Consider the following 72,089-nt stretch of genomic DNA (forward strand, 5'->3'; position numbering starts at 1 on the left):
TTAGATATACATGGTGTTATAGAGAGGGAAGATATGCATGCACTATAGAGAAGGAAGATATGCATGCACAATCTCCAATTCATGGAGTGACAGTAGCAGCTCAAGGAGAATGGCAAAATCAGGAAGATGACAATGTAGGTGAAGAGGCAAAGTAAGTGAATGTAGGTGATTTAGAAGACTCCGGAGGTGAGAAGAAGGAGGTTACGCTTGATGATTTCGAGTTGCTTGATAACTTCTCCACGTTGATTAAGTTCGGTGAGCCTATACAAGATAAAACAACACTCGTGCATCAAGGTAGAATAAGGCAGTCGGGAAAGCATGCCCGATCACCATTTTTCACTTTATATAGTTCTGGTGGCAGCACCTCGGTTGGACCTCAATTTTTTCACCTCAAGCACCCATTTACTAGTGTTATTGGTCAAAATATAGACCCTGAGTTGTTGGATCAATTCCACAAGTGGTTATACCATGGTACCGACACAGGTCCAAAGAGGTTAGGTTGCACAATTTGACACTTTTATTCCAGTATTCATCTTTTACACATCCACTTCATGCAACAATTTTATTTTAATTTCTATTTGTTTATATAGGAGGAAGGCTCCGTATTCTACAAAAGCACAACCAAATTAAGCCATTGTTGGATCTTGGAGTGGAAAATATTGGAAAGAAGGAGTGGTTCTTTTCCCTGTCACACCCAAGACAAGTCCTCAATGACTCGTTAAGATTCAATGTATTTGATTTGTAGATTTTTGTAGATAATTTGTATTCTTTTGTAGATGCTTTGTATTTTGATTGTATATGATTTGTAGTTATTTTGTATAGAATATTTGAAGATAACTTGTAGAATAAATGCAATCTGTTTATGTTGCAGCACATTAATGTTATAATGTATTACTTGAGAAAAAAGAGGCAAGTATGGCCCCCACAACAAGACCAGGTTTACTACAACAGATTGTGTGTTCAAGCCTAGGATTGATCCGATTTATGAAAGTTCCAAAATTATCCTCAAGAAAAGAAGTTTTTTGTTGTCAAACCCCAGGACGTTGTAGTAGAATATATATTGGGGTATTGACTACTCGCAAATGTTGCATGGGATGAAGTTGATTATGTCATCATGCCCGTCAACATTGTAGAAAAATTCCACTAGGTGTTGATTGTTTTTGACATTGCAGAAAGGTGTCTTTATGCGTATGATTCCATGGTCTCTTCACACAATCACTCTATTGTTGAATCTTGTGTCGACAAGTTTTCTATTATTGTCCCTTAGTATTTGTAATGCACCGGTTTTTATGGAAAACGTAAAGATATCAACTTCAAGAATACAAAAATAGACATTGAGAAAGCTATTACCGACCCTCTTAATATTCAGTGGATCGTCAGAGAGATACCACAGCAAAAAAGAAGGATCACTGTAACAAAAATCTTCTTTCTTCTATACATTTAACCTTTTTTTTCTGATGGTTTGGTAAATGATGACATTTTTTATCTTTTACAGCGATTGTGGTGTATTTGTTGTTGCCTTTGCAGAGTATGTTAGTCTTGAAGAATTATCAATTCCGGCAGAAGACCTTTCTGATATTGACCAACACCGTAGACGCTATGGAGCGCTACTTTGGGACTATGCTAGAAAGAAGCAGGAGCATGTGGCAATTAGTGATAGTGAGGTGATATGCAAATTGGCAAGGAGGAAAGGTGCACCAGCTTTGAATGAGAAAACACGAGTCCAGAGGAAGAAGAAGTAGTTGTAATGTTTTGTATGGAACATGTAGTACAATTGTTTAGTTTATGCTAGTTTAGAAGAAAGATGGTAGACAAGTTTTGGAACAATTTTTGTTGTTTTAATTGTAGCAGACTTGCGCTACAATTATAGTAGCCTTTGTTTTTTTTCTTATCCAGTATAGTAGTTCAAATTGAAACATTTGGTTCATTTTATATTCACTTGTTGAATCTTTATAGTACTTGATCTTCATTATTTTTAGCATATAAATCCTTTCCAACTGAATTTTTATACAGTTATTCTGTCAACGCAAAAAATATGTAGTTATTTTGTTGTTTTTTTGTAGATAAAGTGTAAAAATCAGTAACTAAACATTTTGTTGCTTTTAAATTCAATTTGTTGAATGTATAAAGTACCTGATCTACATTATTTTTACCATATAGCTTCTTTCTACCTGAATTATAATCTAACTATTATGTCAGCTACAGATATTGTAGTTTTTTTATAGTTGTATTTGTAGATAATTTGTAGATTATATTTAACAGTGTGTTTTGTTTCTTTTATATTCATTTGTTGAATGTAAGAAATACTTCATCTGCAATACTTTAAGTTTTTAACTACTTTCCTACTGATTTATAATGTAGATACTCTGTAAATTCCAGTTAATGTATTTTTTTGTAGTTTTATTGTAGATAAACTGCAAAAACACATTAACAACTGTGTAAAGGATTCCAGAGATAGTAAAAAAGTTGTAGATTATATATATAGAAATCATTCATAAATAAATCACTTTATGAAAGTATTATCTCAATACAGAAAAATCCTAACTAACTACATTATAATCTTAAAAAACCTCAACAATTACATATCAAAATCTGTTATCCAGAACTAAGCAACAATTTTTATGAAATATTCTGTTAACTACATAAAATTTTATTTTATTTTTGGGTGCATTCTTGCAAGATCTTTTGTTATGCCCTCCGCAGTTGCGGTATGAAACCTTGTACTTCTTTAAATTTATTTCATCATATGTTTTGTATCTTTCTTTTTGAGTCTTCCTGGATGCCTTTTCCCTCCTTTAGGTGGATTTACTACTTCTTCAATTATATGTTGTGGCACATTCCATTTGCTTTCATCAGGCAGTGGATTTACTGGTATTTCATAAGTACGCAAGAGGCTCGCCCTTGTGTAATAAGGAGAACAATATTGTTCAAAAGACTCATCCCTGTGTCTTAAAGCAGCCAAAGCATGTGGACAAGGAAGTTCGTCAAGATGGAATTGCCCACAACTACATCTCTTGTTTTCAAGACAAACAATATAGCGCCTCACACCATCTAGTACTGTATGGATGTAGTCTATTGAAGCCCTCACCTACGATTACATTACAAAAAAATAATTCATATACGATTAAACTCAAACTATATACAAAATATCTACAATACATCTACATTGTACTGTATAAATTAATTTGATTCAATAATTGATCAAATCTTACTCTAAGCTTGTGCGACAATGTTCTGTTGTCATCCAACTATTTGTTGAATTTGAACCCAAGGTATGTGAATGTACCCTTTGCTTTCAATAACTTTTCTTTCGTCCAACGTTCAAGAAGGGTCCTCATATACTCTAATAGTTCTACTATCGGCAACTCTCTTGCATACTTTGTTACAGCATTAACGACTCTGCAATGTTTGATGTCATAGTCCAAGTTCTATTTACCGTAGCATGTACTCGATACCATCTATGATAGTCAATATCGTATAAGTATGCTTTAACACGGGGGTCAATCTCTTCAATCTTTGACATCCTTTCATTAAATTCATCAAGGGTGTATGACCGTATCGTGGCAAAGTATAATTCACTTAACTTAAGATGTTCTTTCTTGAACTTTGACCGTATATTTGTCCAAATATGCCACATGCAAGAATAATGTGGCATGCCGGGATAAACAATAGATGTTGCCTTCAAGATACTCTCATTCTGATCCGCAACAACACACGTATTTGGTCTTTCACTATATGCGAGTTTGAATTGATAAAAAAACCACTTCCATGATGCATCATTCTCTGAATCAACAATAGCATATGCCAATGGTAATATGGTACCTATATTATGTGGCAAAAGCAATTAATTGGCTGCAGGAAAAATGCAGAAGAAGACATATATATACAAACTACAATTTTTCTACAATATATCTACAATTAATCTGCAAGTACTACAAAAAACATACAAGCTACAATATGTCTACAATAAAACTTCAGTACCTGTTGCATCCATTGTACAAGTTGTTAGCATTATTCCCCTGTATGATGACTTTAAGAAGGTCCCATCAACTACTACAACTGGCCTACAATATTCCCAACCACTAATTGACGTACAAATCGCAACAAATACATACAAGAAACAATCATCGTCCGTCTTCTTCAATTTAACTACAGACCCTGGATAAGTCTTCTCCAGAATATACAAATAGCTAGGCAATTTGTTGTACGAGTCAGCAGGATGACCTCTCAAAAACTATAAAGCCTTTTCCTTTGCTCTCCAAGCTTGCATGTAGGTTAGATTCACGCCGTGTTCAGACAACATGTCAAATTTTATGTCTTTTGGTGTGTAAATTGTCTTAGGATCAGAATATTTTGGAATAACCATGCTACCAACTACCATGGTAGTAGGCTTGCGTTATATGAATGTATTGTCCATTAAAGAGCATGTTTGCTCGCTGTTGAAATTTCTGACCTTGAACATTGCAGAATCATTTATGCTAGTTGCCTTGAAGTGCCATGTACAGTTTTCACCAACACATATCAGCCAGTAACTACAAAATAAATACATTTTAAATTAAAATATAGATTTAAAAAGAAAAAAATTGTTTTAGCTTAAACAATTACATTATACAATCTATATATAACATAACTACAATTCTGATAAACATTATCACAAGAAAAGACTGAAGAAGTAAAAAATTACAAATAAACTACACAATTAAAAATATAATAATCTTTGACCATTCATATGTTCATACCTTCTAGCACTAGATCTTTTAACCCTGAATTAGAACTTGTGCATGACAGAATAGTGCTTCATTGCAGTTGCAATTGTTTCCTTGCCTTGATATACTTGTCCTACTTCAATAGAACTTGGTGTACTATCTGTTATTATTATACTTTCATATTCCTCTATAATGGGAGATGTTGGCATATCAAGTAACTTTAGTATTCCAGACGAACCTGCATGAAAATAAATATAAATACTGTTATGAACAGTTTATAGAAATTTTGTAGATAATTTGTAGAATTGTTGAAATTCAGTATTTCATATTAATTTTTCAAATGATATGTAGTTTTATTGTAGAATAAATATAGAAATTTTGTAGATATTATGAAAATCCATACAGATATATGTTCACTCTGACATGTAGTTTATTTGTAGATAAAATGTAGTACATTGACATTGTACCAGAATTTGATAGAAAAATTAATATCACACACCTGCAGCTGTGTTCTTATTGGTGATACTCAATTCAATATTGAAATCGCGAATAGTTATACATAGCGGATATGATCCTAAGTTTTTGTTTTCCTTTTTCGTCTCCACGTATACACGAACACCCATATCGTTCCTAATTTTCATTGGAGGACAATGCTCGTTGACAATGTATTTGATTTCTATAATTTTTTCGGCTGTATCGATCATTAATTGCTGTCCTATTGTAGAAATCAATAGACTATAACTCGCATCATTATCGACTACAATGCCATCGACCTGAAATTCTCTAAATCTCCCATAGCTATCCCAATTCCCATTCAGTTGTAGCATAATTGGGATTTTCGACATAATTGCGTTTGTTGCAGAAGAATTGTAGAAGATTTAGTCATTTTTTGATTTGTGAAATCAGAAAAAAAAGATTGAAACAGAGTGTATTGCAAAAACAGAGTATGGAAAATTTGAAACTAAGCCGACGATAATTATGAATGTGCGTGATTTGCGTTGTGGAAGATCTGGAAGAATATTTAACTCCCCAATTTTAGCGCGCCTAAATAAGGAATCCTACAGCTACAATGATTCCTTATTTAATGCATTGTCTATATTTTGTAGAAATACTATTAGCATGAAGGATAATATGCAAACTATGAACATATTTGGTAATATAATTTACTATATGGTATCGGAACGAAAATTTCCTTCTATGTATAGTTGCTTGAAATTTAATGCTGATTTTAATTTTTTGGTGAATTCGAACATTTATATTTAAAATTTTAAAAATAAAATTTCTATATTAGAAAATTACTTTAAAGTGCTGTAAAATCATATTTTCTTGTATGTAAATTGTTTAAAAGTGTGTAACTAAAAAAGTTATTAGACGGTTCAAATAATGATAGTATTAGTTTTTTAATCGTTAGAATGAGGGAAGTAATTGGTTTTCTTTCTTTTAGCGATGTATTTCTCAAAATTTTTAAAGAAAGTAATAATTAAATCGTAAAAGGGCTAACTTGTGTAAATGCTTGAGTCCAATTTTTCTGGGATGATTTTTCTTCTTCTTTTGAGGACAAGTGTGATGAGTCAATTTTCTTTTAACTTAGTGATATCAAATGTTATAACGAGCTAACATAGAGCTTTGAACGCATTCCCTGTTACAACACTTAATTCAATGGTTACGCACAAGGGCGAAGGCACACTTAGGTTAGGGTGGTTGACCACCCTTTGTCGGAAAACTACGCTGTTTATATAGGTAAAATATTATATTTTAGAGGTACATAACATATATTAAAAAAAATTCTAGCTTCGTCACTGGTTACGCAGATCACTGGTTACGCAGATCTAATGTGCCCATGTTTATGATTCTCCTTTGAAAGTGTTAGGATAAAGTTGTAACTTTATTTTTAGAATAATTAAGAAGTTTAAGTAGATTTTGATTCTGAGAGGGTAATTTTGCTATATTTGGTGGAGGTAATACCTTTCTAGTTTCTAGTACCAGATACCTGCTTTCTAAGTTCCAACATGATATTTGTCTAGTCACCAAGAATTTATTCTCTAGATATGCTTTGCAAAGGTCATAAGTAACATTATATTTAAAAATTCCATTACTATTGTTCGTTGAGTTTTGCATTAATCAGTATACAGATGTTAACATATCAAAGAAAAATCTCTTGTAAAAATTCCTCAGTTACCTAATTTGACATAAATCAAGTTGATCAAACTGTGATAAATAACTCAATAATTTTTTTTTGCCAAACTCGACTTTGATACTGATAAATTCTTGTTAATGCATTATCAATAAACATATACTACTTAATTACTTTATGCATGTACGTGTGAGAGGTACCTGATGTATTAGACAAGATACGTATAAGTTGATCCGAATAAACTGTTACAAAAAAAATATATTATAATTACTTTGACCTCTTTGAAAGTAATTAAAAATTACTTTGACATCTGTTATAGATAATTTCTTCAAATTACAGTGGCATGCTAGTCAAAGTTGGAGCTAGCATCTCTTGTGATGGCAAATTAGTTTTCTATACCATGTGGTATAATTCTACTTTGTTAAGCAACTTGTAGTATTATTTACAGGTATAGAAGGAGAATAAACAGAATAAAGATAATGAATGGAGGACACCAACCAGCGAAAAATTGGAATTGATTCTAAAAGCAAAAGGACCACTGGTTTCAATGTTCTCCGCGTAAACTCTTGATTCCTTCGCGTTTTCACTGTTTCTTTGACCAGAACCTATTCTCAAGAGGCCAAAACTGTTTTTTTTCTTCCTCAAAAGCACTTTTTTCCCTAACTTGAAATGTTTGATTAAGCTTTTTTGGGGAAAAAAGTGCTTTTGGGAAAAAACAGAAGCAGTTTATGAGAAGCAGAAAAAAGTAAATTATTCCCAAAAGCAAAAGCAGAAGCAAATTTGACTTTTCTTCTTACCAAATATACCCTTAACAAAATATAGCATATACCAAAATAACCATTAAACTTAATACTTAGGATATTAATGTATAAATATTTCTTATTATTTTTAGGATAGCTTTCTAATGTATAGTGACTTTAGGGGTGAATGCTTTTATATTTATTGAATGATTTTTAATATATTTAACTTATATTAAGATAATTAAGTACTTTTAAATTTTATTTTCATATATTACTTAAATAAAATGAAAAGATTTAATTATTGCCTGTAATAGCAAATTTTTAAGATTATTTATTTACTTATAATATTAACTATTAAGTAAATCTATTCATGTCCTTATTCGTAATTTGATACTTAAAAAAACTTTTTGAGCTTGGCCAAACACAAAATATTGCTCAAAAGTGCTTTTCGGAGTGATTAGCCAAACACAAACTGCTTCTCTCCAAAAGTATTTTTTTCAAAAACACTTTTGAAAAAATCACTTCTCAAAATAAGCTGATTTCTCCAGCTTGGCCAAACAGGCTATTAGAAGATGTCTCCCTTTTCAGCTGGTCAGTTCATTAACTTTTTCGTATTATTAAGAGCAATTAAGCAAATCGCAATTAGTCCCATTTTGCTAAACACTTTTTCTTTATTAAGTATGTCTCAAAAGAATAGAATCTTCTGTATTTGGAATACTGACGTGACTAGTGGAAACTCAACTGATATAAAGTTTACATTTTTATTAGGAGAAAGAAATATTAAAGGATATATGAAACATCTCCACCTTTCATGTTTAGCTCATTTGTCGAAGTCCTTTATTTCTTAAACTTCGTATTCAATCAAACATCACTATAAAGAATGAAATGGATGGAGTAGAATTTACAAATATATTTCTAATTCTTTTCGTCAAAGACAATGCGTGTGCGACTACACCTGTTGTGCAGAGTATGTATCCATCTACACGTGCATTGGTTCTTTTATCTTTCTATAAAAGATGCATAGGCCTTGATGAGCAAAGTTACCTGTATTGATAGAAGGTAACATGTGCCTCGTGGAATAGTTGCGATACGAGCCGACCCAAACATGACAATTATCACCCAAAAGAAGGGCATGATGCTAAACAAAGATAATGGATGTATAGTCTCATGAATTTATGAACCATACCCTCCTAGATGGATGATAAAGTTCTTACAATCATATAAAATTGGTGCTAAGTTTGCAAGCATAAACTTCTGAATCCAACTGCTTTACCGACCACTCGGCAGCAACTATCCCTTCAGGAGATCCAATGAACCTCGGTATACAACCCAAAGATGACATTCTGGTAAAGAGCAAGTGACAAGCAACTATGATGTTGAAGCAAGTTCAGCTTCAAGTGTCAATTTAACACCATCCCTAAATGCAGTTGTTGACATATTGAGTGTCTGAATCAATCTGGTGATATCCATGGATATATCTACTGGAGATTTAACACCGCGGTTAACCTAGAAAGTTCAGATAACATAAGCATGTCAGGTACATGGTTTGAACAGAAAAGCATTAGTGATATTTTCTTATGCAACACAACAGGGAGAAAACGACAGTGAAAGAAGATTGAAAGCTCATATATTGGTACAACAGAAGCTGGACGACATGAGAAACTAAGAGTCGACTTTTGATAATTGTTTGTGTACATGAAAATGTCAATGTTACTTACAGTTGATGAGGACACTGGTTTGATCAATGACAAATTATAACCTCTAATATGTGCAACAGCTTCAGCCATCTGAACCCTGGAAACCCGATCTGGTCCACCCACGTTCAAAAGTAACTGTATCTGCTCTCTCCCTAGAAACAACGCACATCAAGTGATAAAACACAAAAGGTGAAGGAGACAGAAATTCAGGTAATCTTTAGTCACAAACTTTACTAGAAGGCTTTAAAAGGAAAAGGTTAGATAAAATATATATGTCAACCACATCGATAGTAATATTGTGGAATTTTTCTGCATAAAGCCATAGTGAACCATTGGACACTGAGCTGAATTATTGTTCTGGATTATATTCCAGTTAACTCAATAATATATTTCAAAAGAATCAAATCATCATGCAACAAGAAAGGTTGGATTAAATACGTAGAAAACTACCATAAAGAATAGAACCAATCCTAGAACATTTTCAGAAGGCAAATGATACCTTTCTACCCCAAATCTCCAATTCTGCCTGTACATATTTACAATGGACTTTCAAAAAATGCAAAGAGGAGCATGATACAGTCCAATCAGAGATTACAGTGAAAAGATTTCAGTAACATAACGCACACATGTAAAACTGAAAGAGTGAAGACGGGTATCAGATACTCCTTTTTTTTTAGAAAGGTAACAGGTGAAAGAGTATCAGATCTTTGTTAATACAGACATCGAGGCTTGTCAAAAAGCTATGTAACTTTGATCGATGCAATCCAGTCTGGAGGGTCAAAGCATGACAAACCTGAGATCCATCTATTCGTTAATGTCCATACGATGGTCACAAGATCTTTAATATAGATAGGACAGCGAAACTCATCGTGAAAAAACTCCATGGCATCTCCCTTCGCAAGAACGCTATCCATCCACTGCATGATAGTCATGTGAAGAATCAGAGCAAAGCCCAGCAGTCAAGTAATTTAATGCCACATATCATAATAGAAATGCTTGGTTGAGAAGTGGTTGTTCTTGTTGTAGCATTATAGAATTATGACTAAGTAATCAATTTTATGTTCAGTTAATGTAACAACAGTACTATAGATTATAAAGCTTAATAGAATTACTCACTCCCTATGACATGACCATTGAGTCCAAAAATAGAGGACAAATAGATGAAACTCAATAGTAATCTCAGATAGAGCACGAATTATTACGTGCAAGCTTGAATACATCTCAATATCAAGTTTAAATCAACTTACAGGCCAAACAAAAGGAAAGCTTGACATAATATGAAGTGGTTAGGTTAAGTATCAAAAACAGATATAAAATGGTTAAATTTCCAAGCAAAGTAGCAAACAAATGAAAAAAAAAACATGGAGGCTAATATGAACCCCACTCAGTCTACTGAACAACCCCTTAATGAAGTTGGACAAGTGCAATAACAAGGTGAAGTTCATCGTATCCACCTGAACTGGAAGTGATTTTGGGACAGGGGAGACAGTCTGAGGTCCATAAATAATACTGCTCCTCAAAATTGCAAAATTTGAGTAATTTGCGGATATAAATTGCTCTGCTGCTACCTTTGATCTTCCATAAACATTAACAGGAAGGGTTTCATCGTCTTCCTTGTAGAAGGATTTGGTCCCTTCATAAACTGAAATGAAGTCAAATTAGCTTCATCTTGTCCCATTAAAATTGGTGGGCTGAGACACGAGAACTTTCTAAAATTAAATGACCGTCAGTCCAGCCACATGAGAACACTCAACAATTTGGTAAAGTTATATCAACAAGAAAGAGGATCACAGATGCTTAAGTTGCAAAAAACTTCTTCAAATCTATTCATGGAAAGAAACACTACCAAATAAACAATACGAAGCATTAACGCCAACAAAAATATCAGGCAAATTGGTGAACAGAAGCTAACATCCTAATTTTGTCAAGACTTTTATGCACCAGATATTGAAGTCAGTATCTTCCTTATCCAAATGTCTAGTTAATTCTAAACATTTTCACCTGTATCTGCCTGAGGAGTTGCAGAAACTTCCAAATAACATGTCAAACCTACTGCTGCTTTCCTCGATACTGAAAGAATTTCCCATGTGTTAGAAGGAACCAGTTCTTTATCTATTAATGGCATGCTTGTGCCAGAATTAGTTTCCTAGGAAGGAATTTCGGAGGTAGCTAGACCAGGAATTAAGCATATATGGTTTGGCTCCTATGATATTGATAGCCAGCAGTGTTGTTAATGGCTCAAATTGAGGTGTGCTTAAGCCGTCAAGCTAGGTGCAGTGCAGGTAGGGCGCTTCATCTCACTTAGCTGCGCTTCAATGCAGGCACAAAGCAACATTGAAACAGAGTTTAGCGAGTGGATAAACTTTAACATCTGATGGAACCGGTGAATCCTTTTTCAATCAACGAAAAAGGAGAATCTGTTATATATCAGTGTAAACAGAGTCAAAGGCTCCAAAGCAACATTGAATGTAAGATGAGCACAAGGGCAGAATTGACTGCCCAGTAACCAAGTAGAAGTGGAGTATGGTAATAGTGGAGGACTTGCATACTCCGCGATGCACTTTTCACTCCCAGAAGTCTTACAAAGGGAGGAAGTATATCCATTTTACTTTTATCATCTAGGTATACTTTTTTCCAACCGTACCAAATAAGTGAAACAATGACCAAGCAGTACCAATTAAAGCAAATCAACGTTTTACCATTCTCCTCCCCTGTAGAAAACCAACATATTTAGCCTAAGAAGCATAACCAACTCAAGACAGAAGCAAGAAACTCTCTTACTTCTGTAATGAATTAACTATTGTTACTACAACGACTTCTGTGTGCCTTACCTTGATCAGTAGACAAGTGAATCAGAAGAGTACCACCATTGCTAAAGCTTGACAACCATTTGACAAGAACAGAAGGCACATTAATAGCCATGGCAGCAGTAGGATCCACTTCACACGCACGCGGAACAGAAAGTGCAGCACAATTAACCACAACATCAGGCTGCTCATTCACATTACAAAGCATGGTATTAGCTATTATGGACATTTTAAGTGGTATAGTAATACTTTTGACCTGCTAGACAATCCACCAGCTGCTGTCGGTATTTATCCTAGATGACAACAAACAGACACCAAGACTGCCCATAATTCAACAGCCCCGAGTGATATCAGTCAAGGCAAACAAGAATTTAAAGGCAGCGCGTTTCTTCAAATTCGTATATATATATAGACCAAGCGTGAGTGTTGGATCCCCTCTGCATATAGATAGAATGTGAGTAACAACAATGGACACTCCGTTGTGTGAAATCCCAAACTCTAATAAGAAACAAAACCAAAGAATAGGACATAGCAAACATCTGGAAAACAATTAAAATTTACTCCCCACTGCAAATGTAATTCCTGACGACCCACAAATGAATATGGAGTCTTTAGTAACATTTCAATCACCAAAACGAAATGCAAACCGATTTTTTTTAATTCTTCAGACAGACAAAAGAAAACTGAAATTTTAAGTTAAGTTCGTACTGTAATTCAAACCAAAAATATCTGAGATGCATATCTCAATCACCAAAATAGAAGTGAAAAAAGAAAAAAATGTAATATTCAAGACCCAGAAGTGAAAAATGGAATCTTTAGTAACTGTGTACCGCAAAATGCAAACTTGACCAAAAATGAAAATGCAAACAAAAGAATAGTAACTCTTCATAACCCCCCCCCCCCCCCTCCCAAAAAAAAATGGAATCTTTAGTAACTGTGTAGTGTAAGAATTCAGACCTGACCAAAATTTTGAGAGATAGCATCAAAGCCATTGCCGGTCCGTAAATCTACATGGAAGGGTAGGACATGAGGAATGGCTCTTTAGAAGCAGCTCAGGAGTGGGGTTGGTGTGGTATGTGAAGGCTAATGAGAGCGCATATGGTAGCGTATCTTGGATTGCCGTGAATTCCTGTAGAAGATGCTGCCCCAAGTAGCCTGTGCCTCCCACTATCAACAGCTTCTTCTTGCTGCTCATTTTTCAATTTCTCTGATATATCTGTAGCTTATTGGATTTCTCCAATCGTATATTAGGAATGCAATGCAGTGTACAGCGACAGTTCGCTGGACTGCAGCGTGTCAGGCCGAGGTTAGATCTTGGTGGTTCTCTAAACTTTTACATATTCTTTACAATATGTTTGGAGTTTTGATCGTTATTTAAGTTTTATTATATCGCCATGTTGAATTTGTCCTTAGGTTGGAACGAAATGTACCACTTTATGTAATGATATATTTGGTGTGATGATGATATTACCTTATCTTTTTCTCTCATCTCACCCTTCATTATTATTAAATTATTTTATTTTATTATTTATCTTACCTTTTAATATCATAATTTTATCCCGTATCATAATTTTTTAATAATATTGCAAGTTTATTTTTCATATTGCTAGTACGTGATATTATAAAACGACAACAAATAGTATAATTTATCTAAATATTATATTCATCAAATGATACAGTATAATACAATACGATACATAACAATAATCCAAACAAGTTGTTAAGAAAGAAAAAAATTACAAAATAACTTATAAATATGTAGAAAATATATTATCTTCATGATTCCACATAATATTTGTTAAGAATTGTTCACTTGCAAACTTCGCAAATTTATTAGGATCCTAACTAGAAGCAGAGTATCACTACATTAATTACAAATTTATGACGAAGATTGTGAAAGTGGCATAAATATAAAATTTGAACGATTTTCAAGTGAACTCAGAATCCAAGTATTGGTAACTTTTTCAGAAACTTTTATCTAATCATCAACTTCTGAAACTTATTGACAATTGTTAAAAGTTTTTAATAAGTGTTAGTAGTTTGGCTAGGCAGCTGTAAGCAAAATAGCTTCTGTAATGTGCAAAATACTGTGAAAAACGATAATCCTGTGATATATACTTTTGGGGTCACTTACCCAAACCCGGCAACAGGCTTGATCAAATTCAAATTGGGGTCACTTACCCAAACCCGGCAACAGGCTTTGATCAAATTCAAACAGAACTGTAATTTAGGTCATCAACAAATAGTTTAAGATTTCACACTTGAAATTAAAACCTGGCTCTAGGTTCTTTATTACAAGTGAGGCCAAGTATAATTGCTTGAAAGAGAGAGTCTCTCTGTTTATGGTCCAAAAGTTGATCCAAACTTGTAGTGACTCTACACTCTAGATTGCCAAACTCTCATGCTGATGAACTATAACCAGTTGGGAAGACCTCATACCCAATGGCTTAAACCGGTTAATTTGCATTTATCATGAGGCATATATATCCTATTTAGCTGCTTCCTGGAGTGCCATACACAAATTCAGCTTTTCTGGTTACATAAGCTCTTACAAGGAAAAGCCAAATGAGGCACAAAGTAAGACCCAACAGATGCTCCTTGGGGCTGCTTGAGAGTTTCTATGTAAGCAACTTTTTCTGGTTCAGATAAGCGCTTATGTTGCCGAGGCATAGATATATATCATTCTGTTAGCTGCTTCCTGGGGTGGTCGGGGACTTCTCGATAAGAAACTCAATTTTCTGGTCATGTAAGAAAAGACTTGTTATACGAGAGAAAACTTCATAAACATGTCACAAAGCATATGTTTAGAATGAAAAAGTTTCAAGAACATGGCACAAAGAATATGCTTAGAATGAATGAAGTTCTAACTCATTGATATTACATTCATTCTTTCTAGTTAGATCATAATCAGTTCATTTGCTTCGCAAAACATCTTGAGAACTTAATCAGTGTTCAAGGAGATAAATGTCAAGTATCTAGAGATACGTGCAGTAATAGACAGGGTATTCACCTTCACTGATTTATTAACTTCTTCAAGCTTATGAAGCAGAAAATCAGAAGATACAAAACTTCTGGGCTCCATTGAAGCATGGCGTGGGGAGCCCGTCAGCTGCATAATAGACAGATGCAAGTCAGATATTTAAGTAAAATGAGGTAAAAAGAAACAATTTAATAGGACTTGATTTACATTGTCCATTCATAATAATAATGGATCATGGATGTAAGATAAAACTGTATTCTGCTACCAGATGCAAGAGTACTGGAGCTCTACTTAATAACAGGTTCAGACAAAATGATATAGGCAAACGGGACATCACTTGAAAAGACGAGATAAGGTGACCTTGTTTCATTGTGTTTCTCGATTATGTTTTCGACATGAAAATTGCCCAAAACAAAGAGATAAATCTGATCTAGTGGCATGATGCCCTTCTGCAGTGCCTTATAGCGATCAGGCATTATTAATACAACTTTACGCCTTACTATCACCCATGCAAAAAGATATATTGTCTTAAGATTTTCAGGAAGAAATTAAGCCCAAAGCAGTAAATTCAGACAAAGTGGTCTTCTATAACCAACCTGATAAACAAAATCTCAAAAGACCCTGGGCCTAAGGATCTGATTTAGGCAAAAATGTTGGATTATCGTTTTTACCTTTAAAGTTTTAGATGGTGATCTCAAAACAGCTGGAGCCTGAGTTAAAGACTCCACGTGAGAAATACTTTCACCATCACCACCTTGAACCACAGGTCTCCAACTCCTTCCAACATGTATGACCTTTGATGCTTCAGTTACGATGACCTGCAAAAAATGTAATGACACTTCAAACTTCATAATCAGTGTTCTGGTCTGCCAATGAACCCACAAATAGTAAAATCATAGAGCAGTGAAACTAATATATTGAGTGAAAAATCCCAAAAGCAAAAAGGAGAAAAAGAACAAAGGGGAAATTTCAGAGCATAACAGATTATTTTACCTTCCTTAGGACTCCAGGATTATGTACACCTTGCACCTGCAGTTCATCAACTGGTGCAGCTTTTCCATGGGCTATACTTTCAACTCTGAAGGTGTGCAGACCAAACATTGACTGCAAGCAACCTACAAACATAAATTGGTAAAGTTTTTAACAGCAATAGGGCACAAGAGGCGTTCATGAGGTACTACAGAGAGTCAGAAAAAAGACTTTATCAAGTAAAACAGTTGAAAAGAACAAAATAGAAATTATTTAAAATGAATAGAGTTCAAGAAGATAATGAATGTGAAAATGAACGGCCATGGGTGATTAATATTGACTGTTATGAACTGAAAGACCAAGCTAGTGCCTAGTAGTTGCATTACGATATGGCTAACGCCCATCTGCTCAATGTCTAAACTTGCTTTCCTTTTCTTCCTACTCAAATTCTTAGAAATGTTTATTCTTGCTGTATAGAGTCAATTTACTACTTTATACACCACAAGACCGTCAAGTCAGATTCTCCTTTTCTTTTTTCTCTGTTAATCTGAATGGATACTATACCTTCTCTACTGCTCTTTACATCAGAGAAAGACATACACAAGCTCAGATCTTGTGAAACTTGTAATGACAAGTTTAAATTGTTCTTCAAAGATGTAGCAACCAAGGATCTGCATATCCAAAACTGACAGTTGAACAGGGACATATAACTTACATGCAACAAATTACTAGTAGATGTTCATGAGAATGTAAGATTTTGCAGGATGCAACCAATTGAGAAGTTACTACTTCTTTAAGTTTTGAGGAAAATGAAAGACATAATTGTGCTTTGGTTATAGACAGATAACGGTAGCCACTAGCAGGCAAAGCATTCAATGAGACTGGAGAGTAGTATTATGCAATGTGATTCGGTGAGATCAAATCAGAATTTAGAATTTAGCCCACAAATGTCAATGGAAAACTCCAACTTTTAGCAGGAGCATAAAATTCATTTGAAAGTTAAGGCCTCTATTTTGGGATTGAGGCATAGTGGGTTGGTTCTTGTCCAGCATAACCTCATTCTACTGTTCACCTACCACGACCTCTTTATCAATGGATGGCCGATCAATGCAAAAATTTGGAATGAGGTTGAACCAAAAGAACAATAGAAGAGTTTTGAAGGATATAGGATAAGAAAAGTTGCAGTTGGTACCTTGTTCAATAATAATATCTATCACTAAAGGAAGAGGAACGTGCTTTTCAACTTTTACGTGTCCCCAAAATGGTACAAAAGAAGGCCTTGACACCTACAATTGACCCACAAAAAAAAAGAAGCAGATGTATCAGCTCTATATTGTCTCAAGAAAACAGCATGACTTAATCAAGCAATTGATACCTTGTAAACTATTTCATCTTGAGTAACATAAAGTTTGCGTGATGAAATTTCCTTTTTAAGCACATATCTTCGTATGGGCAGATAGAGTAACATAATTATTCCAATTCCCCAAGCTAAAACCAGCAGCAACGATATAGAGAGCCATATTATAGTGTCATACTGAACACTTTTCGCTCCAAGATCATCAAAAGAAGCCATGTATAGTATCTGTTCAGGAGTACCAGCTTCTTCATCATCATCAGGCTCTGATTCAGGATCAGAATGCAGTAACTTTGATGATGAACCGAGTTTCGGAACCCCTTCTGCATGGCCCATCAGCATTTTTCCAGTTCAAACCTGAACATTATTGAAAAATATAAACACTAACATGTCAGTAAATACTAAGATATGTCAAAGTTGGCCTTCCATTACAATTACTGATTGATGATGTTCGGTTACCAAACTTGATCCAAGAATTTTTGGTCAAATTGGATCATGCAAAAATGGATATCTTACGAGAAACATTACATTAAGATGGATAATCAGTTTCCTTTTATTTTTCTTACTGTTCGAGTCAAGTTGAATGATTAAAGCTGCAAAAAACAATCAAAGGCCTCAACCTTAGCTGCATTTCCATTTTCCAGTCTCTTATTCTCGCTCTTACTCTTCTAATGAATTAGCAGAAGTTTATTGCTGTATAGCGTATACCAAGATAATGTTTGTATATGATACTCCCTCCGGTTCACAATAAGTGACCAATTTGCTTTTAGCACGCCCATTAAGAAAATACTAAATTCTATACAAAAATACCTACTATGACTAAACTACCCCTAATTAAACATTTAATGTGAGGAGTAAGAAAACTTTTTAGGGATATGTACATATGGGTTATTTTGTAAAAACAAATTGAATTCTTTCTTGATTACATAACTGGACACTTATTTTGAACCAAAATGAAAAAGCAAATTGGTCACTTATTGTGAACCAGAGGGAGTACGATATATCACTGCTGCAAATTGGAGGATGCTAATATTCTGAGGTTGCCGATATAATTAATTATCCCGCAGTTATTTTTATTCCACTTTAGTCCAATTAGTTATATTGTATACATTTTAGCTTGTAAGTTCCTTTTAATTAGTTTTAGTCCCTCCACTACCTATACTCTATTTAACTTGTAAATCAGCATAGGAAAGTTATGAATTAAATTATCCTTTACTTTTTGCCCTAGTTTTCCTTTCTTTTCTAAGCTTAGTTAGCCGTAGCTAGCTTTTCTTCCTTCGAATTTCAGCTTTCGTAACAGTATAAACAAAAACATTTTATGACGGGTAGAAAATGACCACACAATAAGCCTAAATTTTCTATCGCCTTCCTATGGCTAAAACTCAAAATGCATACAAGAAATGCACCCAAAAAAAAAAGAGTAAAGAACAAAACTTTAGGACATCCCAGTAAGTTACTCGTGACAGAGAATCAAGAATTTGAAAATCCAGAAACTGAATCAGCATAATCATACCGTAAAAAAAAAAGAATAATTATAATTTTGGGTACCTGGGTAAAACACAACAATCGGAAAGTTACTTCTTTTTTCCCAGCTTCGGATTTATAAGAAAAAGGGGAGACAGCAAATGCAAAACTATAATTTTTTTTAAGGAAAAGTGATTCAAGCTAAAAGTTCGATCCAATTTGCTAGGGTTTGAATTTGGGAATGCTGGGCATTGTTTCGATGAAATTGACAGTGTACCCAAGTGCTGCATGCAACTGACCAAACATTCAAATCACCCGCAGAAAAAAAAGAGTTGAGCTATTTTGATAATCCAACCCGATCCTTTTGCTATTCGGGTTAGTCGGCGCTTTACCAAAATTGAGAAGATTAAGAAGTACAGAAGTAGTCGCAATGGTATATTCTCTTAGGGGTAGTTTGGTTAGATATACCACTTATGTCGGAATAAGTTATGCTGAGATTAGTTATTCTGGTATTATTTTTTATTTATTGTTTGGTATGTTGTATTAAAATGACAATTGCATAATTTCTAAGAAGAAGTTATAAGTTATTCCGGCACTAATTACCCCATCCTCTACAAGGTATAAGTTATCCGGTACTAATTTTAATACCGGGATAACTTATACTACTAGATTTGCTAACCAAACAAAATATTAAGGTGCTATTAAATTTTTATATCAGCATTATACCTTCTTATACTTCATACCAAACGACCCCTTAATAGTTTTGTTGCATCCACAAAGATAATAGAGCAAGATCTTACCCCTACCCTGGGTTAGGGAGACTGTTTCCAAATAGATCCTCAGCATCCTTCCCTCCAAGAACTTCCCACCTTGCTTTTGGGAAGACTCGAACTCACAACCTCTCGGTTGGAAGTGGCAACCCCTCTTGTCACAAAGATAATAGAGCACAAATAAGAAAACAAAAGAATACAAATTAAAAATAAAGCAGGAAAAGTTCTACACATCATTGCAATAAACTCTATAATATAAAATTAAATATGTTGTTTAATATTTTCTATTAAAAATAATACCAATAAAAAAATATAAGTTCAGGTACTAGGCCTCACTCTTAATTTTTCTTGCTTTATGTGCATGGTGTGAGTTGACAAAAGTCAAATCCAATTTCAATGGAAGTAAATGTTTTCTTACAAACTTTATTGAAGAGAACAGCAAAGAGGTGAATTCATTATTTGAAAACAGTGAGCTTTGAGATACCAAATATTCACTATTTTTTTAATGATAATGAGTACAAGTAATTTATGACAAATTCAAGTTATGGATTTTCGCCAGAAAACGCAGAAACTCACTAATTGCTTTTAAGTTTTAACTATGCTGTTTGCTGCCAAAACCAGATAAACAAGTACTGTATTATCAAATGCTTCATTCTTTTTCCCATAAATTGTGTAGCACGAACTAAAAATTCCATTCAGGGGTCTTCTAATTAAATTTATTTAATATAATTAGTGTGTATTGTACGCACAAATGTCACATCTAACAATAAAGACAATTTAGACCAATACTCTAATTAGCATCATGCGACACACACAACTACGCACAGTAAAAAAAAATAGTGAATCCTTTTTAAATAGCCACTTTTTTAGGCGGGGCTATTAGAGTTTAGCAATATTTTAAATTGTATCGACAAAATAACCACTCATTGATGCGGAAATACATTTTTGGACACAAAATATTCCAATCTAAGACACGGAAGAACTCCAGGATGACTACTAGACTATAAATATTTATAAGTTCAAAATTCAGGAATTATTTCTGGAGTTTGAGTGATATGAACTAGTAGCTCTCAGTTGTTGAAGTGTACTGTGAATCAAAAATTCATGACTCATTCCTGGATTTTCTTGAATTTTGCATTAATAAAAGTTCAAAAATCAGTACTATCCTGGATTTTGTATTTAAAAGTTAAAAACTACTGAAGTAACTTGTGAATTCAAAAACCATTGATCGTTCTGGATTTCCTTGAAGTTTGCACTAGTAAAGGTTCAAAAACTAGTAATCTACTAGAATTTTATATTTAAAGGTTAAAAATTGTTGAAGTATAATATGAACTCAAAAAAAAAAAATCGTTCCTGGATTTTGCACTAGTAAAGGATAAAAAATCATTAATTTATCCTCAATTTTAGATTTTGCACTATTAAAAGTTCAAAATTACTTAAGTAAAATATGGATTTAAAAATCAAAAATTGTTCATAAATTTTGCACCAGTAAAGATTTAAAAGTCATGAATTATTTATAGATTTTAAATGTTGCACTAGTAAAAGTTCAAAATTATTGAAGTACCATGCGAATTCAAAAATCATGAATCATTTTTGATTTCTTGCAATGGTAAAGGTTCAAAAATCTAGGATCATTTTTGGATTTTGCACATATAAATGTTATTAAAAATTAGAAATCGTTCCTAGGTTAGAAAATTAGCAAATTCTTGAATTCGAGCAAAGTTTTACCGGGGTTTCACTTGTCAAAACTTCAAACTCCAGTACCAATTGTTGGAATTGTGTTTCATGTTCCAAATAGGGGCAAAAATATCAATTTAACTGGATTTGTGATTACTTTGCCGTTATAATTAAAAATGTGGCTAACCTCTAATAATCGGCTCAAAAAGTGACCAATCCATCTAGTTTTACCAAGAAATAAGTGGGGGTATTTTTATATATGCCCACTTTTGGGGACACTATTGAATTTATACCCGCACTGCATAAAATTTTGTAAATGTCACGACCCAAACCCGGACCCGGTCGTGATGACGCCTCTCGTGAAGACAAGGTCAGCCAATTAAACCCAATTCACTTTTTAAACAGTTAAATAACATAAAAGTAGTCCGAAACATGATATAGCAATACTAAGTAGCGAATAATGCCAATAAAGTGCGGAAGTACAACCCAACACATCCCTAATCAGGGTGTCACAAGTCACGAGCATCTACTAGGGTATAAATACAATTGAAAAGTCTAAAATGTACAAGACACAGGCTAATGAAATGAAGAGGGAGAAAAGCGGTGCTGCGAACGCCGGCAGCTACCTTGCTAAACTCCGATGACTCTGCCTCCGATTAGCCAATACCCGCTACCGGGTTCAGAAATACCTGAATCTGCACACAAGGTACAGGGAGTAAAGTGAGTACTCCAACTCAGTGAGTAATAATCATAACTAAAGTCTGAATGAAAAGAAATCACGTAAAGCATATCAAGATGTTGTATAGAAGCAGTTCAAAACTAGTAAGAAAGTAGTGAAGCTGTAAAAAATCTCTTAAAACATCTTAGCTTAGTTTATACTTCTTTGAAAACGACATTTTCAATAGTTACGCAAATGAATGCAAAACAGGTAGTGCAGATAAGCACAGAAATCTGCCCCGGGGCACAAATACCATAGTTTAACAGGTAAATGATCGGTAAATATGAAAGATAAACACATAAAGGTTCGCCCCTCGGGCACAATGTCAACAACTCCGCCCCTCGGGCAATATCTCAGAATAATACCAGCCCCTCGGGAAATCACATAAAACGGTACCAGCCCCTCGAGCAATCACATAGAACAATACCATCCCCTCGAGCTATCACATAGAATAATATCAGCCCCTCAGGCTATATCTCACATCACAATGGGTACCTGCGCTTACTGGGGGTGTACAGACTCCGGGAGGTGCCCCTTACGGCCCAAGTGCAATATCAAGCCACCTCGTGGCATCATAAACAGGCTCTCGGCCTCATATCAATATAAATAAGTCACCTCATGGCGTACATATCTCAAGCCCTCGGCCTCATAATCAAATCAGTATCTCACTGCTGCGACGTGTAGCCCGACCCAAAGTATCCTCACAATACAGACCCTCGGCCTTACTCAGTCAAAAATCACATAAGCCACTCTGGTAATAGTAAAACATGATGCTCAGCCCAAAATATTATTTGAAATATCATTTCAAGTGTTAAAGCAAAATAAACTTGGCTGAGTTTTGAAAACAGTGGAAAATAACATGACTGAGTTCAAGTATAAAGTCAAAACAGTGAGGAAATATCAACAAAAATCCCCGTAGGGTTCAAATAGCTGGCAATAGGCCCAAATATGACATTCAGCCCAAATAATGATGGTAGCAAATAGTTTTCAATCAAATACGCGGTAAAATCATCAATCGGGACGGACCAAGTCACAATCCTAAATAGTACACGACCCCACGCTCGTCATCAAGCGTGTGTCTCACCTCAATATAGCACTACGATGTGCAATCCGGGGTTTCAAACCCTCAAAGCATCATTTACAATCATTACTCACCTTGAACCGACTAAATCTCTAGCTCGCGACGCCTTTGCCCCTCAAATCGGCCTCCACGCACGTCGAATCTATCCAAAATCAGAACGTGGACGTCAAAATATGCTAAAGGAACAAAGCCCAAGCGAAAACAATCAAAATATGACATAATTCTCGAAATTACCAAAACCCGAGCCCACATCTCGGAATTGGGTAAAATTTATATTTTCAGAATCTTCATACCCTCACGAGTCTAACCATACCAAAATTATCCAATTCCGATACCATTTGGTCCTTCAAATCATCATTTTATATTTTTGAAAGATTTCACAAATTTTCTTCCCAAATTCCATCCCAAATCACGAATTAAATGATAAATTCAATGATAAATTCATGTACTCTAGCCAAATCTGAGTTAGAATCACTTACCTCGATGAATTTCTTGAAAAACCTTCAAAAAATCGCCAAAATCCAAGCTCTGTAGGTCAAAATATTAAATAAAACCCAAAACCTCGTATTTATAGAGTACCCCACAGATTTTCACCTCTGCGAACCGCAAAAACGATCGCGGTTCGCACAAAAACGACTGCGGCCGCATAGGTTTTCATCTATAGTGACATGCTTTAGTATTTTGTCCATAGCTTTCGCTACAAATGTCCAAATTACAATATCTATACCTTTATGAAAACTAGACACTAAGGGTTACAACTTTTGTTTTTGAATTATCTCAAAATTCCTTGTAGATCAAATGATATGAGCTTCCGAAATAAGACCAGTGAAATATTTCCCATCGCGGCCGCACTGCATTTTGTGCGGTCCGCACAGCACCTACCGCGGCCGCACTGCATTTTGTGCGGACTGCGCTGGTGGGTTCCGAGGCCTGCAACCCTTCTGGACCTGCTATAGATATGATTTTCGGCCTAAAACATCCCGGAACCCCCGGAACATCAAACCAATTGTACCAACACATCCTATGGCATCGTTCAAACTTGTTCAACACTTCGGAACGCTCACAACAACATCAAATCACCAATTTAAGATAGGATTCAAGCCTAAGATCTCCAAGAACTCTTAAATTATGTTTTCTATCAAAAAGTCTATTAAATCTCGTCCGAATGACCTGAAATTTTGCACACACATCCCAAATGACACAACGAAGCTACTGCAACTCTCGGAATTCCATTCCGACCCCTATATTAAAATATCGCCTATCAACCGAAAATTACCAAAATATCAACTTCGCCAATTTAAGCCTAAATTTGTTCTACAACTCCAAAACCCATTATGATCGCGCTCCTAAGTTACAAATCACCTAACGGAGCTAACCAAACCATAAAAATTTCAATCCGAGATCAAATTCACACAAGTCAAATCTTGGTCAAACCTTTCAAATTTTAAGCTTTCAACTGAGACTGTTCTTCCAAATTCATTATGATTAACCTGAAACCCAATACCAATGATTTACATAAGTCATAATACACCACACGGGTCAAGTCATGCCCGAGAACTGGCGATTAAAGTGCAAAAGTTCAAAACGACTGGTCGGGTCGTTACATCCTCCCCCACTTAAACATACGTTCTTCCTCGAACGTCACCCGAGTTGTTCTAAAAGCCAATCAATCGCTGAATAATCTTACCATGCACATACCCGGGGGTGATCCCACGTCACCCTATCTCATATAGGTCCGATAACACATTGTAACTGAAATTTCACAACCCAATCTAGCCCATAAACCATAGAATCACATTTTCACTTCTAAAATCCTCAATACGATTAGAATCTCACATTTATACTGTGAATAAGCCCGAACCAGCTGTAACCAACCATACTTTCAACCTCGGATGCCATTTCATGATAACCACATAACTCAAACGCTTGTATCGATAACTTCTATTCACAACAACTGCCCACAACAACCGAGTACCGGTAGAAAACCTCTTATCAACTAAAATCTCATTCAAACACTTTCATATACTGCCAAGGATAAATGAAACACACAGTAAGCCACAATCATTTCTCAGATCAACCATTCCTGAAGCCACTTCTCCTTTGGTAAAGACCATAGCAAATTTCTGAGCCGAACCTCGATATTATCCTTCCAACATACTGAAATCGAACCCATTTGTATCCCTTAATGATCCCAACGATATCATATAATCCAATATACTAGTCTGGTGACATGACACATCAATACAGGCCTAAGCCACAACTTACGCAACACGCGCACCAATAAGCAACAGTCCGAACATACTCAAATCATGAAAATGACTCAAATGAAAGAGTTGTACCTCAAGCTCACCAGTACCACCACAACACAAGGCTGAGAACCCGTCTCACATCATTGGAAAAGAACATACGAATCCAACCCGCAAGGTCATACCTCCACATAACTTCGCTGCAACGCGCGATCCTATCCAAACACTGCTCCACATGAAACACCTCAAGTCGCTCTGCTCGAAATTGATGACCACGCACAATTGATGTCTAGAACCAAAGTAAATCATCATAACCACGGTAAAGTAAATACATAACACCTCACAACCCGAAAGGACATAACCGATGCACTATCCACCGCGTAGTACCCAGTTACTCTCCCCGCTCGACTTCCAATATGAAACCCTAATAGAACCGCACCATATGTGCCCATAACTAACAAATCATAATGCCTCGCAACCTGGAAAAGTAACTCATAGATCTCCCCAGATTACTAATAAGCTTAATAACAATCGAATCAACACATCCCTCAACAATACATTTCGGAGCCAACCAAGCCGACTCAAGTTAGAACACGTATCCACATTGGTCAGCCAATGAACTCCTTATCAAGGAAATCCTGAAGCTGCTCCTTCCACTCCTTTAACTCTGCCGGTGCCATACGATATGGTTCCATGCATCAAATTAATATCGAAATCAACCACCCTACCCGGCGACATGCCCGGCCACAAGAAACACATCCGAAAAGTCCATCACCACCGGAACTGAATCGATGGTAGAAGCCTCTACACTGACATTCATCATGAAAGCCCAAATAAGAAGGACAATCCTTCCTAGCCGTCCGCTGGGTCTTCGAAATATAAAACTACTCTACTAGGACATAATCCGTCTAACCTCGCCACTCAATCCGTGGCATTCCCGGCATAGCCACCAGCGTCGTCTTAGCGCAATAGTCTAGAATGACACAACACGGAGACAACCAGTCTGAACCCAATATCACATCCAAATCTACATACCAAGCAACAAAATATCCACTCGGGTCTCCAAACCCTGATAGTCACTAAACAGTGCCGATACATACGACTCACAACCACAACATAGCCTGAATGTGAGAACTTCCCTGTCTCCAAATCCATATGGCATATGAATCAACATACCTGACCCCAATTTCGCCTTCCGAATGCATACCTCACCTCAAATACCCAATCATTCCACGAAAGATACTCTAAAATTCCCCTGTGTCACCAAGCAAACTCGAATATCAATAGTCAATCTAACAAGAAAGCGCCGCAATTCTACCGAAGTACCATCAACTTAATCACATTGCCTTTTCTGAAACATATACCTTCGTCAAATCACTCCTATTTAGCAATACCATTTCCTTAATTATCTGGAGATCATCCCCCTAATCATTTGAAGCTCATTTCTCTAATCGTCTGAAACTGCCCGTGCTGCCTAAGAATTTTATGACTTTCCGTTCAAAACTGAACCGTAACCTTACACACGCAAATGTCAATCCTCCATAACATACCGCATATACCATACCATCTTTGGATAACATGAGAACTTCATCTCCCTTCCGAGCCACAAACATGTACGTACTCCACTAGTCAAGAACTTTCCATTTATCCCATCTAGAAGGAAATCACTATGCATCCCATGCTCCTCATGCCCATAGAAAATATACATCTCCAACTAAGGTAGAAACCATTAAGAACTCTCCGAGTTCCCGTTGCACAAACCAGACCTGCCAGGACTGAATCCTTCTAACTCGACCAAGCTACACAAACCATCAAACTTAAGAGCATTGCCGTGAAATACCTGTAGGAACTCATTACCCCGTACACACCCAAGGAACTAATCATATCCTTACCATATCGATTCGGTCTACTATCAAGCTATCTCTTCTATCTAAGTTTCCTTCTGATTTATCTTCAACTTGATATTCCCTCTTGTTGTAGCACTAAAATTCCTCAACCCAGGATTACCACACCATACCCAAGCATAAAACTACACTGTCTAAGACTCATAAGCCGCTGAATACTCTCTTAAATATTCCCAAAAGCACCACATTCGAAATACTTTACTCTAAAGAACTTCCTGCAAATCTAGATCCATTACCTCTTGATATTGATACATAGAATCCCACAATTAATATAGAAAACACCACAAGTCTTGACATCTTCCAATGATAACTCAGTCTCTAACCACATATACAATTTTAACTTACCCTATTGTTACATATAGAATCTTGAACACATTAGAACCACTCCCACGAGTTATTCACTCTACTTAAACTGCAATTAGTCTGATCAAACGAACCGATCAACCTGTGCCTCATTAGCACTCTGACACCGCAAAATGTGACATCATTCCATTACAACCAAGAAACTTCCTGCTCTATGCACCGAGCATCCTTTACCAACAACAACTTAAGACATTCCGTGATTCTCACACACCTATGAAGCATATTATATCCTTTGTTAAGAATTTTTCCTTTACTCAAGCCATCATCGGTCTCAATCTCCGTAGGCCATAACTGATTTTCCCGAACGCCTCGAACTGGGATCAACATAGCACATAAACATGCAATCAACTAATCAATAGCAGACTCCCCCACTTGGCCCGAAGCCATAGATCAAAACACACTCAATAACTCATAACGCATATACTCTATTGCTACCATAATACCATAGTGAGGTTAAACTCAAATCCTTTGTAAGCTTGGGAAAACAAAGATCATCAGGTACCTTAAATCTTCTGCAAATCTCACATTCACTCTCACAACAGTTAAACCCACTCTCTTAAGTGACCCAATATAAATTACAGCACATATCTTTCACTTGCAAATGAGATCTTCTATCAGACAACATAAAGATCGCACAAACTTTCGAACACTCCGCAGGAGATAACCCACCTGCTTCGCCTCAAACTAAATTTTCCACATACCTTCCACCGTCATAAACTTTACGCAGTCACTTAGTCTTCCTGAGTCTGAACTCATAGCGCAACATGAAATTTACTTCACTCCCAACTGGGAAACATGAAAAGATTCTTCACAGGCCCATAACTCGGGGCTATACCTCGAATTAAGATGGAAATCAAGCACCTAATAATTCTTCTATCCTCTAGCAGACCCTTCTCGTCGCTTTCAATCATATGGATACATCTCGCAGTACTAACATACTCATCACATAGCCATCCAGCTGTCACTTCCACTAATAGGGACAATAACCAACATATAGGTTCAAAAATACTTTCTCACACAATCAGCACCTCTGTGCTCGAGCCATAGGCAAAGATCCGGCCTCAAGTCCTCCAAACTGGCCCAACATCAACTCACGGAGATCACATCTCGCCCCGCGATTAGGGAATTACAAGCCATCGATGCACATCTGATACTGAGCGCTCATGCACGCATATGAACGCGTGGAAGGAATTCAAAGAGTTACATTTTAAGCTGAATCAAAGGACGCACAATAAGAGTTCAAGAATGTGAAGTTTTCCTAAAGGTTCTGTAGCCTTTCGAGGATAAATACAGATGTCTCCATACCGATTCGTGAGACTCTACTAAACCTGCTCATGACTCGTGAGACCTATGTTACCTAGGCTCTAATACTAACTTGTTACGACCCAAACCCGGACTCGGTCGTGATGACGCCTCTCATGAAGACAAGGCCAGCCAATTAAACCTAATTCACTTTTTAAACAGTTAAATAACATAAAAGTAGTCTGAAACATGATATAGCAATACTAATTAGCGAATAATGCCAATAAAGTGCGAAAGTACAACCCAACACAGCCCTAACCAGTTTTTCACAAGTCACGAGCATCTACTAGGATATAAATACAACTGAAAAGTTTGAAATATACAAGACACAGGCTAATGAAATGAAGAATGAGAAAAGTGGTGCTGCAAATACTAGCAACTACCTTGATAAACTCCGATTACTCTGCCTCCGATCAGCCAATACCCACTTCCGGGTTCAGAAATACCTGAATCTGCACACAAGGTACAAGGAGTAAAGTGAGTACTCCAACTCAGTGAGTAATAATCATAACTAAAGTCTGAATGAAAAGAAATCACGTAAAGCATATCAAGATGTTGTATAGAAGCAGTTCAAAACTAGTAAGAAAGTAGTGAAGCTGTAAAAAATCTCTTAAAACATCTTAGCTTAGTTTATACTTCTTTGAAAACGACATTTTCAATAGTTACGCAAATGAATGCAAAACAGGTAGTGCAGATAAGCACAAAAATCTGCCCCTTGAGCACAAATATCATAGTTTAACAGGTAAATGATAGGTAAATATGAAAGATAAACACATAAAGGTTCGCCCCTCGGGTACAATGTCAACAACTCCGCCTCTCGGGCAATCACATAGAACGGTACCAGCCCCTCGGGCAATCACATAGAACAATACCAACCCCTCGGGCTATCACATAGAACAATATAAGCCCCTCGAACTATATCTCACATAACAATGGTTACCCGCACTCACTAGGGGTGTACAGACTCCGGGAGGGGCCCCTTACAGCCCAAGCGCAATATCAAGCCACCTCGTAGCATCATAAACAAGCTCTCGGCCTTATATCAATATCAACAAGCCACTTTGTAGCGTACATATCTCAGGCCCTCGGCCTCATAATCAAATTAGTATCTCACTGCTGCGGCATGCAGCCCGACCCAAAAGTATCCTCACAATACATGCCCTTGGCCTTACTTAGTCAAAAATTACATAAGCCACTCAGGTAACAGTAAAACATGATTCTCAGCCCAAAATATTATTGGAAATATCATTTCAAGTGTTAAAGCAAAACAAACTTGGCTGAGTTTTGAAAACAGTGGAAAATAACATGACTGAGTTCAAGTATAAAGTCAAAACAGTGAGGAAATATCAAGAAAAATCCTCGTAGGGTTCAAATAGTTGGCACTAGGCCCAAATATGACATTCAGCCCAAATAATGATGGTAGCAAATAGTTTTTAATCAAATACGCAATAAAATCATCAATCGGGACGGACCAAGTCACAATTCCCAATAGTACACGACCCCATGCTCGTCATCAAGCGTGTGCCTCACCTCAATGTAGCACTACGATGTGCAATCCGGGGTTTCAAACCCTCAGAGCATCATTTACAATCATTACTCAACTCGAACCGGCTAAATCTCTAGCTCGCAACGCCTTTGCCCCTCAAATCGGCCTCCACACGTGTTGAATATATCCAAAATTAGAACGTGGATGTCAAAATATGCTAAAGGAACAAAGACCAAGCGAAAACAATCAAAATATGACACAATTCCCAAAATTACCAAAACTTGAAACCCGGGCCCACGTCTCGGAATCGGGTAAAATTTATATTTTCAGAATCCTCATACCTTCACGAGTCTAACCATACCAAAATTATCCAATTCTGATACCATTTGGTCCTTCAAATCATCATTTTATATTTTTAAAAGATTCCACAAATTTTCTTCCCAAATTCCATCCCAAATCACGAATCAAATGATGAATTCAGTGATAGATTCATGTACTCTAGCCAAATCTAAGTTAGAATCACTTACCCCGATGAATTTCTTGAAAAACCTTCGAAAAATCGCCAAAATCCGAGCTCTCTAGGTCAAAATATTAAATAAAACCCAAAACCTCGTATTTATAGAGTACCCCACAGATTTCCACCTATGCGGATCACATAAAAACGACCGCGGTCAGCACAAAACCAGTGCGGTCTACACGAAAATGACTCCGGCTGCACAGGTTTTCATCTGCAGTGATAGAATTTAGTATTTTGGCCATAACTTTCCCTACAGATATCCAAATTATGATATCATTACCTTTTTGTAAACTAGACACTAAGGACTACAACTTTCGTTTTTGAATCATCTCAAAATTCCTTGTAGATCAAAAGATATGAGCTTCCGAAGTAGGACTAGTAAAATGTTCCCCACCGCGGCCGTACTGCATTTTGTGCGGTCTGCACAACACCTACCGCAGCCGCACTGCATTTTGTGCGGACCGCGCTGGTGGGTTCCGAGGCCTGCAACCCTTCTGGACCTGCTATAGATATGATTTTTGGCCTAAAATATCTCGGAACCCATGGAACTTCAAACCAATTGTACCAACACATCCCATGACATCGTTCAAACTTGTTCAACACTTCGGAACGCTCACAACAACATCAAATCACCAATTTAACATAGGATTCAAGCCTAAGATCTCCAAGAACTCTTAAATTATGCTTTCCATCAAAATGTCTATCAAATCTTGTCTGAATGACCTAAAATTTTGCACACACATCCCAAATGACACAACGAAGCTACTGCCACTCTCGGAATTCCATTCCGACCCCTATATCAAAATTTCGTCTATCAACCGGAAATCGCCAAAATATCAATTTCGCCAATTTAAGCCTAAATCTTCTCTACAACTCCAAAGTCCATTCCGATCGCGCTCCTAAGTCACAAATCACCTAACGGAGCTAACCAAACCATAAAAATTCCAATCCGAGATCAAATACACATAAGTCAAATCTTGGTCAAACCTTTCAAATTTTAAGCTTTCAACTAAGAGTGTTCTTCCAAATTCATTCTGATTAACCTGAAACCCAACACCAACTATTTACATAAGTCATAATACACCACACAGGGCAAGTCATGCCCGAGAACTGGTGATCAAAGTACAAAAGCTCAAAACGACCGGTCTGGCCGTTACATCCTCCCCCACTTAAACATATGTTCTTCCTCGAACGTGACCCGAGTTGTTCTAAAAGCCAATCAATCACTGAATAATCTTACCATGTCGTTACAGTAAAGTATACCCGCTCAGATCTAAAGTAGTTCAATCTATTCAGTGCAACTTGATAAATCAAATTTGAAGTTCTTCTATTTTTCAAATGCAACTTCAAAAATTCAAATCTTAAGCAGTTCGATCTATTGAATGCAACTTTAGATTTCAAATATTAAGTTCTAAAGCATAATTTGTTTTTCGAATTTCAACAATCCAATACATGATTCAATGCCCAAATCTACTCCAAATGAGCTCAAGTTTGAAACATAACTTTCAAATATCATAAAAAATAAATCTCAATCATCAAATTATCAACAAAAATAAATTTAACAAATCCATTTTGCAACTAAGAAGAAGAAGAAACTCTAAACACAAATAATAAGAAGAAACTCTAAGCACAAAGAAGAAAAAGAAAACATCAGTAAAACAGAAAAGAAAAATGTATGTATTTAAAGTTATCCAAAAATTGAGTATTTTATTTTATAAAAAAATAGATACGAATTCAATAGGTGGCGCAAAACTAGACGCCATATGAAAAATTACGAAACAAGCCGAGGTTCTTAGGATCTTTTATTAATGGAGACAAATTTAGATTTGTTATAAAATAAAGACTGTAAAGTAAAGACAAGTATAGAGAGAAACTGATATATTATTCAACTTCAAACAGTTGTACATAATGAATTGAAATCTCCTCTATTTATAGAAGAAAGGAAGTTGTTGTATAAGGTGCTACTGCAAGCTGCTGTGTAAGCTGCTACTGTACCAAGTATGGATAATCTTCTACCAGAGGTAATGTTTATCCATAACGGAGTACCGAAAGGATAGGCTTATTGTACCAGGTATAGATAATCTTCTACCGATAGTAAAGTTTATCTATAACGGAGTACCGAAAGGATAAGCTTATTATACTAGGTATGAATAATCTTCTATTGGGGGTAATGTTTATCCATAATAGAGTATCGAAAGGATAAGCTTATTGTACCCGATATAGATAATATTCTACTGATATTTATCCATAACCGAGTACCGAAGTGATAAACTTTTTCAGGAGGCTTATTTCCAATAGAGTACTAAATAATAAATATATTTACGACGGAGTCTCATATGGATAAGCTTCTTCAGGAAACTTATTTATAATGGAGTACTAAGTGAACATCCATAATATAATATATTTATAACACTCCCCCTTTGATGTTCATTAAAAGATAATGTGTCTCATTAAAATTTTACCAGGAAAAATCTCGTGGGAAAAATCCTAGTGAAAGAAAAAGAGTACATATATTTATTAATACGCATTGCTAGGTAACTCATTAAAAACCTTTTAAGGAAAACCCCGTGGGAAAAAACTTTAGTAAGAAAAAAAGAGTACATCGCGTATTTTACTCCCCTAATAAAAATTTTGTTTCAAATATTTGAGTCTCCGCATTCCAATCTTGTATTCCATCTTCTCAAAAGTTAAAGTTGACAAAGATTTAATGAATAAATCTGTCGGATTATCACTTGAACGGTTTTGTTGCACATCAATATCACCATTTTTTGAAAATTGTGTGTGTAGAATAATTTTGTTGAAATGTGCTTTGTTCTATCTCCTTTTATAAATCCTCCTTCAATTGGGTTATGCATGCAACATTGTCTTCGTATAAAATTATGGGTCTTTTTTCACATTCCAAACAACTTTTTCTCGAATAAAAGGAATTATTGATATCAACTATACGCATTCCGTACTTGCTTCATGAATAGCTATTATCTCAGCATGATTTGAAGAAGTAGCAACAATCAATTTCTTTATGGAGCGTCATGATATGACAGCACCTCTATATGTAAATACGTACCCGGTTTGAGATCGAGTTTTATGGGAATCAGATAAATAACCTGCATTTGCATAACCAACAAGATCTGCACTATTGTGATGACCCAAAAGGTCATCACTTGTGTTGCAAGTGCATTCAGTGTTCCGAGGCCTAAAAATCTCTTTTTTTTACCCCACCTTGATTTATCTGCGTGGTCCGGACCTATATTCGGAAAGCCTTCTATGTGAAAATATGAGAAATAGAAATTTTTGAGTTAAAACTTTGATTATGGTTGACTTTAGTCAACATTCTTAACAAACGGACCTAGATCCGTGTTCCGACAATCCCGGGAGGTCCGCAGTAAAATATGGGACTTGGGCATATGCCCGGAAATGAATTCCGAGGTCTCAAACCTTAAAAATCAATTTTTGAAAGAAATTGTTTTACTGAATTATCTAAGGAATAAAGAAAAGAATTAATGTTTGAAACCATTGTTATCAGGACCGTATTTTGGTTCCGGAGTCTGGTACAAACTTGTTATAGTATTTGAAAGATAACTGTGAAATTTGATGAAAAACGGAGTTTATTTGACGTGAATTGGACTTCCGGTTGAAGAGTTATGAACTTTGAGAGTTCTTGATGAAAATATTGAGTTTTGAGGTTTAATTCATGATTTTACATGTTAGATCGCACGAGTAGGTCCATATGATGCTTTTGAGTTAGTATGACATTTGGTTTGGAGCACCGGGGTCTCGGGTGAGTTTCGGGATGTTTTTACACTTAGGAAAAAAAAAGTTGCAGATTCAGAGAAGTTGCAGGTCTCTGAAGCCAGGTCTCGCGGTCCGCGGTGGAAGCTTCATGGCCACGGTGGGGACTCCGCGACCGCGGTGGGATTTGTGCGGTCCACGGTGAGCAAGGCCAAGCCTTCGTGGCCGCGCTCAATTTCTTGCGGTCCGCGGTGGAGCTCCGCGGTCGCAGTCTTTTTTATGCGGTCCGCAGAGAGGGTCTAAGAGGAGTATATTAAACGGACTTTTCAGTTATTTTTCACTTTTCAAAACCCTAAAACATAAGAGGCGATTTTTCAAACAACCTTTCTTCTCCAAATCAATTGTAAGTCGATTTTAACTAGTTTTCTTCAATCATTAACATCTTTTAACATGACTTCAACTTCAAATCAATTATTTTCATGGGGGAAATTGGGTGTTTTGGGTAGAATCTAGGTTTTTCAAAAATTGGGGATTTGAACCTTGATTTGAGGTTCGATTTCAGAACAAATTATATATTTGGGTTCGTAGGGGAATGGGTAATCGGGTTTTGGTTCGAACCTCGGGTTTTGACCACGTGGGCCTAGGGGCAATTTTGACTTTTTGGGTAAAACTTTGGAAAACTCATTTTTATGCATTCAAAATTGATTCATTTAGCGTTTGTTGATCTAATTAAGTAAATTGTGACTAGATACGAGTGAATTGGCGGTGGAATCAAGGGGTAAAGCTATAATTGAACCTTGAGTTATGTTCATGGCATCGAGGTAAGTGTTTGATCTAACATTAGCTTGAGGGATTAGGAGTTGTGTCCTATTTGCTATTTGCTTCTTGTCAAGTACGACGTATAAGCATGATGACAAGTATCTATACGTTGGTGTCAAGCATGACCGTAGGTCTTATATTGTGATTTTCATGATTTTGTTGTATTATTCATGCCTTGGTGAAGATTTCTAATTGTTGTATAAAGTTTGTAGAAAAAATTGTGACCTATGAACATTGAGGAGCGTTGGCTCAAGTTGTAAAGTGAAATTGTGAAAGTATAAGTGACAATTGAACTTCTAGAGCATTGGCTCGAGTTGTGAAAGTATAAGTGATAATCGAACCTCGAGAGCATTGGCTCGAGTTGTGAAGTGAATTGTGAAGTAAAATTGAGAAAGAGAAGAGATCATTATGTTGTCACCCTTGCCGGGCTATTGTTGATTTATTTGTTGTTCCCTTGCCGGGATTTAATTGTTTAATTGTTGTTCCATTGTCGGTATTTAATTGGTGACTTGTTTTTCCCTTGCTGGGATTCTTATTGCAAATTTCCTTTATTTCCTTACCCTATTGTTTGTGATTATTGTTTGGGTGGGGAAGAGGGTTAAAGCACGAAGGGTGATACTATGCATTGTTTGTTATTGTGATGAAAGAGTATAAAACACGAAGGGTGATGTCGTGCCGCACGACGTGCCATTCCGTGCCGATTCTATTGATTATATGGTGAGGAAAGAGAGTAAAAGTACGAAGGGTGATGTCCTGCACATTTTGATTATATGATTGTTTGGGTGAGGAAGAGCATAAAACACGAAGGGTGATGCCGTGTATTGTTTTGGTGAGAGAGAGTAAAAACACTAAGGGTGATGCCGTGCACTTGTTTTTGATTTCCTAATTTTTATTGATAATTGTGTTACGGTTTCTCTACACTAAATTGCTGATTTCCTGTTGATACTTGTTGTACCCTGCATCATGTTTTCCCCCTCCCATACTTGACTGTATATGACTGTTTCTTTCTGTACTTCTTTTCTGTTGTATTTAGTTAAATTACACAGGTTTATATGGTAGTCTAGTCCTAGCCTCGTCACTACTTCATCGAGGTTAGGCTAGACATTTACCAGTACATGCGGTCGGTTGTACTGATACTACACTATGTGCAGATCCAGAAGAAGCTTTCAGACAGTAGTTGGAGTGCTTCCTTCAGTCCACTCGGAGACCCAAGGTAGACTTGCAGGCGTCCGCAGGCCCTGGCGTCTCCCTCTATCTCTACTTCCTATTTCATTTTTTCTTGTTCAGAAATAGTGTAGTGTTATTTCTTCAGACCTTGTATGTAGAAATCTTAGATAGTCTGTGACACTAGGTTTTGGGTATTTGGGGTTTTAAAAGTTGTAATAGACGTTGACTTAAGATATTTAATTGTTGACTTCCGCTTAATTATTTAAAGTTCCGCTGTTATTATGTTATCACCTTGTGTTTGTTAAAATGAAGCAATATGGAAGCGTAGCAAGTAGTTAAGGTTTGGCTTGCCTAACTCCCATTAGTAGGCACCATCACGACCCCGAGGTTGGGAAATTCGGGTCGCAACAAGTTAGTATTAGTGCTCTAGGTTGTATGGGTCTCACAGTTCACAGACAAGCTTAGTAGAGTTTGAGAGATCGGTACGGAGACGTATGTATTTATCCCCCAGAGGCTACGGAGTTAGGAAAAACTTCACATTTTTCCTTCCTATCATGCAGTTTGGTTTCTCAATGCTAATTGAATTTCTACTCTGTTCTTTCCCAGATGGCGAGAACGCGCGCTTCCTCATCCACCGCTCAACAGCCCGATCCCCCAGCAGCAACACCCGCGAGGGGAAGAGGGCAAGGTCGAGGCCGTGCTAGAGGCCGAGGTAGGGGAAGAGCTCAGCCCCGAGCAGTAGCGCCAATGGCAGAGCCTCAGGTTGACTTTGATGAGGAGGTTTCGGCCCCAGCGGTCCCGGTAGGCCCAACTCAGGTCCTAGAAGGGTTTATTGCTACCCCAGTTCTTCAGGATGCCTTGGTCCGACTAGTGGGATTCATGGAGAGTCTCACCTGAGCAAGCTTGCTTCTTGTAGCACTAGCCATCTCTCAAGTTAGAGGAGGAGCCCAGAATCTTGCTACTCACACTTCAGAGCAGGTAGCTCCTCAGATTCAGACTCCAGTGTTTCAGCCAGTTGGAGCAGTACAGATGGGTGTGGTAGCTTAGACCGGTGATGGAGCAACTATGTCTGCCGATGCTTTGTGGAGACTATATAGGTTCATCAAGCTCTTCACTTCTACTTTCAACGGTGCATCTACTGAGGATCCCTAGGATTATCTAGATAGCTGTCACGAGGTTCTCAGGAACATGGGCATTGTTGAGACCAATGGGGTCGATTTTGCTACATTTCGCTTGTCTGGATCCGCCAAGACCTGGTGGAGGGATTATTGCTTAGCAAGACCAGCCGGATCGCCAGCCTTGACTTGGGAGCATTTTACAGAGTTATTCCTGGAGAAGTTTCTCCCCGTTACTCAGAGAGAGGCCTATCGGAGGCAGTTTGAGCGCCTCCAGCAGGGTTCCATGACTGTTACCTAGTATGAGACCAGGTTCATCGACTTAGCTCGCCATGTTCTCATCATACTCCCCACCGAGAGAGAGAGAGAGGGTGAAGAGGTTTATTGACGGTCTTATTCAGCCGATTCGTCTTCAGATGGCTAGAGAGGCTGGGAGTGAGATTATATTTCAGGAGGCAGCCAATATGGCCTATAGAGTTGAGATGGTTCTGTCATAGGGAGGCGGTCATGGATCAAACAAGAGGCCCCTTCATTCACGTCGATTTAGTGGTACCTCATCCGTAGGTCGAGATTCATATGGTAGAGGCCATCCTCCTAGGCCCTTTCAGTCAGCGCTCCAGGTTTCTCACGGTACTTCAGGTGGTCGTGGTCCCCAGATGTAGTATCCCGATTAGTAGTCCTACAGTGCCCACCTGCTCCTATCAGTGCACCGCTGCTTCAGAGTTTTTGGGGTGGTCATTCAGGTCGTCAGGGCCAGTAGTCTCAGCAGCCAAGGGCTTGTTACACTTGTGGTGATACGGGTCACATTGCTAAGTTTTGCCCTCGAGTATCGAGTAGCTCTCAGCATCAGGGTTCCCATGCTATGGTACAAGCACTAGGTGTTCCACAGCCCGCCTAGCCAGCTAGAGGTGGGGGTAGAGGTGCTAGAGGTGGAGGTAGAGGTACTAGAGGTGGAGCTCAGGCTGCTAGAGGTGGAGGCCAGCCAGCTGCATGTCATCCTAGAGATGTAGTTCAGGGTGGTGGGGCCCAGCCCCGATGTTACACCCTTCCATCCAGGCCCGAGGCTAAGGCTTTAGATGCCAGTCATTACAGGTGCTATTCTGGTTTGTGATAGAGATGCTTCAGTGTTATTTGATCCAGGTTCTACCTACTCGTATGTGTCATCTTATTTTGCATCGTATCTGGTCATGCTTAATGATTCATTGAGTATTCATGTTTATGTGTCTACATAGGTGGGTGATTCTATTATGGTAGATCGAGTCCATCATTCTTGTATTGTGGTGATTGGGGGTCTTGAGACTCATGCGGATTTGTTGCTTCTAGACATGGTCGATTTTGATGTTATATTGGGGATGGACTGGTTATCACCTTACCACGCTATCTTAGACTTCCATACCAAGACAGTGACCTTAGCCTTACCGGATTTGCCCCGTTTAGAGTGAAGAGGAACTCTTGATCATTCTACCCACAATGTTATCTCGTATGTGAAGGCTCGGCGTATGGTCGAGAAGAGGTGTTTGGCCTATTTGGCATATGTTCGTGATTCTAGTGCTAAGGTCCCTTCTATTGATTTTGTGCTCGTTGTTCGAGAGTTTCCTGATGTTTTCCTTTCAGACCTGCCGGGTATGCCACCCGACAAGGATATTGACTTTTGCATTGATTTGGCTTCAGGCACTCAGCCCATTTCTATCCCTCCGTATCGTATGGCCCTGCCGGAGTTGAAAGAGTTGAAGGAACAGTTGCAAGACTTGCTTGAGAAAAGTTTCATTAGACTCAAGTGTTTCCCCTTAGGGTGCGTCGATGTTGTTTGTTAAGAAGAAGGACGGATCGATGAGAATGTGTATTGATTACTGGCAGTTGAACAAGGTTACAATCAAGAATAAGTATCCATTGCCGATGATCGATGATTTGTTTGATCAGCTTTATGGTGCCAAGGTGTTTTCAAAGATTGATTTGAGATCTAGCTACCATCAGTTGAGGATTAGGGCATCCGATGTCCCTAAGATAGCTTTCCGCACTTGGTACGGGCATTATGAGTTCCTGGTCATATCATTTGGGTTGACCAATGCCCCAACAACTTTTATGGATTTGATGAACCTAGTGTTCAGGCATTATTTGGACTCGTTCGTGATTGTCTTCATTGATGATATTTTGATATATTCCCGCAGCCGGGAGGAGTACGAGCATCATCTTAGAGTGGTTCTTCAGACCTTGAGGGATAGTCAGTTATATGATAAGTTCTTGAAGTGTGAGTTCTGGTTGAGTTCAGTTGCATTTCTGGGTCATGTTGTATTAGCAGAGGGTATACAGGTTGATCTAAAGAAGATTGAGGCAGTCAAGAACTAGCCTAGACCAACATCAGCTATAGAGATTCGGAGTTTCTTGGGATTGGCAGGCTACTACCGTAGGTTTGTGGAGGGGTTCTCATCTATCGCAGCCCTGATGACCAGGTTGACCTAGAAGGGTGCCCAGTTCAAATGGTCAGACGAGTGTGAGGCAAGCTTTCAGAAGCTCAAGACAGCTCCGACTACAGCACCGGTGTTGGTTTTGCCCACAGGTTCAGGTCCTTATACAGTTTATTATGATGCATCTCGTATTGGGCTTGATGCAGTGTTGATTTAGGATGGCAAAGTCATTGCCTATGCTTCGCGACAGTTGAAGATTTATGAGAAGAACTATCTGATTCATGACTTGGAGTTGGCAGCCATTGTTCACGCATTGAAGATTTGGAGACATTATCTGTATGGCGTGGCATGTGAGGTGTTCACGGATCACAAGAGTTTTCAGTATTTGTTCAAGCAAAAGGAGTTGAATTTGAGACATAGGAGGTGGTTGGAGTTGTTGAAAGATTATGATATAGGAGCACTGATGCACCGGTGAGGAGGTGTGAGCGACTGGCTGTAGTGGGCACGCTGAGAGGTAGAGGGCGACCTAAGAAGTATTGGGGAGAGGTGATCAGACAGGACATGGCGCGACTTAGGATTACTGAGGACATGGCCCTTGACAGGGAATTATGGAGGTCGAGCATTAAGGTTGTAGGTTAGGGGAAACTTGTGAATATTTCTACAGCACAATAGAGTGAGACTAGCCAGTTAAGAGTTAGACTAAGAATGTAATTGGTCGTCTATTGATGCAGGGCTTTACCTGCTAGTTTTACTATACCAGCCATCTATTTCGTATTTCGTATTCTGTATTTCATATCTCTTATATTGCTATTATTTTATTATGCATTTTTATGGTACTAATATATCGGCTCCTGTTTATTGCTTTTTTGAGCCGAGGGTCTCCTGGAAACAGCCTCTCTACCCTTCGGGGTAGGGGTAAGGTCTGCGTACATATTACCCTCCCCAGACCCCACTTATGGGATTATACTGGGTCGTTGTTGTTGTTGTATCTTGTATCATCCAGGAAAGGCCAATGTGGTGGCCGATGCGTTGAGTAGGAAGTCAGTCAGTATGGGCAGTCTTGCTTATATTCCGGTCGGTAAGAGACCGTTTGCTTTGGGCATTCAGGCTTTGGCCAATCAGTTTGTGAGATTGGATATTTCTGAGCCTAGTTGTGAATTGGCATACACGGTCGCTCGTTCTTCTTTATTTGAGCGTATCCGTGATCGGCAGTATGATGATCCCCATTTGTGTGTCCTTAGAGACACGGTGCAGCGCGGAGGTGCCAAGCAGGTTACCTTAGATGATGATGGAGTTTTGAGATTGCAGGGTTGAGTTTGTGTGCCTAATGTGGACAGGCTCCGAGAGTTGATTTTAGAGGAGGCCCATAGCTCCCGGTACTCTATTCATCTGGGCGCCGCGAAGATGTATCAGGATTTGCGGCAACATTATTGGTGGCAGAGAATGAAGAAGGATATCGTTGTATATGTAGCTCGGTGTTTGAATTGTCAGCAGGTTAAGTACAAGCATCAGAGGCCTGGTGGTTTATTTCAGAGGATTGAGCTTCCCGAGTGGAAGTGGGAGCGGATCACTATGGATTTCATTGTTGGACGCAGTATGGGTTATTGTTGATAGGCTGACCAAGCCAGCTCATTTCATTCCTGTGGCGGTCTCTTATTCATCCGAGAGGTTAGCTGAGATCTATATCCGGGAGATTGTTTGTCTTCATGGTGTGCCTGTATCTATCATTTCGGACCAAGGTACGCAGTTTACCTCGTGTTTTTGGAGATAAGTTTAGCGAAAGTTGGGCAGCCATGTTGAGTTGAGTATAACATTTCATCCTCAGACAGACGGGCAGTCCGAGTGGACTATTCAGATTATGGAGGATATGCTCCGAGCTTGTGTCATTGACTTTGGAGGCTCGTGGGATTAGTTTTGGCGTTTAGCCGAGTTTGCCTACAACAACAGTTACCAGTCGAGTATCCAGATGGCTCCTTATGAGGCTTTATATGGTAGGCGGTATCGATCTCCGGTTGGCTGGTGTGAGTCGGGAGAGGCTCGATTGTTGGGTACGAGTCTGGTTCAGGAGGCTTCGGACAAGGTTAGGATTATTCAGGATAGGCTTCGTACAGCTCAGTCCAGGCAAAAGAGTTATGCAGACCGCAAGGTTCGAGATGTGGCTTTTATGGTTGGAGAGCGGGTATTGCTCTGAGTGTCGCCTATGAAGGACGTGATGAGATTTGGGAAGAAGGGCAAGCTTAGCCCTAGGTTCATCGGTCCGTTTGAGATTCTTGATCGAGTGTGAGAGGTGGTTTATAGACTTGCATTACCGCCAAGCTTATCAGCTGTGCATCCAGTGTTTCATGTGTCCATGCTTCAGAAATATCACGGCGATCCATCCCACATGTTAGATTTCAGCACTGTCCAGTTGGACAAGGACTTGTCTTATGAGGAGGAGCCGGTAGCTATTCTAGACCGGCAGGTTCGTCAGTTGAGGTCGAAGAATTTTCCTTCTGTTCGTGTTCAGTGGAGAGGTCAGCCTCCTGAGGCATCGACCTGGGAGTCCGAGTCTGATATGCGGAGCCGTTATCCCCATCTTTTCCCCGACCAGGTACTTCCTTCTTCTGTCCGTTCGAGGACGAACAATTGTTTTAGAGTTGGAGAATGTGATGACCCAAAAGGTTATCACTTGTGTTGCAAGTGCATTCAGTGTTCCGAGGCCTAAAAACCTCCTTTTTTTACCCCACCTTGATTTAGGTGCGTGGTCCAGACCTATATTCGGAAAGTCTTCTATGTGAAAATATGAGAAATAGAAATTTTAGAGTTAAAACTTTGATTATGGTTGACTTTAGTCAACATTCTTAACAAACGGACCCGGATCCATGTTCCGACGATCCCGGGAGGTTCGCAATTAAATATGGGACTTGGGTGTATGCCCAGAAATGAATTCCGAGGTACCAAGCCTTAGAAATCAATTTTTGAAAGAAATTGTTTTACTGAATTATCTAAGGAATAAAGAAAAGAATTAATATTTGAAACCATTGTTATCAGGACCGTATTTTGGTTCCGGAGCCTGGTACAAACTTGTTATAGTATTTGAAAGATAACTGTGAAATTTGGTAAAAAACGGAGTTTTTTGACGTGAGTTGGACTTCCGGTTGAAGAGTTATGAACTTTGAGAGTTCTTGCTGAAAATGTTGAGTTTTGAGGTTTAATTCATGATTTTACATGTTATTTTGATGATGTGATCACACGAGTAGGTCCATATGATGTTTTTGAGTTAGTATGACATTTGGTTTGGAGCCCCGAGGGCTCGGGTGAGTTTCGGGATGTTTTTACACTTAGGAAAAAAAATTTGTAGATTCAGAGAAGTTGCAGGTCTTTGAAGCCAGGTCTCGCGGTCCGCGGTGGAAGCTTCGCGGCCGCGGTGGGGACTTCGTGACCGCGGTGGGACTTGTGCAGTCTGCGGTGAGAAAGGCCAAGCCTTCGCGGCCACACTCGATTTCTTGTGGTCCGCGGTGGAGCTGCGCGGTCACAGTCTTTTTTATGCGGTCCGCGGAGAGGGTCTGAGAGGAGTATATTAAACGGACTTTTCAGTTATTTTTCACATTTCAAAACCCTAAAACATAAGAGGCGATTTTTCAAACAATATTTCTTCTCCAAATCAATTGTAAGTCGATTTTAACTAATTTCTTCAATCATTAGCATCTTTTAACATGATTTCAACTTCAATCAATTATTTTCATAGGGAAATTGGGTGTTTTGGGTAGAACCTAGGTTTCTCAAAAATTGGAGATTTGGACCTCAATTTGAGGTCCGATTTCAAAACAAATTATATATTTGGGTTCGTGGGGGAATGTGTAATCGGGTTTTGGTTCGAACCTCGAGTTTTGACCACCTGGGTGATCGCTGCCGACTCGACACTACACTATGGTAGGAAGAGCGGGTTGCAATAGCTTTTACCCGAATAGAAGCCCGGGATCGAATTTCCACTGGGAGCTAGTAGTGGAGTTGTATTTTCTATCTAGCCTAGAGTTGCGGTTGTGCTTCTAATGTCACTTCAAACATTTCTTGAGTTTTTGTATATATAACCAATATTATAAAACTAAGGATTAAGGCTAAATTATGCTAGGAGAATATTGCTAAATTGTAATTAATGGGAAGAAGAGCACTAGGGTCGTAGCATCACCTAGGTGGATAATTGACAGGTAGATGTTACTAGGGATAGATTGACATATTTGGGGATTATGCTGAAACCGTTGCACAATTGCATCCACTTTCACACCTCTCAGTAGAGAGAGTGATTTTGCCCAATTGACTCTCTCGAGACCAATTGGATAGGCCAATGAGACCAAGCAATTAGGTTTCAAGTAGGGTTATTACTCTCTCGAGATTTAACTTGTTAATTGGGACTACCATTTCTCATGGGTCCATCCCAATTTCGTGTTGAGTCAATTTTGGGTTCATAGACTCTCTTTCTCAAGAAGAGTTAAACCCACTAAGCTTGAATCAGCGTTTGCAACCACCAATTCTTGAATAAAAACATAAAATCAACCCAAATAGCAATCACCCAATATCAATCTAACCCTAGATGGCAACACCCATCAATTACTCATACTAGGATTGAGCCACAACCCTAGCTAATGGGTTTAGCTACACATAATTAAGGAAGAAACTGAAGAAATAGATGAAGAACTAAACATATTAATTAATTACTAAGAAGAAACTACAATAATTATGCCAAAAATGGCTACAACACCAAGCACAGCTTTCGTCTCAAGTTCCCCAGATAAAAAACCGACCCCTAATAATGGTAAAATGTTCTATTTATACTAGGCTGGAAAAACTGGATAAAAATACCCCTGTGGGGTCAGTGCAGGCTGCACAAAACAGACCGCGGCCGCACTGGCTCTTGGACTTCAACTGTTTGATAACTTGAACTGGGGGACGTGAACCGCGTGGAAGTGTACCGCGTCCGCGATGGCAACTGGCGCGGTCTGCGCAGTCGTGACCGCGGACCGCACAAAGTAATAATGCGGCTGCGAAGCTTCACCGCGGACCGTGAAAATCCTACCTCGGCCGCGTGACTTTAAGCCTGAATATGTCATGTCTCTTAACCTCTTAGTGCGGCCGCGGTCATTGTTACGCGGTCCGCACTAGGACCTTTCTTCTTCAATTCTCTTGGTCTTTGATACTTGAGTAGGTTTCACTCCTTTTTGAGCCGATCTTTGACATTTCATCACTTTGTCAATCAAACCTGCAATCGAGCACAACTTGTGAGCATTTTGGGACTATTTTGTATCAATTTATACTCAAAGCATAGGTAAGTAGGGGCATAAACACGTAAAAATCCTAAGTTATCAACTCCCCAAACTTAAGCCTTTGCTTGTCCTCAAGCAAACAAAAGAAAATCCACCCCTTAAAGGAACGTCCAAGTAATTCCAGCTCTCCTGAAAGAACCTCAACAAGCATCAATTGGGACTAACAATTGCTCTCAATACGAATGCATCATTAACACATTTAAAACTTTGAAAACTATGGATCAAGTGTGACACAAGAGCATCAAGAGTTGACACATTTCATCAAAGAGCTTTTTACTTACTTTGGTCATTGTGGAATCCAAACTCCCACATCCTCAACTCTCCCTCAGCGAACCTCACCTTTTAAGTATTGACACACAAACCGAGGTTAATGGAATTTCACTCATCTCTCTCAAGAAGAAGGTCACAAGTCCAGCTCTAAGTACCATATCCTTGCCCCTTATGTAAGTATCCACTAATGTAATCTCCCTTCAACTCGAGATCAAATAGGGCTTTTGTGGAGTCATTGTGAAGGCTTTTAGGTAAGGGTAGGACATATTTTTATTCAAGTGGGGTTCAATCTTCCCTTAAGCATTTCTTTTGATTCATTTTGGCACAACTTTCTTGACTCTTTTGAGTATTTCACTTCTTTACAAAGGGTTAGAGAGACACATTGTCACTCTTTCTTATCCAATTCAAAACATTTCTCCTTTTTCTACTTTTTCCACACACCTGTTTCACTTTTGTTTTCCTTGAGTCCCTTTTTTATTCTTGTTCACATTGGACTTTCTTTTTGTCTTTTTATTTTCTTTCTTTTTCATTGCCTTCCTTTTCTTTTGCTTTTGTACCTTTTTTTACCACTTTTCTTCCTTTCTGGTCTCTCCCCCCAAACTTAGATATTTGCCATTACTCAAGGGAAGATTTGGGTGCCAAGAGAGGGTAATCATTTAGAATGGATATAGGCTTGTAGCATTGGTTCTTGAAAGAAAAAGGTTTAAGGCTCAAAAGGGTTAACTAGGGATCATCTCATTGGTGGGCTATGGAATTGTTCAATTTAACATTTGGATCAAGGAGAGCCTATAATCATTTCTCAAGTCAAATTTCTCCTAGGATTTCGCCTCAACAAACATTCAGGACAAGTTCTAGACCATTGGCTCGGGACTTGATTCACATTTCGATTCCTCACCACACATGCTAGGGGATTGCTAAAGACATCGAGTCGAGGGCCCACCACGACCTTAGTTATGATTCAAGCACACAATGGTCCGAAAAGACCACATGATGATGGGGAGCTCCCTAGGCCTGGTGAACTGGGGAGCTTCCTCTTCTTCCTTGGAGGCCTGGGTGCCTGCTCCTGCTCCTGCTGTGGCTGTGGCACTTGTGCTGCTGCTGGGGATGGATCCCCGAATAGCAAGTCTAAAGGCATCTGGTCCGCCAATAGCTTGTCTACATCAGTCCTTAGCACTCTCACCGACTCCTTGGAAGCCCTTGACTTCCTCATCTTCTTGTGCTCCTTGGCAAGCTCCCTTAAAGCCTTGCCATGTGAATCCACCGCCTTAGTTAAGGCGTCCCGAGTCCTCATAATCTTCTCCTGATTGTCTAGGAGCTTCTTCAGTGTATCCTCAATGGACTGAGGAATCTGAGCAGTGGAAGGTGATGAGTGGGACTCAACTGTAGCAGACAATGTAGACAACTTGGATGTCCCAGCTGACATCTAGTTGTTCAAACTGGCTAGTGTCTTGCTCAATTGATGGGCCATGAAAGGATGAGTCCAGGAAGAATGAACCCCCAGGTTAGCTGAAGTACTGGGGCCAGTAGAAGAGGAGGGTCCTTGAGGCAAATCATCAACAGTGGTGGCAGCAGGCATGGTGGAAGGCTCTGTGGAGTGCTCAACAGAAGACTCTACCGCAACTGGCTCCTCAGACTGGCCAGCTGGGGTAGAAACAGGCGGCTTGTAATTTTTGTCCTTGGGGTCGTCTGACCCCTTCAAACTGTACCAGCAGAACGGAGCCACATGTTTGACCTTGACGTCAAACGGTCTCTTCTCCACCTCCAAGTCCCTAAAATACATAGTGAGGGTGCTGGGAAAAGGGTAGTTCCGTTCATGCTCAACCCCCACTGCAGAAATGGTGCGGGACATCACATTGCCCACATTTATAGGATAGCCTGCCATAATAGAAGCAATAAGAATCGCCCAGGCAAGTGGAATAGTCTGATCATGGGTAGTCGGGTCGAGCCGACTGCACACAAAGGTCAACCACCCTCTAGCCTTGAAGTTGAAAGTTTTCCAAAGTATTTTGGCCCCTGCTTGTAACCATTCTGTAACCGTACCCGGGATTGCCAGGTATGAAGTTAACCACGGACGAACCTCCTCGCCCATTGCTAACTTTTCATTGTAAAGGGACTCATCTTCATTAATGAACCCCAAGTATTCATTCAGTGCCCTCCCGGTGAATACCACATTTTTGTTTCTTACCTTGGTCACCTTAGTGCCCTTCAAGATATGGGCTACACTGCTGTAAAATTCCTTGACCATATGCTCATTCGCCTTCAAACAATTGTCTTTAAAGAATTCCCAACCCGCTCGAGCCTGAAACTATCTATTCACATTGGGGTGTAGAGGTAGAAGGTCTTTGTCAATGAAGCTTCTCTCAAGAATCAACTTCTGTGACGGCCACCATTCCCTAAAGTTGTGGAACGCCACATGGCTGACAAATCAATCTTCCCAAACTTCAGGTTTTCTAGTTTGTTCAACACCCCCAACCTTGGGCACACCACTGTCCGGTACCTCATTATCACTATTAGTCCCACCTTCTGCACTCTCCCCAGATACTGAAGCTGTGGGGGAGGTGGAGTATTCACCACTGCCTGCTGCTGAGCCATCAGACGACTCAGAAGGTACACGTTGTGGAGCTTGGGCAGTATGTGAAGCTGGGACTGCAGGAGCTGGCCCTGAGTCAGAAGAGAGGTCTTGAGAGGGTACGTACTCACTCCCCGATTGGTCATCTATAACAACTTGTTTCCTTGTTTTCAGTTTAGGTCGATGAGTGAGTTTAACTTGTTTTCCTTTTCCTCCCCGGGAGGGGTCACCTCGGCCGGGTTGTTTGGCACCTCTTCCTCGTTGTTTTACCATTGTCTGCAAGCAAACGCATCTAACATTGTTAGTTTAAGCACAGACAGTGAAGCAGGTGAATGAATTAAAGTTGCAGACAACAAACAAAATTGTTGCAAACACTGCTGCAGAACCAGTCACCGCGGCCCGTGCACAAGGGAGTGAGGCTGTGTTGGGGGTACCACGGACCGCGCAAAGGCTATCACGGTCCGTGTTGATCAAGTACCAACTAAAGTCCTTCTCTGAATCTAAGCACCGCGGTCCCCGTAAAATGGGTACGCGGCCGTGTTGGACCGGCGCGGACCGTACAAAAGTTACCCCGGCCGCGATGGACACAAGTTATTCCTCAGTCAATCAAGCATCGCGGACCACGTTAGGTCATCGCGGACCGCGAGCCGCACTGAGTCAATTTCAGGGATAAGCTAGGGTTGCATGTTTTCTTCTATTTTTGTTCAAATTTTTACCCCTACTTGTCCCTACTCAGGTATCTAATCCTTAGTTACTTTAAACTAACATGAAAGCTACCCTAGACTAACAAATTCAAAGAAAATCGTAAAGAAAAAGAAGTTACAGACTACTGGCAAGCAAATAAAATAAAAAATAAGAAGTAATTAATCATGAATGCATGAAATGTTACCAGGATCAGAAGAATGAATGCAATCTATCCAAACAAGCAATAATTTTAGTCTTGGGAGAGGATGAACAGTAGAATTAGGGTTCTGGGTTTTCAAATTGCAAAAATGGTAAAATGAGACACTTGGTCTCTATTTATAGGTACCCAGTGGGACCCGTGCTCACCTACCAGCGTGGCCGCACAAAAGCAACTGTGGACCGCGCTGGGTTTATTTGTGTGACCCTTCAGTAATCACCCTACGCGGATCGCACACAAGTGGAACGCGGCCGCGAAAGTCCTCCGCGGACCGCACTAACTTGACCGCAGCCGTGGTGAAGAACTTTAGAGAGTCCCCTTCTAAACTCATGCCGGTGCGGACCGTGCAAAGTGCACCGCGGCCGCTCTGGCAACTTCAGAGACTATGCAATTTTCATACTTTATTTTGCACTGCTTCAACATAATCCCTGCAACATCTCACAAACAATTAGCTCAAAATTCCTAAGCTATAAAGAAAATCAATGAGGAAGACATGAGTTGCCTCCCAAGAAGCGCTTGATTTAACGTCGCGGTATGACGCATGTTACCACCACATCACTTTAGATGAAGAAGCGCCACCACGTGGCTGCCATCGAACTTTCCAAGATAATGCTTGACCCGGTGACCGTTAACTCTGAAGACTTCACCATTTTTGTTTTTAGATCAAGAGCACCAAACGGGGTCACGAACACAACTTCAAATAGCCCACTCCATTTTGACTTGAGCTTATCCGGAAACAGACGTGCCGGGAATTAAACAAGAGAACCATATCCCCAACTTTGAACTCCTTGCCCCGAGCATATTTGTCGTAAAGATACTTCATTTTGTCCTTGTACAAGGATGATCTGGAGTATGAATGGAATCATCGAGCTCATTAAGTTGTTCAATCCTCAGATTTGCAGCAACATCCCATAGCCTTGTGCTCCAATTCCACCGGAAGATGGAAAGCTTTCCCAAACACCAATCGGTATGGAGACATACCAATTGGAGTCTTGTAAGCTGTCTGATAGGCCCAAAGAGCATCATCCAATTTTTTCGACCAATCGGTCCTATTAGCATTGACAGTTTTGGACAAGATACTCTTAATTTCTCGGTTGGAGATTTCCACTTGACTGCTAGCTTGAGGATGATAGGGGGTGGTCACTTTGTGATTAACTCCATATTTGGCAAGCAATGAATCAAAAGCCTTGTTGCAAAAGTGAGATCCCCCGTCACTAATGATAGCACGGGGAGTGCCAAACCTCGTGAAGATACTCTTTTTGAGAAATGCCACAACACTGCGGGCTTCATTGTTGGGTAAAGCCACGACTTCAACCCACTTGAAGATATAATCTACCGCCACAAGAATGTAAGTGTTTCCACAAAAGCTCACAAAAGGACCCATGAAGTTGAGGCCCCAAACATCAAAAATATCTACCTCGAGAATCGTATTGAGGGGCATCTCATCCTTTTTTGAAATTCCACCAGCTCGTTGGCATTCATCACATCTTTTGACCACATCACCGGCATCTTTAAACAAGGTAGCCAATAAAATCCGCAACTGAGTACCTTTGAGGCCGTCCTCGCCCCGCCATGATGGCCACCATAGGGTGAACAATGGCAAGCCTCTAGGATACTCAATTGTTCCTCCTCTGGAACACATCTACGAATCACACCATCCGTGCAAATATTGAATAAGTATGGCTCATCCCAATAGAAATCCAAACTATCCCGCTTGAGCTTTTTTCTTTGGTTAGAAGAGAGCTCACACGGGATTATTCCGGTCACAAGGTAATTGGCAACATCAGCGAACCACGACATTCTACTCATTGACATCGCAAGGAGTTGCTCATCGGAAAATGTATCATTGATATCAAGGCTGTCACAAGGCCTCCCCTCCTCCTCCAAACGGGACAAGTGGTCCGCCACTTGATTCTCACTACCCTTCGAGTCAACAATTTCTAAGTCAAACTCTTGAAGAAGAAGAACCCATCTCATCAATCTTGCCTTTGAATCTTTCTTGGTCATCAAATACCTAAGGGCGGCATGGTCGGTGTGCACAATAACTTTGGCCCCCATAAGGTAAGGACAGAACTTTTCCATAGCAAAAACAATAGCCAATAACTCCTTTTCGGTGACTGTGTAGTTCCTTTGAGCCTCATTCATGGTCTTGCTTGAGTAGTATACCGGATGGAACATCTTGTTGATCATTTGTCCTAAAACTGCCCCCACCGCAACGTCACTAGCATCGCACATGAGCTCAAATGGTAAGCTCCAATTTGGTGCGGTGGGGGTAGTTGTCAGCTTTTGTTTGAGGAGCTCAAAAGCCTCCATGCACTTCTCATCGAAAAAAAACTTGGCATCTTTCTCTAGCAACTTGCACAACATGTTAACTACCTTAGAAAAATCTTTGATGAATCTCCGGTAGAAACCCGCATGCCCAAGAAAACTCCTCACCTCTTTGACAGAAGTAGGGGAGGAAGCCTTGAAATAATCTCGTTCTTGGCCTTATCAACTTCAATTCCTTGCTTCGAGATCTTGTGACCCAACACTATACCTTTTTCTACCATAAAATGGCACTTTTCCCAGTTTAGAACAAGGTTGGTATCTTCACACCGAGCCAACACTCTATCCAAGTTTACCAAACATTCCTCAAAAGAATCTCCAACCACGCTGAAATCATCCATGAAGACCTCCAAGATATCCTCCACCATGTCAGTGAAAATATCCATCATGCAACGTTGGAAGGTCGCCGGAGCATTACATAATCCAAATGGCATTCTAGAGAAAGCGAATGTGCCATAAGGACATGTAAATGTGGTCTTCTCTTGGTCTTCTGGGGCAATTAGAATTTGATTGTACCCCGAGTAACTATCCAGAAAGCAATAGAAAGCCCGGCCTGCAAGACGATCAAGCATTTGGTCAAGGAACGGCAACGGGAAATGATCTTTTCTAGTCACCTTATTAAACTTCCGGTAATCCATACAAACTCTCCAACCCGTCACTATCCGAGTTGGAATAAGCTCATTGTTGTAATTGGTCACCACAGTCATTCCACCCTTCTTCGGTACACATTACATCGGAGAAGTCCATGAACTGTCAGAAATGGGATAAACCACACCAGCGTCAAGCCACTTGATAATCTCTTTCTTTACTACTTCTTGCATAGCCTCATTTAGTCTTCTTTGATGCTCAAGTGAAGGTCTCGCATCCTCCTCCAATATGATTTTATGCATGCAAAAGGCGGGGCTTATACCCCGAATATCAGCTAGAGTCCATCCGATTGCCCTTTTTCGCTTTTGAAGAACCGCCAATGTGGCCTCAACCTGCATGTTAGTAAGGCAAGAAGAAAGAATAACAGGTAAAGTAGAACTTGAACCCAAGAATTCATACCTGAGGTGTGGAGGAAGTGGCTTCAACTCCAACACCGGTGGCTCCTCAATCGATGGCTTTGTTGGCGGAGTTTAGCGGTTTTCAAGATCTAAAGATAGCCTTCTAGGCTCATAAGAATATGAACCCATACCGTGCAATGCGTTCACACACTCCACTCTACTAGCATCATCATTGACATCCATATTGAGAAGCACGGCCTCAAGAGGATCTTCAACATTGATCATGGAACTTGTGTCATCCACTATCACAGCTGTGACAATGTCCACAAATGAACACACCTCCGTGATATTGGGTTGTCTCATTGATTTGCAAACATGGAATACCACCTTCTCATCTCCCACTCGGAATGTCAACTCACCCGCTTCAACATCAACCAATGCCTTCCCCGTAGCTAGGAAAGTCCTACCAAGAATAATCGGCACTTCAAAGTCCACCTCACAATCTAATATGACAAAGTCGGCCGGCAATATGAATTTATCAACACGGACAAGAACTTCATCAATTATGCCCAAGGGTCGCTTCATCGATCGATCCGCCATTTGAAGTCTCATTGAGGTAGGTCTAGCTTGCCCAATTCCCAAAGTTTTGAAGACCGAGTACGACATCAAATTAATACTAGCCCCCAAGTCACAAAAGGGCCTTAGCAAAATCCGCACTTCCGATAGTACAAGGGATAGTAAAAGCTCTGGGATCCTCAAGGTTGGGTGCCATTGAATGCACTATGGCACTCATTTGATGAGTCATCTTAATTGTTTCACACTCCATCGACCTCTTCTTTGTAACCAAATCTTTTATGAACTTCACATACCCCGACATTTGCTCAAGTGCCTCAACCAAAGGGACATTGATTGTGAGGCTCTTCATCATGTCAATAATTTTTTTGAATTGATTGTCACTCTTTTGCTTTGCTAACCGTTGAGGATAAGGTGGAGGTGTCCTAGGCAAAGGTGCCTTGGCCTTTTGTACAACCGGCTCGAGCATGTCAATCACATGTTCCCTAGACAGGTTCACGGCATCTTGAGTCTCCACCTCGGCTTCATCATCAATATCAATTCGCACATCATTGTTCACATTTTGATTAACCATATCATCAACAATCAAAGGTACATCATCATCCCGCAACTCAACATCTTCATCCATAGCTTGCTTTTGCATCGAGGCATTCACATCACCACCTCTCCCACTTCTTGTTGTAACTGCCATCGCATGATTATTATTCCCACCCTTCGAGTTCACCACCGTATCACTTGGTAGAGCACCCTTGGGACGAGTATTCAATGCTTGAGAGATTTGGCCTAATTGCACCTCCAAATTCCGGATAGATGTGTTATGCGAAGCTAATTGGACCTCAAAATCTTGGTTCTTTTTCATCATTTGCTCGAACATGCTTTCAATTCTTCCCATATCACTTCCGGACGAACTCGGACCTTGAGAAGGAAAGGGGGGTGGATTGTTCGGTTGTTGGTACATGGGGGTCTTTGAAAGCCTTGCCCTCTATTACCTTGATTCCCGCTATTGTTCCACCCTCCTTGATTGTTGTTGTTGCCCCAGTTATTGTTATTGCCATTCCAATTTCCTTGATTGCTTTGATTACCCCAATTGTTGTTTTGGTTGTTGTTATTCCAATTACTTCCGCCTTGTTTTTGATTGTTCCAATTTCCTGGAGGACGACAATGTTGATTCGAAGAGTTGCCTCTATTCCCTTGGTAGTTATTGACATATTGGACCTCTTCGCTTTGATCATCATAGCACTCATTTGAATAACCACCACCATCATTGTTGTTGTCATATTGTTCACAATTACCTTGAGGTTGTTGTCCTCTTTGCCTCCTTTTCAACATAGACACACCTTCCATTGCATTGACTTGGCGCGGGTTTTGGACTTGTTGCAATTGCGCCTTTGCCAATTGATTCATAGTTGTTGTAAGCTCGGCGATGGCTTGGCCATGATCATGCAATTCCTTGTGCAAATGGATGACCGTGGGGTCACCTTGGGGCACATTTGCTCGGTTTTGCCATGCCGAAGAGGTGTTGGCCATTTCATCAAGTACATCACATGCCTCTTGGTAAGAAGGTTTCATAAAGTTCCCTCCGGCCAATTGGTTCACAATGCATTGGTTCGTGGTGTTGATGCCCCGATAAAAGGTTTGTTGAATCATAGCCTCGGTCATGTCGTTCTTAGGGCACTCTTTCACCATTGTTCTATATCTTTCCCATATCTCGTGCAAAGGTTCCGTTGGCTCTTGCTTGAAAGCTAGAATTTCATCCCGAAGAGCTGCCATATGACTTGGAGAAAAGAACTTGGAAATAAATTTGTCCGACAATTCATCCCATGTTGTAATAGAATGATTGGGGAGCTTTTCTAACCAATCCAATGCTTTACCCCGAAGAGAGAACGGGAAAAGCCTCAATCTCAACACATCCTCGGACACGTTTGTCTGCTTGCTACCCCATCATGTATCTACGAACCCCTTCAAGTGCTTGTAGGCATTTTAATCGGAGGCACCCTTGAAATACCCTCTTTGCTCGAGCAAGGTCAAAATAACATTTGTGATTTGAAAGTTCCCCGCCAGGATTCGGGGAGGAACAATAGCACTGGCGTATCCTTGATTTGGTAGAACTCTGAGAGCCACTCTCAGCGGTGCCGGAGGAGGGTCTAGAATATTGTTGTTCTCATTTGCATTTACATTGGCATTTCGGCCTCTCCGTGGAACTTGAGGTAAGACCTCATCTTGTTCTAGATCCTCTACCTCCTCCCCTGCTATCACATTGCCGAGAGTGTCATTTGCATTAAGAGCCATTGTACCTGATAGTGATCGACACAAACAAAATTAGTAAACAAGAAGGAAAGAGAAGTAAAACACAAAACTAACTAAACAGATAGTCAACACCGTAAGGTTCTCGACAATGGCGCCAAAAATTGACCGATGCCGACTCGACACTACACTATGGTAGGAAGAGCGGGTCGCAATAGCTTTTACCCGAATAGAGGTCCGGGATTGAATTTCCATAGGGAGCTAGTATTGGAGTTGTATTTTCTGTCTAGCCTAGAGTTGCGGTTGTGCTTCTAATGTCACTTTGAACATTTCTTGAGTTTTTGTATTTATGACCACTATTATAAAACTAAGGATTAAAGCTAAATTATGCTAGGAGAATATTGCTAAGTTGTAATTAATGGGAAGAAGAGCACTAGGGTCGTAGCATCACCTAGGTGGCTAATTGACGGGTAGATATTACTAGGGATAGATTGACATATTTGGAGATTATGCTGAAACCGTTGCACAATTGCATCCACTCTCACACCTCTCAGTAGAGAGAGTGATTTTGCCTAATTGACTCTCTGGAGACCAATTAGATAGGCCAATGAGACCAAGCAACTAGGGTTCAAGTAGGGTGATTACTCTCTCAAGATTTAACTCGTTAATTAGGACTACTATTTCTCATGGGTCCATCCCAATTTCGTGTTGAGTCAATTTTGGAGTCATAGACTCTCTTTCTCAAGAAGAGTTAAACCCACTAAGCTTGAATCAGCGTTTGCAACCACCAATTCTTGAATTAAAAACATAAAATCAACCCAAATAGCAAACACCCAATATCAATCTAACCCTAGATGGCAACACCCATCAAGTACCCACACTAAGGTTGAGCCACAACCCTAACTAATGAGTTTAGCTACACATAATTAAGGAAAAAACTGAAGAACTAGATGAAGAACTAAACATATTAATTAATTACAAAGAAGAAACTACAATAAATATGCCAAAAATGGCTATAACACCAAGCGCAGCTTTCTCTCAAGTTCCCCAGATAAAAAACCGACCCCTAATAATGGTAAAATGTTCTATTTATACGAGGCTGGAAAAACTGGACAAAAATACCCCTGTGAGGTCAGTGTAGGCCGCACAAAATGGATCGCGGCTGCACAGGCTCTTGGACTTCAACTGTTTGATAACTTGAACTGGGGGACGCAGACCGCGTGGAAGTGTACCGCGGCCGCGATGGCAATTGGCGCGGTCTGCGCAGTCGTGACCGCGGACCGCGTGATCAAAAGTGCCCTTCTCTAAACCTTATGAACGTGGACCGCACAAAGCAAGAGTGCGGCCGCGAAGCTTCACTGCGGACCGCAAAAATCCTACCGCGGTCGCGTGACTTTAAGCCTGAATATGTCATGTCTTTGAACCTCCTAGTGCGGCCGCGGTCATTGTTACGCGGTCCGCACTAGGCCCTTTCTTCTTCAATTCTCTTGGTCTTTGATACTTGAGCAGGTTTCAATCCTTTTTGAGCTGATCTTTGACATTTCATCACTTTGTCGATCAAACCTGCAATCGAGCACAACTTGTGAGCATTTTGGGACTATTTTGTATCAATTTATACTCAAAGCATAGGCAAGTAGGGGCATAAACACATAAAAATCCTAAGTTATCAGTGGGCCCGGGGGCAATTTTGACTTTTTGGGTAAAATTTTGAAAAACTCATTTTCATGCATTCAAAATTGATTCATTTAGCATTTATTGATCTAATTAAGTAAATTGTGACTCGATATGAGCGAATTGGCGGTGGAATCAAGGGGTAAAGATATAATAGAACCTTGAGTTGTGTTTGTGGCATCGAGGTAAGTGTTTGGTCTAACCTTAGCTTGATGGATTAGGAGTTGTGTCCTATTTGCTATTTGCTTCTTGTCGAGTACGACGTATAGGCATGATGACGAGTATCTATACGTTGGTGTCAAACATGACCGTGCGTCTTATATTTTGATTTTCATGATTTCGTTGTATTATTCATGCCTTAGAGAAGATTTCTAATTGTTGTATAAAGTTTGTGGAAAGAATTGTGACCTATGAACATTGAGGAGCATTGGCTCAAGTTGTAAAGTGAAATTGTGAAATTATAAGTGACAATTGAGCTTTTAGAGCATTAGCTCGAGTTGTGAAATGAGTTGTGAAAGTATAAGTGATAATCGAACTTCTAGAGCATTGGCTCGAGTTGTGAAATGAATTGTAAAGTAAAATTGAGAAAGAGAAGAGATCATTATATTGTCACCCTTGCTGGGCTATTGTTGATTTATTTGTTGTTCCCTTGCCGGGATTAAATTGTTTAATTGTTGTTCCCTTGCCGGGATTTAATTGGTGACTTGTTGTTCCCTTGCCAGGATTCTTATTGCAAATTTCCTTTATTTCCTTACCCTATTGTTTGTGATTATTGTTTGGGTGAGGAAGAGGGTTAAAGCACGACAGGTAATACCGTGCATTGTTTGTTATTGTGAAGAAAGAGTATAAAGCACGAAGGGTGATGCCGTGCCGCACAACGTGCCATTCCATGACAATTTTATTGATTATATGGTGAGGAAAGAGAGTAAAAGTACGAAGGGTGATGTCGTGCACATTTTGATTATATGATTGTTTGGGTGAGGAAGAGCGTAAAACACAAAGGGTGATGCCGCGTATTGTTTTGGTGATAGAGAGTAAAAGCATGAAGGGTGATGCCGTGTACTTGTTTTTGATTTCCTAATTTTTATTGATAACTGTGTTACGGTTTCTCTACACTAAATTGCTGATTTCCTGTTGATACTTGTTGTAACCCACAACATGTTTTCCTCCTCCCATACTTGACTGTATATGACTGTTTCTTTCTGTACTTTTTTTCTGCTGTATTTAGTTAAATTGCACAGGTTTATGTGGTAGTCTAGTCCTAGACTCGTCACTACTTCGCCGAGGATAGGCTAGACACTTACCAGTACATGGGGTCGATTGTGTCAGGAGCAGCTTTCGGACAGTAGTTAGAGTGCTTCCTTCAGTCCACTCGGAGACCTAAGGTAGACTTGCAGGCGTCTGCAGGCCCTGGCGTCTCCCTCTATCTCTACTTCCTGTTTCATTTTCTCTTGTTCAGAAATAGCGTACTGTTATTTCTTCAAACCTTGTATGTAGAAATCTTAGATAGTCTGTGACACTGTGACACTAGGTATTGGGTATTTGGTGTTTTAAAAGTTGTAATAGACGTAGACTTAAGATATTTAATTGTTGACTTCCGCTTAATTATTTAAAGTTCCGCTGTTATCATGTTATCGCCTTGTGTTTATTAAAATGAAGCAATATGGAAGCGTAGCAAGTAGTTAAGGTTTGGCTTGTCTAGCTCCCATTAGTAGGCGCTATCACGACCCTCGAGGTTGGGAAATCCGGGTCGCGACAACTATCTTTGTTAGCATAAAACAAACTCATATCAAGAGTTCCCTTTAAATATCGCAATATATGCTTAATCCCGTTCTAATATCTCTGTGTAGGAGAAGAGCATATCTTGCTAGTAAATTAACAAAAAATGCTATGTCAGGCCTTGTAGCATTAGCAAGATACATAAGTGCACCAATTGCACTGAGATAGGGTGTTTTAGGACCCAGGAGTTCCTCATCCTCTTTTGGAGGTCGGAACAAATTCTTATTCACTTCAAGTGATCGAACAATCATTGATGTACTCAATGAGTGCGCTTTGTCCATGTAAATGCGTTTTAAAACCCTTTCTGTATATGCAGATTGATGGATAAAGATCTCGTCTACTAAATATTCAATTTGCAGACCAAGACAAATTTTTGTCTTTCTAATATTTTCATCTCAAATTTTTTCTTAAGATATTCAATTGCCTTTTGGAGCTTTTCTAGAGTTCCAACAAGATTTATGTCATCAACATAAACTGCAATTATAACAAATTCTGATGCCATTTTCTTTATAAAAATACATGGACAAATCACATCATTTATGTTGTGAGCATGTGATTTTTGTCTTGTGCGACAATCGCTCCAAAAGAAAAAATAAAAAAAGAAAAAGAAAAAAAATAATAATAACAAATAGGTCCTGCTGTACCAATTTGGATTTTTATATGGCACTTTGTTAATTATTTATGATTTTTGCCCATTTTTATTAAAACAAAATACAAATGTATGTGTCGTGCGTAATTTGAACCGTAACCCGATTGTTAAATAGGAAATCACAAAAATACGCATTTCTTTTGTCCCGATTTGTTGCCTTGTTTAATTTTACCTACTTTTAACATTTTATACGCATGAAATAAATATGTTAAGTGCTTAATTAAGGGTGTCTAGTTTTATTTAATTAGGTTGTGTATTTAGGAAATTAGAAATAAAGAAAGAAAGGGGAAAATTTGTTTTAAAACGAAATTGGGCTACAAACATTTAAAATCTGAAGCCCAAATGAATGGCCCAATCCACCAGTCCGCACAGCCCACTCCCCAGGCAGCAAAACGACGTAGTTTAACACCAAAACTACGTCGTTTCAGTGCCAATCCATCCCAACCATTCAAACCAAGCTGATCCAACGGTCCGGATCTCTCACCCATAACCCCATTTGCCCGACCCGTTACCCGAACCAACTCTGACCCCAATACCTGAAACGACACCGTTCCACTTAAGCCCTCAGATCCAGACCGTAGATCTCGAGTGATCCAACGGCTGAGATCAACCCACTCATTCCATATATAAGCCTCCTACCATACCCTGCCCCCCCTATCCAAGACCCCGCCTTCGTCCTCATCCCCTTCCCCTCCGAACCCTAGAGCCGCCCCCATCTCCCTTCGCCAGAAACCCGGCGGCATGGACGCCGGTGACCTTCCCCTTAACACCATAGGACCCCCTTGCCATCCTGAACCTGGATCTGTTAACCACCTAGCTCGAATCCCTTCCCACCTTCTCGAATCTTCATTTGAAGATTCGAGTCGGAACCTGACTTGTACCGTTTGACCCCAGTCTCACACCAGACACTCCCCAGACCCCCCTCGTGACCAAACCATACTTGGTTTGGTCCGAATCTGACCAGGGAAGCATGAATCCCAGATCTGACTTTTGAAACCATAAGGTTCCTCGTCACTGGTCCATACCCGTTCGAGCCAAAGAAATTAAGGTCTAATGGACCTTAATCGAAGTGTTTCTTTCGATTAAAGTCCGTTCAGCCTTAAGAAAGGCCTGACCGAGTCCGAGTTAAGGTTTTGATTTTTCGGGATTTGAGGTGAGTTCTGTTCTCTTTTCTTTGTTCTTTAGTCCATGTTTGTTTGAAAGGCTGTTATTGTTGTTGTGTAATGGTTGTCCCCGAATTTCATCAACTATACCCTGTCCACTTTGCCTGAACCTTTGTCGTTTGATTGAGTATCTTCTTCTACTTGTTCTGATAAGCGTGTATGTATGTATTTGTTGTGCAATAATTGAGCTTCAAATGTTGACTGAGCAATTGGTTCCTCGAGTACCACTTTGCTCAGTCAGTATAATACGAATCATGTGTCGATACTGTTAAATGTCTGATTTTTGGTTACGACTGTATGAGTTATAACTAATATAGTCGAGTCGACAAATGTCGTCAATTAATTTCAGTAGTTCAAATGTTAACGATTGCACATGTTGCTTGCTGCAACTTTGTTTGAATCAAAGTAAGAATCAAGTAGGGTCACTTATAGTTGCTGTATTTGAATCTGAAAATAAAAGGGTAGATTGTTAGCTGCAATCTGAATTGATGGCATGTGCACTTGTGCACAGCATGTGCATTATGCACAGCCTGGTTCCTGCATAAAGGGCTTTTGATTTTAAAATAGTTTGACAGCATATGCTGTCAGATTATACCCTGCTGCCCATATCCTGCTTTAGTTTAGAAATATTAAACCTCACTTAAAAGGTAAGTCTGCCAGGGAATATCATGGGAGTTGATTTATATTTAAAGTAAGTGGAAACTGAAACAAGACAGACCACATGGGAGGGGTGTTCTTTTGGGTCTAAACAGGCTTTTAAAAATGATGACTTTAGGCTTATAAAAGAGGGGGACATACAGAGATAAAGGGGGACACTGTGAGGATAGGAGAAAAAAGAGAGGACATCTGAAGATACAGATACACATTGAGAGATATACACACACACACATAGAGACAGACAGACATTGACAAGAACAGAGTAATTTGAGAGGAGACACTTTCAGGAGAGTTGAAGTTCTGGAAACAGAAAACTGGAAAAGAATTTTGTTTGATAACTCAGACAGACAAAACTAGAAATTGCATTCTTTCCTGTTGTTTTGATTTCACTAAATCTGGACCTGTTTGTGCAACACTGATTTCTCCCAAATCCCAACTGAGTCTGCTTGGTTTGCTTGTTCTACTCGAGAACTTGGTCTAGTTGGGGTGTTAATCCCACTCCAATTGTTTTGTGAGTTGTTGCTGCTGCTATTCTGTTTCCTGTTGCTGCTGCATTTCTGTCCTGCTGCTACTGTTAGTCCTGTTTCTTGCTGCTGCTGATTTCCCCACCTTCTTCTCCTTCTCCTTTGCATTTTCAGTATTTTCAGGTACACATTTCGAGTCCCATTTTGGTGTTAACTGTAACAGTTCGAAAGCATGAAATGAAAGGAGTTTTGAAGAAAATTTAGATGTCTGTTTTGTAATGCTCATGGTATATTGACTCCTTTTGTATAAATTGATTAGTGTGTGATTCAGTAGTGAAAGATTAGTTAGACAATACTTAATCAAGTTTTAGCTTCTTGCATCTTAGTTTATAGTTGTTTACTAGTACAAGATGTAATGGTACAATATATAGAAGGTATGGATAATTGGTATAGAATTTTCGACTGGATTCCCGTTTGACTAATGACATGCATAGGATAGAATATTTCCACCTACACAATAATGTTCTGTGTTATTTTTTTTATCAGGACCGCTAGGCAATATATAGGAACACGTCCGAATCCCCATTAGTAATAATGCCTAGCATTCAATTTCCTTAACCTAGCCTAAATAAGTCTAGTTAATTTCGATTCGAGAAATGTTCGGATTAAGTATTGCATTCCATCCATCTCCATATAACTTCTTTGTTCAACCAAAATATTTCGTAAGGTATGGCGTCTTTTCACTTTATAAGTAATTAGAAATTGATAGGAATCCGGTTTAGGCCAAAACATATACTTCAATTAACATATATCTTTCTTTCTTCTATTTCTGGAAACAAAAAAATAATAAGAAATGTAGTCATTATAGGTTTATCCTTTTAAAAATAATGAGACGAGCCTCGCCAAATAAAAATGTAAATTGCGGGGCCCTCAACAACTAATCATAATATTTAGAATTCAGGCTAGGCCGTTTAGTGAATCTCATGGCCTTCCACAAAATAATAACGCGCTAGACTCTTTAGGCACGGCTTAAGTAAATTATATTCTTAAATTCGGGTGCACATTGATGTGACCCAAATCCAAATCTCAACGGAGTCAGAATATGTCGACGACCACGGGTGCATTGATTGTGACGTGGTTCGAGATGCATTTTCACGACGTTGCAATTCTATAAAAATAAATGATAATAATAAAAGCGGATTAAACTTAATAAAAGCACGTAAGTCATAACATATATTTAAATCAGATATCTAGCCATTATAACAATTTAAGCGACCGTGCTAGAACCACGGGATTCGAGGGTGCCTAACACCTTCCCTCGGGTCAACAGAATTCCTTACTTAGAATTTCTGGTTCGCAGACTTCATTCGGAAAAGTCGAAAATTTCCTCGATTTGGGATTCAAGATAAACCGGTGACTTGGGACACCAAAAGCCAAACCTTTCCCAAGTGGCAACTCTGAATTAACTAAATAATCCCATTTCGAATATTGTCACTTAAATTGGAAAAACTCCCCTCGCGCATCTTAACCCTCCGGGTCCGGGGCGCGCAAAAAGGAGGTGTGACAGCTCTGGCGACTCTGCTGGGGAAGAAACCTAGAACCACTGGTTCAGGGTTCAAGAATTCGAGCTTAGAATAATTGTTATATTTGGCTTTATTATCTGATCTTTATTACATGTTTTTGCATAACGTGCTAAATGTTGTCTTTTACCGCTTTGATATTATCTGAACTGTATATAAACTGTGCCGAAACCCTTCTCTTCTTACCTCCGGGGAGAAGCTCGCTGGTCAAGACTCCCTATTCTGTTAGTGTCAATACCTGAAATAAGAAAGAGGACGGACAAGTTACAAAGCCGGACGATCTCGCGGGTCCCCGGTACGTAGCCCCCTCCTCGACTCGAGTTGTCCTCTCGGGTACACAGTCCAGAACAAAGACCCAGGTTACGAACCTAGAATAACTTGACTTCATGCCGGATCCCTAGTAGGAACGCTTATCTGTATCATGTCGCATTTGACTTAGGGGACTCAACACAGGGGTTGGGTCCGTCTAGGACAGGCAACCTGAAATGAAAAGACCACCCTGCTGCATCCTATTTGTTTTGCGCATTTATTTGCTTCGGTTTCGCATGCTGACCGGTTTCTAAAAAAAAAGGGGAAAGATAGCAGCGTAGGGAGATAATTACTTATTTTGGAAAAATAAAACCAATGTCCAAGTAGTGTCAAAACCTCGCCGGAATTTTTCTAAAAAAAAAAGAATAAAATCAAAATTTGTCTTCTTAGTTTGAATTATTAAAAAAAAATAATACAAAATTTTTTTTTGTCATTCATTTCCAAAATCAAAAAGGAAAAAAAAAAGAAGGTATTTATTTAAAAGTAAAAAAAAAACGGAAAATTCATAATTCAAAAAAAATGTTGTTTCTTTTGTAGTACCCCTTTTATAAATTCAGACTAATAGTCCAAATAATTTTCAAAAAATAATTAGTAATAAATATTTTCTTTAATCTTTATCTCTTTTCAAAAAATAATAAAAATACGTATTCTTGATTTTTAGGTTTATTTGATTTTCTCTATCCACGATAGCCCGAACTACGCCGATTTGATTCTCACCGGATGTGAGATACGTAGGCAACCCTCGTCGGGTTCAACCCCATTTTGCTAAAATAGCCAAAATCAATGAATAAAAAAAAATGCGTTTCAAACTTTAAAAAAGAGTCATAAATAAGTCAGGTGACGCTGTTTTGTCATAATTAGCCGAATGATTCCGAAAAGGGACGCCGGAAGGCTGACTTTGCATAAACAGCCACCTTTGGGTCTTGTTTAGCATTTTTGTCCAGTTGACCCACATAGCCTTAAAATCTTCGTCCCCGAAGTGTTTAAAGGCCATGTTCAAAACTTGATCCCCTCTGTAAAATATTTTGAGTCAAGTCATTTTTTGTTAAAATCACCTTAATAAATGTGCAGGATGAGCACGATGCAAAATGAACATTTTTCAATAATGACCAAAATCCCTGTCAAGTTACGGCTATGGTGGAATGATCTAGGTATTGAAGGACAAAACGAGGTTAAGAGATATCTGAAAGGTCTTGTGGGTTTGTTGGAAATCCAGCCTCGGGGAGATATCATAAGAGCTTTGGTTACCTATTGGGACCCGGCGCACAATGTTTTCCATTTCTCTGATTTTGAACTCACCCCGACTTTGGAAGAAATGGCCGGATACATTGGGAATACTGAACTTCCCTTGAAGGAAAAATACTTGGTCGCCCCAAGAGTCGTCACGGTACATCGGTTCCTAGATTCATTGAAGATACCTAGAACAGTCCACAACCCGGATCTGGCAGCCGGATTTTGTACTCCATGCTTCATATATGATAGGTACGGTCATGAGGGAGGATTCAATAATCCAATCAACAAACTGTGCAGCAAAGGAATTCGTCAGAAGTGGGACAAGCACAGACGGGTAGCGTTCATGATGATGTTCCTAGGCCTTCTGGTATTTCCAAGGAAAGACGGAAACATTGATTTAAAGATATTCGGGGTCGTCAGCACTTTACTCACGCAAAGTGACAGTACTCTCGCGCCTATGGTGGTATCTGACATCTTTCGAGCTCTTACAGTTTGTAAAGCTGGGGGAAATTTCTTCGAAGGTTGTAACTTGATCCTACAGATATGGATGACCGAGCACCTCTGCCATCATTCCGAGATTTTGAGCCATGGTTCCCCGGAAAAGACCTGCATAGAAGAATCTTACACGAGAACCAAAGAGATCATTTTGCCCAAAGGAGTCCTGGCATGGACCTCGTTCTTTCAAGCTCTTACTGCCAGCCAAATACAATGGACGTTGGGATGGTTGCCTGTTGATGAGATCCTGTATATGTCTGCAGCTAAAACTCATTTCTTACTAATGGGGCTTAAGAGCATTCAACCTTACGCACCCTGCCGAGTTTTGAGACAGTTCGGAAGATGCCAGACAGTACCTCATGAGGAAGATCTTAGCACTCAAGCAGTTGAGATAAGTCCTAACGGACAATTCCCAGAAGCAAAGATTCGCCAAATCTGGAGTGAGTGTCAATATTTGAAATCAGATACTTGCGTGCGGGATCGAGCCAAAGGAGAGACGGCGCCAGGTTACCTTGCATGGATAGAAGGGAACTTGAGCATGAAAGGCCAACTAAGAGACCCCACATCCGGAATTTCACCGAATCATCGCAAAGGCAGTGGGATTGGTTAGCAAAGGAAAGAGGCTATTGCGCCGAAATCAGCAGGTTAAAGCAACAAGTGGAAAGTTTGAAATATGAGCACAACATGCAAGATGCTACCAATCTGGGAGAGCGGAACAGGTTAATTCAGGAAAACGAAGTGCTCAGAGCCCAGATCAAACAGATAAGGGTGGATGCAAATAAACAACCAAGGCGTCAATCAGACGAGCAGATGATAAAAAGGCTAAAAGGTGAAATCAGGGAATGGCGAGATGGTTCGGAGAAATCTGAAAACATCATAGCGGAGCTCAGGGCACAGTGGGATACAAGAGCAGATAAGCATCGCCGATACCTGAACCAATTGGAAGGCGACCACGAGAAAACCGTTGCTAAGATAAAGAGAGAGATGGCTGCACTTGAGATCAAAGCATTTAATCAGGCCAAGGATTTCCAAATTGAGAGCAGATACTGGTACGACTCAATGGCCCAAATGAAGTTGGAAGTACGGCGACTGAAGCATCAGCATATACAGAATACTCAAGTATTCGAGATATGTAGCGATCAGATAAAACGCCTACTCATAGAAAAGAAGCAAACCAGAGATAGGATTAAGGCCATTGCCCATGCCATCACCAGACGATGTCTACGATGTGAGAACATGTCCAGCGTTACCATCCTCTCGGCAGTGATGGGTTATGTCAAGAAGACTATGCATGAGCTGGAGCAACTTGAGAGGGATCTCACGCCTAGGACCGCGGCAAGGCCGAACGATGCCCCGCGGACACCGATTTTCAAAACCATAATGCACTCATAAGTCAAGCCTGTAACTTAGCATCTTCTGCCTGTTTTTTTTTTCCCGTCAGGGTGATTTTTAGTCTATTTTTGAGTCTAGGTTTATTTTCAAAGTTTGCATTTTCTTTTGCAAAATGTAGTTTGTAATAGACCATTTCAACAATAAAGAGGTTGTTTCTTTTACGCTCATTTGTGTTTTTCGAACTACGTAATGATCTGATTCACGTAGGCATCGTGATACGTAGGCAATCCTCATCGGATCCGGTCGCATTTCTTTTACTGCAAAATAAAAAAAAAAAGAAAAAAAAAAGAAGAAAAAAGAGAAAAAAAACTAATAAGAGAAAAAATGTCGGAATGACGCATGCTCTCATAGCAAATATATAGTAATCCACTTAACTGTATAGATGCATCATGCCCAACGTGAGATTAACTATCTGTTATTTGCTGCAAATTAACCGTGCGCTTGTCGATGAGTACATCCAGGGTTTTTGGAAAGACGGTTGGTTTGGTGAAAGTCTGGCCTCGCACCATACTTCACGAGGTCAAGGAGAAGTGTTCAACTACCTGTTGTTAGGACCAGAAGCAGTACTCACACTTACTTCACCAGGTCAAAAGGAAGTGTGGAAATGTCTTCAGAAACTCCATTGCAAACAATCCCCTGTTGCCGAGGAGAGCTCGATCTCAGCCGTCCTCACACCTGAATCCGCAACTGTGGAGGAAAATAGAATCCTACGGCTCCGCATGTTGGAAATGCTGGACGATTGGAATAATGGGAAAGAACCGCCAAGTGTCGTCCCCGGATTCCCTGAATTATTCTCCAGGTCAAGTGGGACGTCTAATGTCCCCATAAATTATCCTGCTACCCCATTCGGGTACCCAGCCACCTCAGCCTTCTCTGCTGGATCGCCTTCTGAGCCTCATCCCCGAATGTCACCCACTGATGCAAGCATGAACATCTTTACTGCATCGCCTTGCCCGATTACGGCACAACCTACCACGTACAAGCCAAGCTTTGACTCATCCTCTTTTACATTCCAAGCACCATCGTTCTCAATGGAACCAGCTAGGTTCGCTACCAGTACCAATCCTCTACCGCCTCAGTGCGAGCTTGCACCTGGGCAGGATAAGAACCCCAGAACTGCAGAACAAAATGAGATTGCCAAGAGAATGAGAAGCCTTGAACAAAGTTTGAAGAATATGCAAGGATTGAGCGGACAAAAGAGCGTCTCTTACGCCGACCTGTGCATGTTCCCTCATGTGCACCTGCCAACGGGTTTCAAGACCCCAAAGTTCGAGAAATACGATGGGCACGGTGACCCCATTGCATATCTTAAGAAATACTGCAACCAATTACGGGGAGCCGGCGGAAAAGAAGAACTGCTGATGGCATATTTTGGGGAAAGTCTAGTAGGGATAGCTTCGGAATGGTACATGGATCAGGAAATGTCCCGATGGCATATATGGGATGATCTCGCCAGAGATTGTAAAACAATTCCAGTATAACATCGACATTGCGCCAGACCAAAACTCTCTGTCGAATTTGAAGAAGAAACCTTCGGAAAGCTTCAGAGAATATGCTATTAAGTGGCGTGAACAGGCGTCGAGAGTGAAGCCTCCCATGGATGAAGGGGAAATGGTCACTACCTTTCTCCAGGCTCAAGAGTCTGACTATTTCCAAAACATGATGTCAGCCATGGGTAAGCCATTCGCGGAAGCGATCAAGATTGGAGAGATGGTGGAAAATGGCTTGAAAACAGGTAGGATTCTGAGTCAAGCAGCCATAAGGGCGACCTCCCAGGCCGTCCAAAGCGGATCCGGAGGAACGACAAGGGGGAAGAAGAAGGAAGAAACGACTATGGCAGCCTCGGAAGCAAGGGAGTATCGTCACCCCAGGCCCCATTTTCCGGAAAGAGCCCCACAACACTACTACCCCCACTCAAATTTGGCATATGCTCATCAACCTTATATGGTCATGAATGCCCAACCTTATACCCATCCGCCACAACAAGCCAACCGAGGCCCAGCTCCACCTCCTAGAAATCAGCCTCCTTACCGCAACCACTATAACCCACAACCCCCGTAGAATAACTTCCGCCCTCAGGAGCCACCCAGAAGGCGGACTTTCACGCCCATCGGTGAGCCATACTCAACTTTGTTCCCTAAGCTGGTCCAGTTGGGTTTCTTGCAACCAATCCCTCAAACAAGGCAAAACCCGATGTCACCTTCTTACAAAGCTGGAGTCAGATGCGCCTATCATTCAGGAGCCGAAGGACATGACACAAATGACTGCTGGTCGTTGAAAAGAGTGGTCGAAAACTTGATAGAGCAAGGGAAAATAGTGCTAAGGGACGAGGAGATCCCGAATGTAACTAACAATCCATTACCTGCTCACAATAACGGGCCGCTGATCGGGATGATTTGTGAAGACAAAGAGTTCGACCCTGCTCTGAAAGCCATAATTGCCATTGTCGACACGGGGAAGAGGCCCGAAATGGACCAGAAACCAGAAAAGGGGGAAGAGGCCAAAGCTATAAAGAAAGTGCTTGAAAAGAAGTTGGATAAGAAAGTGGTACCGGTAAAGGATGGAGTCCTTTACATACCACGAGGTCAAGCTGAGAAGACGCAGAACTTCGCGATCAAAAAGACAAAACCCATGTACGTGCCAAAAGGGGCCTATGTGGTCCGGGGGACGATTCAACCACCTCGGCCGAATGAGCCAGTGGTTATCGGACGCGTGCCACAAAAGCCAATGACCAACCCGTCCACAGTGCCGTGGAATTATCAAAAGACTTCGGTAATGTACAAAGGTAAAGAGGTCATGGGAGAACTTCCAGAAAATACTTTCATTGGAAGGTATTCAAACAACCAAGAACTGAACAACGCCACACAAAGGCGCTTCCCGCCAAAGAAGCCCGTAAGTGTTGAAGAGGCGGAAGTGTTCTTCCAACAAATGAAAATGCCGGATTACAAAGTAATAGATCAACTGCGCAAGTACCCCGAGCAAGTGTCCATGCTATCATTATTGATAAGGTCGGCCGAGCATCAAAAGATCTTACTGAAGACCCTGAATGAAGCACATGTGCCAGTTGAGACCTCGGTTGAGCAATTAGAGCGGATGACAGAAAGATTCTTCGCCGTCAACCAAATCTCTTTCAGTAAGAACGATCTACCCCCGGAAGGAGCGGCACACAACAAGGCTTTGCATCTAACAGTTAAATGCGAAGACTATTATGTCAAGAGGGTAATGTTGGATGGAGGCTCAGGCGTTGACATTTGCCCGCTCTCCACGCTGCAAAGAATGGAAATTGGGGCCGAAAGAATCCGACCCAACAATGTCTGCGTAAGAGCTTTCAACGGCATCAAGAGAGATACCATGGGAGAAATAGACTTGTTGTTGGTCATAGGACCAGTCGAATTTCAAGTAACCTTCCAGGTACTCGACATGGATACATCCTACAATTTTCTCCTTGGCAGACCTTGAATCCATGCGGCAGGAGCCGTGCCTTCTACTCTTCACCAGATGGTGAAGTTCGAGTACGAAGACCGAGAGATCGTGGTCCATGGGGAAGATGAGCATGCTATTTACCGGGACCCATCCATTCCATATCTGGAACCGAGAGAAGGGAGCGAACACACGGACTATCAAGCTTTTGAGATTGTACGGGCAGAGCAGCACGAAGAGGGAATACCCTGCCCCCAGCCTTTCCTGTCTAATGCCTCGGTCATGGTGGCCAAAGAAATGATCCAGCATGGATTTAGACCAGGGAAGGGGCTTGGACGAACCCTTCAGGGAATTACAGAACCCATTACCTTGCCAGTCATCAAGAAACCTTTTGGACTAGGTTTCAAACCTACTCCAGCAGACGAAGAGTGGGCAAAGAAAAGGAAAAATGAGGGTTGGAAATTACCTCAACCACTGCCGGATTTATATGCAACTTTCATCAGGCCAAGGTACGCTGAAGAAGAAGATGATGAGGTCTTCACAGCTGAGGAAATCGAGGAGATATGTGGGGCGATGAGAGAGATGCTCTACGAGGTCCACATGGTTCAACCAGGTGAAGGCACAAGCACTGCGGAGATGCTATACATGGGGCCGAACGCCCGACTTCAAAACTGGGAGGCTACGCCATTCCCGACTAAACGGAAGTCCGGGTAGACCTGTCCTGCCACCTTTCCTGTGTCACAAGTTATCTCCAGGGCATAATTTGAACGTTTTCTTCTTTTTAATTGTTGTTTTGAATTCCTAAGTTGTAAACATTGTTGTCTTCCAACTTTCCAAACAAAAATAAAAAAAATCATCATTGCTTTCACATTCTTTCTTTTGTTCTGATTTTTGTTATTTTTCCTTTTATCTTTCTTTTCAGTCATAATAATGCGGCTTTAAATATGACATACTTGCGGACTTCACGCCCAGATCACAATGAGTTATTTAACTGCGAATTAATGAACCCAGAACCAGAATATGATGCGGAAGAGGCTTTTAGGGAGATAAACCGAGAGTTGGAATATTTCGAGAATAAACCTAAGCCAAATCTGAATGACACTGAACCGGTAAATTTAGGAACCCCGGAAGAAATCCGGGAGACCAAGATAAGCATTCACACGGACAAGGAAACGCGAGAGGCGATAATTCAACTTCTTTTTGAATTTAAAGACGTGTTTGCTTGGTCATATGATGACATGCCGGGGCTAGGTGTTGATCTAGTGGTTCATAAATTGCCGATTCATCCTGATTGTCCCCCAGTTCAACAAAAGCAACGAAAGTTCAAAACTGAGGTCAATGACAAGATTAAAGAGGAGATCACCAAACAACTGAAAACAGGAGTGATTCGGGTAGTCCAATATACAACATGGTTGGCGAATGTGGTTCCAGTACCAAAAAAGGACGGGAAAACTCGAGTATGTGTAGATTACCGAGATTTGAATAGAGCAAGTCCTAAAGATAATTTCCCGCTCCCCAACATCCACATCCTCGTTAATAATTGCGCCAAACACGAGATACAGTCTTTTGTAGATTGTTATGCTGGGTATCATCAGGTATTGATGGATGAAGAGGACGCCGAGAAAACTGCCTTCACCACGCCTTGGGGCACCTACTGTTACCGGGTCATGCCATTTGGTTTGAAGAATGCTGGGGCTACTTACATGAGGGCCATGACTGCCATTTTCCATGACATGATGCATCAGGAAATAGAGGTGTACGTGGACGACGTGATAGTCAAGTCCAGGACGCAGGATAATCACATCCAAGACTTGAGGAAATTCTTCGAGAGGTTAATGAAGTATGACTTGAAGCTAAACCCAGCCAAATGTCCTTTTGGAGTTCCGTCGGGCAAACTTTTAGGCTTCATCGTAAGCAGGAGAGGTATCGAGCTAGATCCAACTAAGATAAAATCCATCA

General features: G+C 39.8%; 2 protein-coding genes across 2 annotated transcripts; both read right to left on the minus strand.

Moving 5' to 3' along the window:
• Window positions 1-8,662: 8,662 nt before the first annotated feature.
• LOC107778490 (uncharacterized) lies at window positions 8,663-13,443 on the minus strand. Its single transcript, XM_016598758.2, is given in 7 exon segments — window positions 8,663-9,086; window positions 9,299-9,429; window positions 10,071-10,194; window positions 10,732-10,919; window positions 12,109-12,268; window positions 13,042-13,122; window positions 13,124-13,443. Coding segments are annotated over 7 exon segments (978 nt in total). The 5' UTR covers window positions 13,280-13,443; the 3' UTR covers window positions 8,663-8,948.
• An 840-nt stretch (window positions 13,444-14,283) lies between these two features.
• LOC107778489 (uncharacterized) lies at window positions 14,284-19,286 on the minus strand. The gene is made up of 7 exons (XM_016598757.2): window positions 18,936-19,286; window positions 17,409-17,744; window positions 17,226-17,319; window positions 16,058-16,179; window positions 15,736-15,882; window positions 15,095-15,193; window positions 14,284-14,822 (listed from the first exon to the last, which is right to left on the minus strand). Exons 2-7 carry the CDS (start codon window positions 17,727-17,729, stop codon window positions 14,772-14,774), a joined length of 834 nt encoding a protein of 277 aa, XP_016454243.1. The 5' UTR covers window positions 17,730-17,744; window positions 18,936-19,286; the 3' UTR covers window positions 14,284-14,771.
• Window positions 19,287-72,089: the final 52,803 nt, after the last annotated feature.

Source organism: Nicotiana tabacum, chromosome 7 (genome assembly GCF_000715075.1).
Source record: "Nicotiana tabacum cultivar K326 chromosome 7, ASM71507v2, whole genome shotgun sequence".
Taxonomy (NCBI): domain Eukaryota; kingdom Viridiplantae; phylum Streptophyta; class Magnoliopsida; order Solanales; family Solanaceae; genus Nicotiana; species Nicotiana tabacum.

What these genes read in the sequence shown, in the direction of transcription:
- LOC107778489 (XM_016598757.2), bottom strand. Translation starts at nt 17,729, where the DNA reads ATGCTGATGGGCCATGCAGAAGGGGTTCCGAAACTCGGTTCATCATCA. An exon ending in AAGATGAAATAGTTTACAAG is followed by an intron (nt 17,320 to 17,408) that starts GTATCAATTGCT and finishes GGTCAATTGTAG; the next exon opens with GTGTCAAGGCCTTCTTTTGT. An exon ending in CACCATCTAAAACTTTAAAG is followed by an intron (nt 15,194 to 15,735) that starts GTAAAAACGATA and finishes TCTATTATGCAG; the next exon opens with CTGACGGGCTCCCCACGCCA.